Here is a 72,089-nt window from a genome sequence, read left to right on the forward strand (position 1 = left end):
AAGCACAATCGTTAACAATCCCGAAAAGTAGGAAGAATGGGAAGCATTTAAGGAAACCAGGATGGATGAACACAGAACTTAAACACATGCTAAAAAGAAAGAAAGAAATGTTTATTAAATGGAAAGAGGGAGGCATATCTAAAGAAGATTATAATGCAGTCTGCAGATCCTGCAGGGCATGTATCAGGTTAGCTAAAGCTGACAATGAATTAAGGCTTGCAAGAGATGTCAAAAGCAATAAAAAAGGATTTTGGGGGTATGTCAAAAGTAAAAGAAAAGTCAAAGATGCTATAGGATTTTTACAGGATGAAAATGGAGAAATGGTAAGAGAGGATGTTGAGAAGGCCAAACTTTTTAATTCCTATTTTGCATCTGTTTTCTCTCAGAAAGAAAATGTAACATCAACTGATCTTCACTGTCCTTTTAAAGGAATAGAAGAATCCAAGTTATCTGTAAACAGAAAGATTGTGAGGGAATATTTAGCTAACATAAATGAGTTCAAGTCTCCAGGTCCAGATGAATTACACCCTAGAGTACTGAAGGAGATCGTAGAAGAAATTTTAGAACCACTCTCCATAATCTTTGAAAATTCTTGGAGAACAGGAGAAGTCCCAGAAGACTGGAGAAGAGCAAATGTTGTTCCTATCTTCAAAAAGGGGAAGAAGGTGGACCCAGGGAACTATAGGCCGGTGAGTCTGACTTCTATACCAGGAAAGATCTTTGAACAAATTATTAAACAACATGTATGTAAGTACCTGGATAAGAATGAAGTGATTAACCAGAGTCAGCATGGGTTTATAACTAACAAGTCATGTCAGACTAACTTAATTTCCTTCTATGACAGAATCACTGACTGGGTGGATCAGGGAAATGCTGTAGATATAGTATATCTTGACTTCAGCAAAGCATTTGACAAAGTATCTCACACCATCCTTATTGAAAAAATGACCAAGTATGCAATGGACCAGGCAACTGTTAGGTGGATTCATAACTGGCTTAGTGATCGGACTCAAAGGGTGATTGTAAATGGCTTCACATCCAGCTGGATGAATGTCTCAAGTGGGGTACCACAGGGCTCCGTCCTGGGACCTGTATTGTTCAACATCTTTATCAATGATTTAGATGAAGGAATTGAGGGTAAACTGATTAAATTTGCTGATGACACAAAGCTAGGAGGGATAGCTAATACTAGAGAAGAGAGAGAGAGGATTCAAAAAGACCTAAATAAACTGGAGCAGTGGGCAGCAACCAACAGAATGGTTTTTAACAGGGAAAAATGCAAAGTACTACATCTGGGCAATAAAAATGAAAAAAGCATATACAGAATGGGAGGAATAGAGCTAAGCAACAGTACATGTGAAAAAGACTTAGGTATACTAATAGATCATAGACTGAACATGAGTCAACAGTGTGATGCAGCAGCAAAAAAGGCAAATACAATTCTGGGATGTATTAACAGAAGCATACAGTCTAGATCACGTGAAGTCATTATTGGTCTTTACTCCTCTTTGGTCAGACCTCATCTGGAATACTGTGTACAGTTTTGGGCACCACATTTTAAAAAAGACATAGACAAACTGGAGCAAGTTCAGAGAAGAGCGACCAGAATGGTGACTGGTCTGCAAACCATGTCCTATGAGGAACGGTTGCAGGATTTGGGAATGTTTAGCTTGCAAAAAAGAAGACTGAGAGGAGACTTAATAGCTGTCTACAAATATGTCAAGGGCTGTCACATTGTAGAAGGATCATCTTTATTCTCATTTGCACAAGGAAAGACTAGAAGCAATGGGATGAAACTAAATGGGAGGAGACACAGATTAGATATTAGAAAAAACTTTTTGACAGTTAGGGTGATTAATGAGTGGAACAGGCTGCCACGAGAGGTGGTGAGTTCCCCTTCAATGGACGTCTTCAAACAGAGGCTGGACAGACATCTGTCTGAGATGATTTAGTGAATCCTGCTTTGAGCAGGGGGTTGGACCAGATGACCCAGGAGGTCCCTTCCAACTCTACCATTCTATGATTCTATGATTCCAGGCTCGGGGCTAGACCCGGGGCAGCCGGCCCCACAGTTCAGACCCGGGGCGGGTGGGGGGCCCCACAGTCCGTGCCCGGGGCTGACGCGGGGGCCCACAGTCCAGACCTGGGGCTAGACTCGGGGCGGGCGGGGGGCCCCACCATTCGGACCTGGGGAGGGGGGCCCCACAGTCCAGTCCAGGGGCTAGACCCGATGCAGGCGGCCCCACAGTCCGGACACGGGGTGGACGGGCCCCACAGTCCAGATGCAGTGCGGCCACAGTCCGTACATAGGGCGGGCCCCACAGTCCAGGCTCGGGGCGGACGGGCCCCACAGTCCAGGCTCGGGGCGGACGTGCCCCACAGTCCAGGCTCGGGGCGGACGGGCCCCACAGTCCAGGCTCGGGGCGGACGGGCCCCACAGTCCAGGCTCGGGGCGGGCGGGCCCCTCAGTCCAGGCTCGGGGCGGACGGGCCCCCCTTTCCCGCTCGGGGCGGGCGTGCCACACAGTCCAGGCTCGGGGCGTGCGGTGCCCACAGTCAGGACACGGTACGGGCGGGTTCCACAGTCAGGACACGGGGCGGGCGGGCCCCACAGTCTGGACACGGAGCTAATCCCGGGGCAGGCGGCCCCACAGTCTAGACCTGGGGCTAGACCCGGGGCAGGCGGCCCACAGTCCGGGCAGGCGGCCCACTGTCCGGACACGGGGTGGACGGGCCCCACAGTCCGGACACGGGGCGGGCATGCCCCACAGTCCAAACTTGGGGCTAGACCCGGAGCAGGCGGCCCACAGTCTGGACACGGGGTGGACGGTCCCACAGTCCGGACACGGGGGGGGACCACAGTCCGGACATAAGGCGGGCGGGCCCCACAGTCCAGGCTCGGGGCTAGACCCGGGGGCAGTCGGCCCCACAGTTCAGACCCGGGGCGGTGGGCCCCACAGTCAGGACACACGGCGGGCTGGCCCCACAGTCGGGACACTCTGCGGGCGAGCCCCACAGTAAGGACACGGGGCGAACGGGCCCCACAGTCAGGACACGGGGTGGGCGGGCCCATAGTTAGGACACGGTGCTAGTCCTGGGGCAGGCGGCCCAACAGTCCAGACCTGCGGCTAGACCCGGGGCTGGCGGCCGCAAAGTTTGGACACGGGTCGGACGGGCCCCACAGTCCTGACACGGGGCGGGCATGCCCCACAGTCCAGAGTTGGGGCTAGACCCAGGGCAGGCAGCCCCACAGTCCGGACACGGGGTGGACGGGCCCCACAGTACGGACACGAGGCGGCCACAGTCCGGACATAGGGCGGGCGGTCCCCACAGTCCAGGCTCGGGGCTAGATCCGGGGGCAACCGGCCCCACAGTCCAGGCTCGGGGAGGACGGGCCCCACAGTCAGGACACAGTGTGGGCGGGCCCATAGTTAGGACATGGGGCGGGCCCCACAGTCCGGGGACTGGGCTTGTCCCGGGGCAGGCGGCCCCACAGTCCGGACACGGGGCGGACGGGCCCCACAGTCCTGACACGGGGTGGGCATGCCCCACAGTCCAGACCTGGGGCTAGACCCGGGGCAGGCGGCCCCACAGTCCAGACACGGGGCGGCCACAGTACGGACATAGGGCCGGCGGGCCCCACAGTCTAGGCTCGGGGCTAGACCCGGGGGCAGCCGGCCCCACAGTCCAGACCCTGGGCGGACGGGGGGCCCCACAGTCCAGGCTCGGGGCGGACAGGCCCCACAGTACACGCTCGGGCCCCACAGTCCAATCTCGGGGTGGACGGGCCCCACAGTCCAGGCTCGGGGCGGATGGTCCCCACAGTCCAGGCTCGGGGCGGACGGGCTCCCCTTTCCCGCTCGAGTCGGGCGTGCCCCACAGTCCAGGCTCGGGGCGCTCGTGCCCCACAGTCCGGACACGGGGCTAGTCCCGGGACTGGTGGCCCCACAGTCCAGACCTGGGGCTAGACCCGGGGCAGGCGGCCCCAAAGTCCGGACTCGGGGCGGATGGGCCCCACAGTCTGGATTTGGGGCGGGCGAGCCCCAAAGTCAGGACACGGGGCGGGCGGGCTCCACAGTCAGGACACTGGGCGGGCAGGCCCAACAGTCTGGATACGGGGTGGGCGGGCCTCACAGTCAGGACACGGGGTGGGCGGGCCCATAGTTAGGACAAGGGGCGGACGGGCCCCACAGTCCTGACACGGGGTGGGCATGCCCCACAGTCCAGACCTGGGGCTAGACCCGGGGCAGGCGACCTCACAGTCCGGACATGGGGCGGCCACAGTACGGACAGAGGGCGGACGGGCCCCACAGTCCAGGCTCGGGGCGGATGGGCCCCACCGTCCAGGCTCGGGGCGGACGGGCCCCACAGTCCACGTTCTGGCCCCACAGTCCACGCTCGGGGCGGATGGGCCCCACAGTTCACGCTCGAGGCGGTCGGGCCCCACAGTCCACGCTCGGGCCCCACAGTCCAGGCTCGGGGCAGACGGGCCCCAAACTCCAGGCTCGGGGCGGACGGGCCCCACAGTCCAGACACGGGGATAGTCCCGGGGCAGGCGGCCCCACAGTCCAGACCTGGGGTTAGACCCAGGGCAGGCGGCCCCAAAGTCCAGACACAGGGCGGACGGGCCCCAACAGTCCAGACCCAGGGCGGGCGGCCCAATAGTCCAGACCCAGGGCGGGCGGCCCAACAGTCCAGACCCAGGGCGGGCGGCCCAACAGTCCAGACCCGAGTCGGGCGGCCCAACAGTCCAGACATGGGGCCAGACCCGAGGAGGGTGGCCAATTGGTGCAACATGTGCAGTTCCACAGGGACCCAAGATGTAAAGGGGCCACCACCACCTCCTAATCAGGTGAATTGTGCATTATGATGAGCTATGCCAATATACTGATAGAGGGGAACTGTCCAGACCCGAGGCGGGCGGCCCAACTGTCCAGACCCGAAGTGGGAGGTCCAACAGTCCAGACTCAAGGCGGGAAGTCCCACAGTCCAGACACGAAGCCAGGCCCAAGGTGGGCGGCCCAACAGTCCAGACACGGGGCCATGCCCGAGGCGGCCCGCCCAACAGTTCAGACACGGGGCTAGATATACTATTCTGATAGAGGGGCCCTCTTCTGGCTGTGTCCGCCCCTGACGTACAGATATACAGCAATATGCAGCAGGAGAGACAAGATCCAGGGAGATATCCGATCGCCAGAACTGGGGTCAGGAAGGAATTTTTTTCCCCCCTAGGGGGTTTTCTTCGCCTTCCTCTGGATCTTTGGTTCCAGTGGCTCTCATCAGGTCTGCACTATCCGCAGCAAGTTCTGTAGTCTCTATCGGGCCTGACCTGAGAGTCATTGTGAACTTTAATCTATTAAAGGGCCAGTAATATTTTTATCACAATGTGGCTTATTGCTATTCCAATAAAAAAATTAATAATAATATATTGTGTTGTGTGTTTTATTTGTGTGGACTTCACCCTACAGAAACAATGATGAGAGTGAACGCTGACGCTCAATATTCCAGAACTAGAACCAGACTTGGCTGATCCGGCATATAATAAAGTGTCTGTCTCATCTGCTGTATACATGATGGCAGCTGCTGCAGGACCAGGGAGTATAGAGGGTGCTACATACAGGAGCATCTCACAAAATTAGAATATCATCAAAAAGTTAATTTCAGTTCTTCAATATAAAAAGTCAAAGTCATATATTATATAGAGTCATTACAAACGGAGTGATCTATTTCAAGTGTTTATTTCTGTTAATGTTGATGGTTATGGCTTACAGCCAATGAAAACACAACAGTCATTATCTCAGTAAACTTAAATAATTAACAAAAAACACCTGCAAAGGCCTCCTAAGCATTTAAAAGGTCCCTTAGTCTGTTTCAGTAGGCTCCGCAATCATGGGGAAGACTGTTGACTTGACAGATGTCCAGAAGGCAGTCATTGACACTCCACAAGGTCCCAGACTTCCAATTTTAATTTGTTTCATTTCATTTGTTTAGCTGCTGGAGGTCTAGTGTGAAGTTTCCACCATCAGTGATGGTTTGGGGAGCCATGTCATCTGCTGGTGTAGGTCCACTGTGTTTTATCAAGACCAAAGTCAGCGCAGCCGTCTACCAGGAAATTTTAGAGCACTTCATGCTTCCCTCTGCAGACAAACTTTTGGAGATGGAAATGTCATTCTCCAGCAGGACTTGGCCCCTGTCCACACGGCCAAAAGTACCAATACCTGGTTTACACACAACAGTATCACTGTGCTTGATTGGCCAGCAAACTCGCCTGACCTTAACCCCATAGAGAATCTATTATAGAGAATCTATGGGGTATTGTCAAGAGGAAGATGAGAGACACCAGACCCAACAATGTAGACGAGCTGATGGCTGCTATCAAAGCCACCTGGGCTTCCATAACCCCTCAGCAGTGCCACAGGCTGATCGCCTCCATGCCACACCGCATTGATGCAGAAATTGATGCAAAAGGAGCCCCGACCAGGTATTGAGTGCATTTACTGAATATACATTTCAATAGGCCAATATTTCGGATTTTAAAATAATTTTTCAAGCTGTTATAAAGTATTCTAATTTACTGAGATAATAACTTTTGTGTTTCCATTGGCTGTAAGCCATAATCATCAACATTAACAGAAATAAACACGTGAAATAGATCCCTCTGTGTGTAATGACTCTATATAATATAGGAGTTTCACTTTTTGTATTGAGGAACTGAAATAAAGTAACTTTTTGATGATATTCTAGTTTTGTGAGATGCACCTGTAATAGAGCAGGTCACATATAACTCCAGCCCAAGTGACATCACCAGTGTTTTGGGGGTCGGACTCTGTGATGGGGGCACTTATATTGTATTGGTCCTATAAAACACACTACCTGAAAGACTGATGACCAGATCACAGCAAAGCAGAATGCAGGAAACCCAGGAAAATGGCTAAATAGGTGTCACAGGGTGCAATAAGTAGCCATGGGCCCCAAGACAAAACTAGGGCCTCACTCAGAAATGAGCACAATAGCCCATTTACCAAGGCTGGCTATAGGTAGTAAAGCAGATACTTGGAGGGATTTGTGCCAAATTTTCCACCTATTTATTAGAACGAAGAAAATAGTGTTACAGGGTCAGAATAGGGTTAAAAATCTTGTGAGTTTATTTGTAGTAAAAAATATATAAAAACATCACCATAGGTCGCGATCCTAACCAGAATAATGTTTAACCGCAAATGCGTTTCCGACTTGCATCTATAGTTATTGCAATAGGATAGGACAGATACACAATTCCAGTTAAAGGGAATCTGTCAGAAGGTTTTGCTACGTAATCCGAGATCAGCATGATGTAGGGGCAGAGAGCCTGATTCCAGCGATGTATCACTTACTAGACTGCTTGGTGCAGTTTTGATAGAATCCCTGCTTTCTCTGTTGTAAATGAAGCAGTGCTCAGAATGTTAAGCCCTGTGTAACCCCGCCCACGCGGGCAGATTCCTGTGTACAAACTGCAAATCAGTGGTGAGGGCGGGGTTACACAGATGAGCCTGACTGGCCTGTACCTGAGACCTAGTCAGGCAGTGATCATCTCCTGTTGATAAAACATGGATTGTATAGAAACTACAACACACAGCCTAATAAGTGACACATCCCTGGAATCAGGATATCTTGCTCTACATCATGCTGCTCTCAGATTAAGTAGCAAAAATCTGCTGACTGATTCCCTTTAACCCCTTAAGCCCCGCGGGTGGTTTGCACGTTAATGACCGGGCCAATTTTTACAATTCTGACCACTGTCACTTTATGAGGTAATTACTCTCGAACGCTTCAACGGATCCCCCTGATTCTGAGATTGTTTTTTCGTGACATATTGTACTTCATGATTGTGGAAAAATTTCTTCGATATCACTTGCGTTTATTTGTGAAAAAAACGGAAATTTGGCGAAAATTTTGAAAATTTTGCAATTTTCAAAATTTGAATTTTTAAGCCCTGAAATCAGAGCGATATGTCACACAAAAGAGTTAATAAATAACATTTCCCACATGTCTACTTTACATCAGCACAATTTTGGAACCAAAATTTTTTTTTGTTAGGGAGCTATAAGGGTTAAAAGTTGACCAGCGATTTCTCATTTTTCCAACAAAATTTACAAAACCATTTTTTTAGGGACCACATCACATTTGAAGTCACTTTGAGAGGTCTTTATGACAGAAAATACCCAAAAGTGACACCATTCTAAAAACTGCACCCCTCAAGGTGCTCAAAACCACATTCAAGAACTTTATTAACCCTTCAGGTGCTTCACAGGAATTTTTTGAATGTGGAAGAAAAAAATGAACATTTAACTTTTTTCACAAAAATGTTAATTTAGACCCAATTTTTTTTATTTTCACAGGGGTAACAAGAAAAAATGGACCCCAAAATTTGTTGTGCAATTTCCCCTGGGCACGCAGATACCCAATATTTGGGGAAAAAATACTGTTTGGGCGCACGGCAGGGCTCGGAAGGGAAGGAGCGCTATTTGACTTTTTGATTGTAAAATTTGCTTGAATAATTAGCGGACGCCATGTTGTGTTTGGAGAGCCCATGTGTGCCCAAACTTTGGAGCTCCCCCACAAGTGACCCCATTTTGGAAACTAGACCCCCCAAGGCACCTTTCTAGATGCATAGTGAGCACTTGGAACCCCCAGGTGCTTCACAAATTGATTCGTAACAATGAAAAAGTGAAAAAAAAAAACACTTTTTCATTTTTATGAATCAATTTGTGAAGCACCTGAGTGTTCCAAGTGCTCACAATGCATCTAGATAGGTGCCTTGGGGGGTCTAGTTTCCAAAATGGGGTAACTTGTGGGGGAGCTCCAATGTTTGGGCACACAGCGGCTCTCCAAACGCAACATGGTGTCGCTAACAATTTGAGCCGATTTTCCGTTAAATTTGTTAGAGGACACCATGTTGCATTTAGAGAGTCCCTGTGTGCCCAAACATTGGAGCTCCCCCACAAGTGACCCCATTTTGGAAACTAGACCCCCCAAGGCACCTATCTAGATGCATAGTGAGCACTTGGAACCCCCAGGTGCTTCACAAATTGATTCGTAACAATGAAAAAGTGAAAAAAAAAACACTTTTTCATTTGTATGAATCAATTTGTGAAGCACCTGAGGGTTCCAAGTGCTCAGTATGCATCTAGATAGGTGCCTTGGGTGGTCTAGTTTCCAAAATGGGGTCACTTGTGGGGGAGCTCCAATATTTGGGCACACAGCGGCTCTCTAAATGCAACATGGTGTCCGCTAACAAATTTAACGCAAAATTGGCTCAAATTGTTAGCGACACCATGTTGCGTTTGGAGAGCTGCTGTGTGCCCAAACATTGGAGCTCCCCCACAAGTGACCCCATTTTGGAAACTAGACCCCCCAAGGCACCTATCTAGATGCATAATGAGCACTTGGAACCCCCAGGTGCTTCACAAATTGATTCGTAACAATGAAAAAGTGAAAAAAAAAACACTTTTTCATTTTTATGAATCAATTTGTGAAGCACCTGGGGGTTCCAACTGCTCACTATGCATCTAGATAGGTGCCTTGGGGGGTCTAGTTTCCAAAATGGGGTCACTTGTGGGAGAGCTCCAATGTTTGGGCACACAGGGACTCTCTAAATGCAACATGGTATCCGCTAACAAATTGAATGGAAAATCGGCTCAAATTGTTAGCGGACACCACATTGCGTTTGGAGAGCTTCTCTGTGCCCAAACTTTGGAGCTCCCCCACAAGTGACCCCATTTTGGAAACTAGACCCCCCAAGGCACCTTTCTAGATGCATAGTGAGCACTTGGAACCCCCAGGTGCTTCACAAATTGATTCGTAATAATGAAAAAGTGAAAAAAAAAACACTTTTTCATTTTTACGAATCAATTTGTGAAGCACCTAGGGGTTCCAAGTGCTCACTATGCATCTAGATAGGTGCCTTGGGGGGTCTAGTTTCCAAAATGGGGTCACTTGTGGGGGAGCTCCAATGTTTGGGCACACAGGGACTCTCTAAATGCAACATGGTATCCGCTAACAAATTGAATGGAAAATCGGCTCAAATTGTTAGCGGACGCCACATTGCGTTTGGAGAGCCCCTCTGTGCCCAAACTTTGGAGCTCCCCCACAAGTGACCCCATTTTGGTAACTAGACCCCCCAAGGCACCTTTCTAGATGCATAGTGAGCACTTGGAACCCCCAGGTGCTTCACAAATTGATTCGTAATAATGAAAAAGTGAAAAAAAAAAACACTTTTTCATTTTTACGAATTAATTTGTGAAGCACCTAGGGGTTCCAAGTGCTCACTATGCATCTAGATAGGTGCCTTGGGGGGTCTAGTTTCCAAAATGGGGTCACTTGTGGAGGAGCTCCAATGTTTGGGCACACAGGGACTCTCCAAATGCAACATGATATCCGCTAACAATTTGAGCCGACAATTTGTTAGCGGATATCATGTTGCATTTGGAGAGTCCCTGTGTGCTCAAACATTGGAGCTCCCCCACAAGTGACCCCATTTTGGAAACTAGACCCCCCAAGGCACCTATCTAGATTCATAGTGAGCACTTGGAACCCCAGGTGCTTCACAAATTGATTCATAAAAATGAAAAAGTGTTTTTTTTTTCACTTTTTCATTTTTACGAATCAATTTGTGAAGCACCTGGGGGTTCCAAGTGCTCACTATGCATCTAGAAAGGTGCCTTGGGGGGTCTAGTTTCCAAAATGGGGTCACTTGTGGGGGAGCTCCAAAGTTTGGGCACAGAGGGGCTCTCCAAACGCAATGTGGTGTCCGCTAACAATTTGAGCCGATTTTCCATTCAATTTGTTAGCGGATACCATGTTGCATTTAGAGAGTCCCTGTGTGCCCAAACATTGGAGCTCCCCCACAAGTGACCCCATTTTGGAAACTAGACCCCCCAAGGCACCTATCTAGATTCATAGTGAGCACTTGGAACCCCAGGTGCTTCACAAATTGATTCATAAAAATGAAAAAGTGTTTTATTTTCACTTTTTCATTTTTACGAATCAATTTGTGAAGCACCTGGGGGTTCTAAGTGCTCACTATGCATCTAGATAGGTGCCTTGGGGGGTCTAGTTTCCAAAATGGGGTCACTTGTGGGGGAGCTCCAATGTTTGGACACACAGGGGCTCTCCAAACGCAACATGGCGTCCGCTAACAATTTGAGCCGATTTTCCATTCAATTTGTTAGCGGACACCATGTCGCGTTTGGAGAGCCCGTGATGTGCCTAAACAGTGGAGCTCCCCCACAAGTGTCCCCATTTTGGAAACTATACCCCTCAAAGATTTTATTAAGGTGTATAGTGAACATTTTGAACCCAGAGGTACGGCACATTATTTGTTTACATTAGGTCATCATATTGAATAAGTTTTCATTATTCTTGAGCGCAAGTGCTCGCTACTTGAGTTTGCATCGGGTACTCAGGTATGCACCATGTACAGCGTGTGCTCGAGTGACATGCTCGAGTCCCTGCTCCGCATGTTTCACGGTTATTAGACACCCAAAAAAAAACATGCGGGGATCGCTCGTGCATGGCAGGCAATCCCCGTAAAGTTTTTTGGCCGCGAAGCATATGGGGCAGAGACTCGAGCATGTCACTCAAATACCCACGATACTAAATGCATACCAGAGCACCCGATGCAAACTCAAGTAGCGAGCACTTGCTCTCAACACTAGTCGCCATATCGTCATCTTTTTTTCTTACTTTTGAAAAAAATCCCAACCCCAGCCCTAACCCTAGCACAACCCTAGCCCCAGCACAACCCTAGCCCCAGCACAACCCTAGCCCCAGCACAACCCTAGCCCCAGCACAACCCTAGCCCCAGCACAACCCTAGCCCCAAACCCAGCCCTAACCCTAGCCCAATCCTAACTCAAGAGTTTATTTTTGACGCCGTTCCTTGTGCGGTATAAGTGATTAGACGACTTTATTCTTCGGGTCGGTGTGATTACAGCAATGCCAGAATCATATGGGGTTTTTATGACTGACAGCTGTCACACACTAAAAGACGCATTTTTTGTAAAATCTAGTTTTTGCATCGCCATATTTTGAGAGCTATAATTTTTCCAAATTTTGGCAGACAGTCATGTGACGGCTCGTTTTTTGCGGGATGACTTGACGTTGTTATTGGTGCCATTTTCAGGCACGTGACATTTTTTGATCGCTTTCTATTCCGATTTTTGGGAGGCAGAATAAACAAAAACCAACAATTCAGGAATTGTTTTTTTTTTTTTTTTTTTATTCTGTTCCGCGTGTGGTAAAATTGATGAGGCAGCTTTACTCTTCGGGTCAGTACGTTTACAGCGGTACCACATTTGTATAATTTTTCTATGTTTTGGCGCTTATACACAATAAAAGCTATTTTATAGAAAAAAATATTTTTTAGTATCGCTTTATTCTGAGAGCTATAACTTTTTTATTTTTCGGCTGATGGAGCTATATGGCGGCTTGTTTTTTGCGGGACGAGATGACGTTTTCAGCGGTATCATTTTTATTTATATGCGTCTTTTTGATCGCGTGTTATTCCACTTTTTGTTTGGCGGTATGGTGATAAAGCATTGTTTTTTGCTTGTTTTTTTTTTTTTTTTTTTTTACCGTGTTCACTGAAGGGGTTAACTAGTGGGACAGTTTTATAGGTCAGGTTGTTCCGGACGCGGCGATACCAAATATGTGTACTTTTATTGTTTTTTTTTTATTTTTTTTATAATAATATTTATTGATGGGTACATTATATTTTTATTTTTGGTGTATTATTTTTTTTATTTTTTTATAATATTTTTGCACATTTTTTTTTTTTTTTTTTTTCCACTTTCACACAGTTTATACACTTTATTACTTTGTCCCACTCTGGGACTTTCACTTTTTTTTTTCTGATCGCCTGCATGGCACAGGAATGGAGCACCATCCCTATGCCATGAAGGCTGTCAGAAGTGCACAGTGTGAAGATTGCTTGGAGATGCACTGCGCATGTCCAAGCAATCTTCCTGCTCTCTGGTGACCCGGATGTTGTCATGACGACATCGGGTCGTCATGGCAACACCCGGGAAGCCTTTGCAGACTGCGCTGGAAGCCGGAAGAGGAGGTGAGTATCGGCGATCACCTCCCCTTGCCCCCGCAATGCCGCGATCGACTTCGATCGACTTCGATCGCAGCATCGCGGGGGTTAATGTGCTGGGAGCGGTGCGTGACCGCTCCCTGCACATAGTACCGGGTGTCAGCTGTGACAATCAGCTGACACCCGGCGGCGATCGCGCCCGCACAGCCTGTGTGCGCGCGCGATCGCCATGACGTACTAATACGGGTCTGGCTCTTAAGTCCCAGGGCACAGACGCGTATTAGTACGTCAGATGTTATTAAGGGGTTAATAAAGTACATGTCCTGTTTTGTATCTCCCAGAGCAATGTCATCAGTGTCGCTCACCACCAATGCAGATGTGAGTGGTGCCGGACAACCTCTTTATGTCAAATAATTACCTGCAGAGCTGGCATCCATCTGAGGAGATGTAACATATCTGTCTGACAGGTGGGTGGAGACGAATTGGTTGATATATCCCACTCTTAGTCCACTTGGCTAAAAAGATGATTTACATCCAGGGAAGAGCGACAGAGGGGCAGCAACACAAGAAAAGCAACGCCGTATTCAGAACAGGGGCATTTACACCAGGTAAAAAATTACATCGTTATGGAAAGTGACAGGTTCTCTTTAAAGGGATTTCAGAAGACTGAGAACACCTACAACACCTGAAATGGACGACCCCCATCTCTGGTTTACTCTATTATGACCGGCTATTAATGGAAAAAGTATGGAAATGGGAGCAGTCGTGTGCAGGGTCCTCACATACAAAGGTTGAAAAAAAGATGATGGGGCTGGTATCTACTATAGACAAGTTGTGGGGCCGCACATCAACTAGTCCATAAACCTCCTGCAATCAGCAGCAAACCAAAGACAAGTGCGAAGCATCATGCTCCGTGTGCATTACCTAATTCCCTATTAGTTATTAATTTGTGGGGATCATTTGGGACATTAATTTGACTGCTGGTTCTATTAGCTCAATAGGTCCACAGGAATCCTTGATTAGTTTAGGAATGGGCATCCACTATGGTTACTGGACACATGAAATCCCCCACAACCACGATCCCCATACACAATAGATACAAGGTAGAAAGTCTTGCCCTGTTGAACGCTACACCTGACTTGAGGCCACCACATCTTGGTTGTCCAATGTTCTTGCTTCTCTAGGGCTCTTCTCAGATATTCATTATACCAGCTCCCCAGAATACCAAAGCTAGGGTGGGTGACCGCGAGCCCTGGTGGTGGTCATAACTGCGGCCACCCAGGGGCAATACTCCATAACAACAATCCCCTGAGGTGGTGTAGGATGTAAGGACCTATTCACACTACATTCAGCGCTGCATTCAGGTCTTTACACAAGGCTTACAACTGAATCCCTGAAATTCAGGATTGTGCTGTCTGAAATGAGACATCTGAAAGCAGAGCAAATGGAGCCTAAAGATTCATACTTTAGGCTCGGTTTGCCTTTGTTCAAATCAATGGAAAAAATCCCCATCTCTACATGTCTGACAGCCATTCTATTCCAGCGTCAGTTGAATTCCAACCACAGTCCACCTCATTATACTTAATGTGCTTCTGATTAGGTGATCACCTGAACCAAATCTTATGTAACCAGGGAAAGTATAAAAAACACTGCTGTGGTCTTCACAATCCTCTTGCAATAGGACAAGCTGGATGGCAAAACAAGTGCTAGGAATAGCCCAAAAGTAATTTGAATGAAAAACTAACTTTTAACCATGCCAAAGGAGTTGAAAAGAAAAGTCTTGAGTGAGGAAAAGAAGGGCTCAATTATGGCTTCTCTAGCAGAGGGATACAGTGAGCGTCATGTTGCCTCCATCCTTAAAATTTCAAAGACGGCAGTCCATTACAACAAGGTCAAGCAGCAGACATTGGGGACAACAAAGCTACAGACCGGCAGAGGGCGAAAGCGACTCTCCACTGACCGGGATGACCGTCATCTTATTCGAATGTCACTCAGCAACCGCAGGATGACATCAAGTGACCTACAAAAGGAATGGCAAATGGCAGCTGAGGTGAAGTGCACGGCAAGAACAGTTCATAACTGGCTCCTAGAGACCTCAAGTCATGTAAAGCTAGAAAAAAGCCTTTCATCAATGAGAAGCAAAGGAGAGCCAGGCTGAAGTTTGCCAAAGACCATAAGGATTGGACCATAGAGGACTGGAGTAAGGTAATCTTCTCTGATGAGTCTAATTTTCAGCTTTGCCCAACACCTGGTCGTCTAATGGTTAGACGGAGACCTGGAGAGGCATACAAGCCACAGTGTCTTGCACCACTGTGAAATTTGGTGGAGGATCGGTGATGATCTGGGGATGTTCCAGCAAGGCTGGAATTGGGCAGGTTAATCTTTGCGAAGGACGTATGAATCAAGCCGCATACAAGGTTATCCTTGAAAAAACACTTGCTTCCTTCTGCTCAGGCAATGTTCCCCAACTCTGAGGACTAATTTTTCCAGCAGGGCAATGCCCCATGCCACACAGCTAGGTCAATCAATGTGTGGATGAAGGAGCACCACATCAAGACCCTGTCATGGCCAGCCCAGTCTCCAGACCTGAACCCCATTGAAAACCTCTGGAATGTAATCAAGAGGAAGATGGATAGTCACAAGCCATCAAACAAAGAAGAACTGCTTACATTTTTGTGCCAGGAGTGGCATAAGGTCACCCAAAAGCAGCGTGAAAGACTGGTGGAAAGCGGCCAAGACACATGAAAGCTGGGATTAAAAATCATGGTTATTCCACCAAATATTGATTTCTGAACTCTTCCTGAGTTAAAACATGAGTATTGTTGTTTCTAAATGAATAAGAACTTGTTTTCTTTGCAGTATTTGAGGTCTGACAGCACTGGTTCTCTGGTTCTCTGTTTCTTTTTTATTATTTTGACGATTTCTCATTTGCTGCAAATAAATACAAAATGTTTAGCTTTGAATTTCGGAGACATGTTGTCAGTAGTTTATAGAATAAAGCAACAATGTACATTTTACTCAAAAATAGACCTATAAAGAGAAAAATCAGAGAAAATGAAAATGAGCTGTGTATATATAGATATATATAGATATATACACACACACATTATATACATACACACATATTATATACACACACACATATATATGTGGCGCTCCTGAGGGTTCGGTCACCACAGAGGTACTGCATCTCACCCAGAGCTGTGGTATCTCACTCTCAGGTAAGGAAGGAGTACAGCTCAGGACCCCAACACCTGCATTCATTACACCACATTTCCGGGGGACAGGGCGAGATTGCTCCTACGGGAGAGCACAGTCCCTGGTCCCTGGCTGGAGTGGGGGGAACCTAGTAAAGGGGTGTGGGTGGAGGACGTAGTTAAGGGGAGCACATAGAAGGAAGATATAAAAAGAGAAACCATCTTAGAAAGACAGATTAGTCTGAGGAGGAAAGTGCCAGGAGCAGAGGCTCTGTAGGAGCTCTTTTCCAGAGGCGGGCCTAGCCAGTGAGGCCCAAGGCTGAGAGGAAGAAGAGAAGGAGAGGAGAGGGAGCAGGAAGGCTCCAGGAACCAGAAGAAAGGATCCCAGGGGTACAGGAAGTGCGAGAGGCCACCCGTACGCCCGAATCTGCCGGGAGGTGGAGGGGTCAGGCTGCATACAGGGAACTGGTCCCTCAACTAGTAGAAGATTGCACGTCTTAAGTAGAAACCGGAGGCTGCAGTATTTCATGTCCAGTAGCCAACATTCCATACCAGTCTCACCAGGAAGGTAGCTATATAGGACCCAGGGGACGGAACAGACGTCGCCCGCCAAGGCCCGCAGGTACTGGACTGGGACACTTGGTATGAGGTTCAGGGAGACAGCCAGAGAGAGTACACAGAAGGGGGTCGTGCTATGAACTCCGGAGTTACCTGGGGGTGGACTGAACCCCTCACTGAGTAAATGCAACACGGCACGGGAAGTTACCTTGACGTCTGTAACTTGGACTGCAATAACCGTGAGTAAAGATCCAGAGGACTGCACCACCTTGTCTGTGTTTCTTGCAGCGCCATCACTCCCTGCACTACAACGCCCAGCGCAGCCTACAGCAACATCTACACTGCCCTGGAGCTAGCTCTTCCTGTGGAGAGCCACACCATCCCTGCTGCAGTAACATCAGCTTCAGAGGACGGCTCCACAGCGGACGCTCCCTTTAGCCGCATTCCACAGGTGGCGTCACAAACTTTAACATCCTACTAATATTATAAAAGCGAAAGTTTGTGAGTATGTATGTCAGGAACAGGTTACTAGGGAACTACACGTCCCAGCACGGCCTGCCCGCGCCCACAGCCCGGGGGGAGTGTGAGGCTTCCTCCTGCAGGTTGCCCTGGGGCACCGGGCCGTCATTGTCCTCACACAGGGGGTCCCCGCCGCCATTGTCCCTCCACATAACACCGTATAATAAAACATGCGCTCACCTGCGCCAGCTGCTGCAGCCGGGAAAGTTCCGAGCGCCTCACCTGGGCGGAGGGGAAGTGACTCACACACGGGAGGGGCAGTGACCTGAGCACGGCTCCATGGAGGATGCACACACTGCAGCCTGACAGCACCGGCAGCAGCGCTACACAAATGGTGTCCTCCCCTCCTGTGTGCAGCACAGCCCTGTGTGTGTGCAGCGCAGCATGTCACCCACAGCACCAGCTCCCACAGAGCACTGGGAATGGTTGCTATGGGTAACCGCGCCACAGCTGCTTCTCATAGACCAGTCATATACAACTGATATCGTCTGTACAGTGATCGTAATATAACTAATTAGATTGTTTTAGTATTTTGTTTGAACTTTACTAAGTACCTATTTTGTAATTAGTACTTAGAAAAATGCCGCAAAAGCGTAAGTCTAACATTTCGCAAAGCTCTAATAAAGCCCGAGCTATGAAAATAATTAGACGTGATGAGACGTCTCAACAAGCCGAGCAACGAAGGCTTGAGCAGGCGGTGCGTTGTGCGGCACATAGAGCTGCAGAGACTCCAGAACAATCTCAAGCCCGACGTAAACGGAATGCGGAGTTTTTGGCATCTCAACGGGCTGCTGAAACTCAAGAACAGTCCCAAGCTCGACGTGAACAGCATGCGGAGTATCTGGCGTCTCAACGGGCTGCTGAAACTCAAGAACAGTCCCAAGCCCGACGTGAACAGCGTGTGGAGTATCTGGCGTCTCAACGGGCTGCTGAAACTCCAGAACAGTCCCAAGCTCGACGTCAGCAGCAAGCGACTTACATGGCGTCCCAAAGAGCCACTGAAACTTATGAAATGGCCGAATCTCGCAGACGCACTGTTGCTGAAAGGGCAGCACAGCGACGTCAAACATTTACAAGAAATACATGGATATTGTTTAATAAAGCTGCATTTGAGTATGACGAGACTCTTGATTATGAAACTCACAAGCTTATAAAAATAGAAGCAATGACCATAGATTGCAAATATTGCGGAGCTCTTAAGTGGAAAGAGGAAGCAGCAGGTATGTGTTGTTTGGGCGGGAAAGTAGCTCTTCCTTATATAGACGAGCCAGTTCAACCTTTAAAAGAGCTTTTCTCTAATGAAACTGATGAATCTCGCCTTTTTCTAAATAATATAAGAAAATACAACATGTGCTTTCATATGACGTCTTTTGGAGCAGATCAAATTGTCTCAATGCCAGGGTTTTGCCCGACCTTTACAATACAAGGACAAGTATACCACCGTATCGGTTCTTTAATTCCTACGTCCATTTCGCAACCACAATTTTTACAAGTTTATTTCATAGGTGACGAAGAAGAACAAATCATCAGGCGTACTGAGTGCGTGCAAAGCGTAGATAGAAACATAGTTAAAAAATTACAACGAGTACTTCAAGACCACAACATTTTGGTGCATGAATTTAAAACGGCTAGAGACAGAATGATCAATGACGATCATTTCAAAGTAGTGATTCACCCAGACCGTGTACCACGTGGTCAACATGAGAGACGATTCAATGCCCCTACTACAAATGAAATAGCTGCTGTAATAGTTAGTAGCGAACAAACTATGTCTCGGGACATCGTTGTGCAGCCGCGCGATGGCATGCTTACTAGGGTTCCCGATACACATAGATTCTATGACGCTCTCGAGTACCCAATAATTTTTTGGAAAGGACAAGAGGGGTACAGCATTGATATTCCTCAGATAAATCCAATTACCAAACAAGCAATGCCAAGCAAAAAGGTGTCCTGCAAAGATTTTTATGCCTTTCACTTGATGGTCCGTCGCAGCGATTTTAATTTGATGCTTAAGTGTAGGCTCCTACTTCATCAGTTTCTGGTCGACATGTATGTAAAGATGGAAAGTGAGCGCTTAAGGTTCATTTCTTTAAATCAAAAAAAACTGCGCGCAGAAAATTATATTCACTTGCAAGATGCAATAAGAAATGATGCGGATTTGGATCCAAATAACTTAGGTCAGATGGTGATTCTCCCGTCATCATTTGTAAATAGCCCGAGATACCTACACGAATACACACAAGATGCGTTCACATACGTACGTAATTATGGGAGGCCTGATTTATTTATTACAATGACTTGCAACCCCGCTTGGCCAGAAATCACCAAAGAGCTTATGGCTGGTCAAAATTCAACGGACAGACAAGACTTAACAGCTCGAGTATTTAGAATAAAAGTACAGAAGTTGGTAGCTCTACTTACAAAAGGTAACATATTTGGTGATATGCAATGCTTCATGTACTCGATCGAGTGGCAAAAGCGAGGTTTGCCTCATGTGCACTTACTGCTGTGGTTAAAGGAAAAATTGCATCCGAACCAAATTGACGAAATCATATGTGCTGAGATACCAAACCCAGAAACCGATCAAAAGCTCTATGATACAGTGAAAAAGAATATGATTCACGGGCCATGTGGTACATTCAATTCTTCATCGCCATGCATGAAGGAAGGAAAATGTGTAGCGCCGGCGTCCCTGCCCTCTGCTAGGCAGGGACGCTGTTCCCCTCACCCCTCTGCTCCGAGCCCGGCGTCCTCCTCCCGCTCTGCTGGCAGAGCGCGCTCCTTCCCGGCCACTGTGCTTAGGGCGCGCGCGCGCTCCCTCCCTCTTAAAGGGGCCGCGCGCGCCGTCCTAAGGAGTCCCCGGCCAATGGCCGGAGGACTTCACCATATATAAGGCACCTCCTCCAAAATGGAGGTGCCCGAGCAATGTTGTTGCACTGTTCACTACTCTGCTTCAGCCCTCAGGTCCCGTTGCCAGTTACCAGCCAGTTACCTGCCAGAATCCTGCCAGTTTGCTGTCTGTTTCCTGCCTGACATTCCTCCTACCTGCTTGCTAGCCTGAGGTCCGACGGTCTGCCTTCCTACTCCTGTCAGTCTGTCTATGGACCAGCTTGCCCGCTCACCTGGGAGCGCACATCTGCTACCTGCCTGCTAGCCTACCTGGAGGCTCCGCCGTCACGTGCTGTGACCACCTGCCATTCCAGAGACTCCTGCCCGCTCACCTGGGAGCGCACACCTGCTACCTGCCTGCTAGCCTACCTGGGGGCTCCGCCATCACGTGCTGTGACCACCTGCCATTCCAGAGACTCCTGCCCGCTCACCTGGGAGCGCACACCTGTTACCTGCCTGCCAGCCTACCTGGAGGCTCCGCCGTCACGTGCTGTGACCACCTGCCATTCCAGAGACTCTCGCTTGCTCACCTGGGAGCACACATCTACCATCTGCCTGCTAGCCTACCTGGAGGCTCTGCCATCACAGGTCGTACCTACCCTTTACCCAGAGACTGCCCCGGTCACTTGCCGTGACCTCCTGCCCTTTCATCCAGAGACTGCCCCGGTCACTTGCCGTGACCTCCTGCCCGTTCATCCAGAGACTGCCCCGGTCACTTGCCGTGACCTCCTGCCCGTTCATCCAGAGACTGCCCCGGTCACTTGCCGTGACCTCCTGCCCGTTCATCCAGAGACTGACCCGGTCACTTGCCGTGACCTCCAGCCCGTTCATTCAGAGACTGTCCCGGTCACCTGCTGTGACTGCCTGCCCGTCTTCCCTGGTCGCCACCCGCTCCCTTACAAGGACCGCCCCCTTGTATAGTAGCTCAGAGGTTCCGCCTCCCAGACCCGTTACAGTTTGCTCGGGCCATGGAACCCGGTGGCACCCAAGCGCCCTCACTCTCGGACCTGTGTCATGAACTGTCCCGTCAGAGGTCCCAACAGGAGTCCATCCTGGGTCACCTGCGGAATGTCAATTCTCGCCTGGACACTCTGACTGCTCCACCAGCAACCACCGCCAGTGCCATGACTCGCAATCCGGCAGCTCCGCTGCCCACCAATACTATGGTATCCTACCCCGGACCCCGGCTTTCTGCACCTCCTCGCTTCGGAGGCGACTCCGCTCAGGCTCGGGGCTTTATAAATCAGTGCACCCTGCACTTTGAACTCCTGTCCCACCAGTTTAACTCCGACCGGGCCAAAATTGCCTTCATCATGTCCCATCTCACCGGGGAGGCCCTGGCCTGGCTAAATCCTCTATGGGAGAGAGGAGACCCCCTGGTGTCCGACTTGCCTGCCTTTCTCACGGCTTTCCGGAAAGTCTTCGACGAACCTGGACGGAAGACCTCATCCGCATCATCTCTGCTACGCCTCCGTCAGGGAAGTCTCACCGTGGGCCAATATGCCATACGGTTCCGTACCCTTGCCTCGGAGCTCGCCTGGGATAACGACGCTCTGGTATCTGTCTTCTGGGAGGGTCTGTCCGGCCGTATTAAAGATGAACTTGCCGGTCGAGACATTCCTACCACTCTCGATGACCTAATAACTCTTGCCACCCGGATTGACCTACGGTTCCAGGAGCGTGCCAAAGAAGTCACCCGTGAGAGGAGGTTTCCACGTCTAGCTCCTACTTTTCAGAAATCCGTCACTCCCTCCGTTTCTCCCCAGGTACACTCTCCTGAGCCTATGCAGGTCGACCAGACCAAGATGGTCAAAACCCGTCAGGACTTACGCCGTGCCGAGGGGAGCTGCTTCTACTGTGGCAGTAAGGAGCACCGGATCCGTACCTGCCCGGAGAGGTCGGGAAACGCCTGTGTCTAGGTTCGCTCAGAGAGGTCGACCTAGACAAGAATAAATCCTCTCCATCTCTGCTGCTGTCAGTCTCAATTATCTGCGGGGAGAATCGTTTTTTCGAACTAGCCCAACTTGACTCTGGAGCGGCCGGGAATCTTATTTCACAGGCCCTGGTAGAAAAATACCGCATTCCCACCAAACCTCTGGCTATACCATTATCTGTCGCTGCTGTGGATGGGGGCCTCTTACCACGTCCCATCCAACTCATCACCGAATCCGTAACTCTGCAGGTGGGAATGCTGCATTCTGAGAGCATTTCTTTTCATGTTCTGCCTGGACTCTCTCACGCCCTCTTACTAGGTCTACCTTGGCTCCAGAGACATGCACCCGTGCTTGACTGGCAGACTGGAGAAGTCCTTCGCTGGGGACAGGACTGTCATAAGACTTGTTTGGTTCCTGTTCATCCCGCCCGTCCTTCTCCTACCCCAACTAATCTACCTGGACTTCCGATTCCCTATTGGTCATTTGCTGATGTCTTTAATAAAAAGGAGGCAGAGACATTACCCCCTCATAGACCATACGACTGTCCTATCGACCTGTTACCCGGTGCTACGCCTCCCCGTGGGCGTATTTACCCATTGTCCGCTGCGGAGACCCGGTCGATGTCCGAATATATTGAGGAGAATTTGGCCAGGGGATTCATCCGGAAATCCACCTCCCCGGCGGGAGCAGGCTTCTCTTTCATAAAAAAGAAGGACGGCTCTCTCCGTCCCTGCATAGACTATAGAGGCCTTAACCAGATCACGGTGAAGAATAAGTACCCCCTTCCGCTCATTCCAGAATTATTTGATCGTCTGAGGGGGGCTAGAATCTTCACCAAACTGGACCTCCGTGGGGCGTACAACCTGGTCCGTATCCGTCAAGGGGATGAATGGAAGACTGCATTCAACACCCGGGACGGCCACTATGAATATCTGGTAATGCCCTTTGGTCTCTGTAACGCTCCTGCCGTCTTTCAAGAGTTGGTCAATGACATCTTCCGGGACCTTCTCTACTCCTGCGTAGTGGACGTCTTGGTCTTCTCTCCGGATCTCCAGACTCACCGGAGAGACATTCGTCAGGTGCTGCTCAGGCTCAGGCAGAATCACCTCTTCGCTAAATATGAGAAGTGCCTCTTTGAGCAGACCTCGCTTCCGTTTTTGGGCTACATTATTTCTCAGACCGGCCTACGAATGGATCCAGAGAAACTGTCTGCCATCGAGAAATGGCCCCGACCGGAGGGGTTGAAGGCCATTCAGCGGTTCCTGGGCTTCGCCAACTACTACCGCCTCTTCATACCGCACTTCTCTTCCCGGACTGCCCCAATTTCCGCGCTCACCCGTAAGGGCACTAATCCCAGAGAGTGGCCGCCCGAAGCAGAGGAGGCCTTTCTTTCCTTAAAACAGGCCTTCTCTTCCGCCCCGGTGCTGCATCGCCCAGATGGCAACAAGCAGTTCTTCCTGGAGGTTGACGCCTCCTCCTCTGGAGCCGGAGCGGTACTTACCCAAAAATCATCTTCCGGGAGAATGATAACTTGTGGCTTCTTCTCCAAACTCTTTTCCTCTTCTGAGCGCAACTATTCCATTGGAGATCGAGAGTTATTGGCCATCAAGCTGGCATTGGAGGAGTGGCGTTACCTGCTCGAAGGGGCTCTTCACCCGGTAATAATTTACACTGACCACAAGAACTTGGCTTACCTCCAGCATGCCCAGAGACTTAACCCGCGCCAAGCTCGGTGGTCCTTGTTTTTTGCTCGCTTTGATTTTATTCTTCATTTTCGCCCGGCTGACAAAAACATCAAGGCGGACGCCTTATCCGATCCTTTCTGGTGTCTGATCTCGAGGAGGAACCGAAACACATCATCGATCCAGCCAGAGTAATGCAGGTGGCTCCCGTGAGTCTAAATCGTCTCCCTCCCGGTAAGACGTTCGTATCAGTACCTGATCGGGAGAAGATCCTACACTGGGGTCACTCGTCTAAACTAGCTGGCCACGCCGGTCAGAAAAAGACCCTCCAGCTTATTACCCGGCACTACTGGTGGCCTACCCTGCACAAGGACGTAATAGACTTTGTTTCTGCCTGTGTGTCCTGCGCCCGCAACAAGGTTCCGAGACATCTGCCAGCCGGTCGCCTCCTTCCGCTCCCAGTACCTGCTGCCCCCTGGCAGCATATAGCAATGGACTTTATAACTGATCTCCCCGTCTCTGCCGGTTGTACGGTCATTTGGGTGGTCGCTGACCGCTTTTCCAAGATGGCTCATTTCGTTCCCCTGCCAGGCCTCCCGTCTGCACCCAAGCTGGCTAAAGACTTTATCCGCCACATCTTCCGTCTTCATGGCCTGCCCCTCCACATCGTGTCGGATCGTGGGGTACAGTTCACCTCACGCTTCTGGAGAGCCACTTGTAAACTGTTGACGTCACCCTGGACTTCTCCTCCGCTTACCACACACAGTCTAATGGTCAAGTGGAGCGGATGAATCAGAACCTGACCAGTTACCTCCGGCACTTCGTTAATGCCCACCATTCAGACTGGGTGGATCTCCTGCCATGGGCCGAATTTTCTTACAACAATCACAAGAGCGAATCTTCCTCCAAATCCCCGTTTTTTGTTGTCTTCGGTCAGCATCCTCGGATCCCATTTCCCGTCTTCACCTCGGTGGACAATCCGGCTGCGGAATCTCTTGTTAACAAATTTTCCTCCATATGGGAGAGTACCTGATCCGCACTCCTTCTGTCATCCGAGCGTATGAAAAGACATGCTGACAAAAAACGTCTGGATCCTCCTCAATTCCGTCCAGGGGATAAGGTCTGGCTCTCGTCCAAGTATGTCCGGCTCAAGATTCCTTCCTATAAGTTAGGGCCTCGGTTCATCGGTCCTCTGGAGGTCATCAGTCAGATCAACCCGGTGGCCTATAAATTGAAACTCCCTGTTAGAACCTTGCTGTTAGTTTTTTTTTCCTTTGCTGGTCACATGACCTTGTTGGCCTATTTAATTCTGCTCTGCCCTTCTGGCTTTGCTGGACTTCATTGTATATCTACTTTCTAGCTAGCCTGTGCTCTATATCTAGCTCTGTTAGTTTGCTTGGTCTACGGACCTCTATGTTCTATCTATTTTGTTTGTTCGTCTGTCTGCTACTATTTCTGTTAGGAGGTGTCCCATATTCCTCCCAGTCCTTAGTACTTGTAGGGATTCCCTCCCCACATCTATAGGTCTCCGTACAGACTAGATTAGGACTTTAGCAGGTCTGATCGCAGGATCAGGTTCCCTGTTACATCGTAGGGATTCAGCTGAGTCCTATAGTAGGGACAGATCTCCTCTCTTTCCTTAGCTTTGGTAGCAGAACATAACAGTAAGTCCAGCCTGCAAATTCTCTAAGGAAAGATTTTTTTTTTTTTTTTTGTTCCATCATGGTGTCGGTTCAGGATTTGGCTAAACACCTGCAGGGACTCTCTCTGGAAGTGGCCGAGCTCCGTCAGCACGTGAGTAACTGTCCTGGAGCATATTTCTTGGAGCCTAAGGTATGTTTGCCGGATTTATTTTTTGGTGAACATCGAGAATTTTTTTCATTTAAAAATGCTTGCTTATTGTATTTTCGTTTGAGACCCAAGTCCTCTGGGGATGAATCCCAGCGCGTAGGGTTCATAATGTCACTTTTGCGCAAAGAGCCTCAGGAGTGGGCCTTTTCTTTGCAACCTAGTGATACATGCTTCAGATCAGTGGATAGTTTTTTTTCTGCTTTAGGATTATTATATGATGATCCTGACCGTGTGGCATCAGCTGAGACTGAGTTGAGACGTTTAAAACAAGGATCAGGTAATGTGGAAAAATATTGTACTCATTTTCGTCGTTGGTCCACTCAAACAGGGTGGAACGATTCTGCTCTGAAAAGTCTATTTCTTGCTGGGCTCAGTGAAAGGGTTAAAGACCTGCTAATTGCTTATCCTACACCTGAGGATTTGCAACAGGCTATGCAATTAGCTATACGGGTGGATAGAAGACTGCATGCCTTTTGTGACAGGTTGGGAATTCATTTGTCGTTTTCGTCCGGATATCATCCTGAATCTAATGGCCAGACAGAAAGGAAAAACCAGGATGTTGAGCAGTTCTTGCGTTGTTTTGTGGCAGACAATCAAGAGGGGTGGTCTGAGTTTCTGCCACTTGCCGAATTTGCTCTGAACAATCATACATCTTCTTCTGCTGGTTGTTCGCCTTTTTTTTGTTGTTCTGGGAGACATCCGTCGTTTGGGTCGTTCTCCAAGTTGGGATCTGCCGTGCCTGAGGAGGAGAATTTTTCCGGTGATTTGGAAAGAGTTTGGACGGATGTGCGTGGTAATCTTCAGGAGGCCAACAGAAAATCTAAAGACTACTTTGATAGGAAACGACAGGAGGTTTTGTTCGCTGTTGGTGACATGGTTTGGTTGTCCTCTAGGAATCTGCGGTTGAGGATTCCTTCTAAGAAATTGGGTCCCAAGTTTGTAGGGCCCTTTAAGGTGCTTCAGGTTGTCAACCAATTCTCCTGGAGAATTAATCCGGTCTTTCATGTCTCTCTGTTAAAAAAAGCTGTTGTGTCGGATGGTGACGCCTCTGCCTCTGTTCCTCCGGTGGTGGAGGACGGGGAATATGAAATTTCTCGCATCCTTGACTCTAGACGGTATAGAGGTAGTTTGCAGTATCTTGTGGCCTGGAAAGGTTTCGGACCCGAGGATAACTCTTGGGTGAGGTCAGATGATGTTTCCGCGTCCAGACTTATCAGAGCGTTTCACAGGAGATTTCCTGATAAGCCTGGTCCTAGGGGATCCGGAGGATCCTCTTAGAAGGGGGGGTACTGTTAGAACCTTGCTGTTAGTTTTTTTTTCCTTTGCTGGTCACATGACCTTGTTGGCCTATTTAATCCTGCTCCGCCCTTCTGGCTTTGCTGGACTTCATTGTATATCTACTTTCTAGCTAGCCTGTGCTCTGTATCTAGCTCTGTTAGTTTGCTTGGTCTACGGACCTCTATGTTCTATCTATTTTGTTTGTTCGTCTGTCTGCTACTATTTCTGTTAGGAGGTGTCCCATATTCCTCCCAGTCCTTAGTACTTGTAGGGATTCCCTCCCCACATCTATAGGTCTCCGTACAGACTAGATTAGGACTTTAGCAGGTCTGATCGCAGGATCAGGTTCCCTGTTACATCGTAGGGATTCAGCTGAGTCCTATAGTAGGGACAGATCTCCTCTCTTTCCTTAGCTTTGGTAGCAGAACATAACACTCCCGGCCAACTTGCGGATCCCTAACTCCTTCCATGTATCTCTCCTCAAACCTGTGGTACTTAACTCTTTTTCCAAGTCTACAGGTACGCCTCCTGCTCCGGTTTCCGCTGAAAACGAATTTGAGGTAGAGAACATTCTGGCCACCAAAAGGGTAAGAGGGAAGACCCTTTTTCTAGTAGATTGGAAGGGGTTTGGTCCTGAAGAGAGAACGTGGGAGCCCCGGGAGAACATCCATGCCCCTCTCATCCTAGCTAAATTTCTCTCTGGCCTAAAAAAGGGGGGGCCTAAAGGGGGGGTACTGTAGCGCCGGCGTCCCTGCCCTCTGCTAGGCAGGGACGCTGTTCCCCTCACCCCTCTGCTCCGAGCCCGGCGTCCTCCTCCTGCTCTGCTGGCAGCGCGCGCTCCTTCCCGGCCACTGTGCTTAGGGCGCGCGCGCTCCCTCCCTCTTAAAGGGGCCGCGCGCGCCGTCCTAAGGAGTCCCTGGCCAATGGCCGGAGGACTTCACCATATATAAGGCACCTCCTCCAAAATGGAGGTGCCCGAGCAATGTTGTTGCACTGTTCACTACTCTGCTTCAGCCCTCAGGTCCCGTTGCCAGTTACCAGCCAGTTACCTGCCAGAATCCTGCCAGTTTGCTGTCTGTTTCCTGCCTGACATTCCTCCTACCTGCTTGCTAGCCTGAGGTCCGACGGTCTGCCTTCCTACTCCTGTCAGTCTGTCTATGGACCAGCTTGCCCGCTCACCTGGGAGCGCACATCTGCTACCTGCCTGCTAGCCTACCTGGAGGCTCCGCCGTCACGTGCTGTGACCACCTGCCATTCCAGAGACTCCTGCCCGCTCACTTGGGAGCGCACACCTGCTACCTGCCTGCTAGCCTACCTGGAGGCTCCGCCGTCACGTGCTGTGACCACCTGCCATTCCAGAGACTCCTGCCCGCTCACCTGGGAGCGCACACCTGTTACCTGCCTGCTAGCCTACCTGGAGGCTCCGCCGTCACGTGCTGTGACCACCTGCCATTCCAGAGACTCTCACTTGCTCACCTGGGAGCACACATCTACCATCTGCCTGCTAGCCTACCTGGAGGCTCTGCCATCACAGGTCGTACCTACCCTTTACCCAGAGACTGCCCCGGTCACTTGCCGTGACCTCCTGCCCGTTCATCCAGAGACTGCCCCGGTCACTTGCCGTGACCTCCTGCCCGTTCATCCAGAGACTGCCCCGGTCACTTGCCGTGACCTCCTGCCCGTTCATCCAGAGACTGCCCCGGTCACTTGCCGTGACCTCCAGCCCGTTCACTCAGAGACTGTCCCGGTCACCTGCTGTGACTGCCTGCCCATCTTCCCTGGTCGCCACCCGCTCCCTTACAAGGACCGCCCCCTTGTATAGTAGCTCAGAGGTTCCGCCTCCCAGACCCGTTACAAAATGTACCAAAAAATATCCGAGGAAGCTTTTAAAAGATACTCAAACCAATGACAAAGGTTATCCTTTCTTTGTACAGGCGCAGAGCACCAGAGAATGGTGGACGCACGACGATTATAAAAACCCGTAGAGGAACACAGGAAATATTGGTGGACAATAGCTGGGTGGTCCCATATTCTCCACTCTTATCAAAAAATTTTAATTTTCATTTAAATGTAGAGTTCTGTAATACGGTACAGGCGATAAAATATATTTGTAAATATATTAATAAGGGTAGCGACAAGGCTATTTTTAACATCCGCCAGATAGGGAATGTTAACATTGACCCAAGAGATGAGGTGCAGACCTTTAGAAACGGCCGATATGTTAGTAGTAACGAAGCAACGTGGCGGATCTTAGGTCTGCCTCTGCACGAGAGACACCCAACCGTCACTCATCTCGTGATTCATTTACCCAATGGCGAGAGGGTTTACTTTATGGAAAATAATTTTAGAGAGAGATTAGAAGCACCACCTAAAACTACACTAACTGCATTTTTCCTGTTGTGCCAAAGTGATACGTTTGCAAAAACATTACTTTACATTGACGTGCCTCGCTACTATACTTGGAATGTAGCTCGGAAGCAATGAAAACGTCGTTTACAAGGAACACCTGTCGATGGCTGGCCAGGTGTGAAGGCAGGAGACGCTCTAGGTCGCATTTACACGGTGCACGTTAGCAATTTTGAATGTTATTGCTTGCGTATGCTGCTGAATGTAATAAGGGGTCCAACCAACTTCTCGGATTTAAAAACATTTGAAGGTCAAGAACTTGCAACTTTTCGGCAGGTGTGTGAGAAGATGGGGTTGTTGGAAGATGATAACCACTAGGATACCACCTTAGAAGAGGCCGTGCTATGTCGCTCCCCGGCGCAAATAAGAGAGCTGTTTGCCATATTGATATGCACTTGCGGTTTATCCAATCCTCTACAACTCTGGCACAAGTATAAAACTGCGTTATCAGAGGATATCATGCACAGATTTGAAAGAATGGATCACGTTAACGATGATCTCTGTTTCAATGAGGCGTTGGGGCTTATCGAGGACAAAATATTAATAATTTCTGGAAAGAAATTGTCCGATTTTAGTCTACCCTCACCGCGGCGTAGAGGAGAGCTGTCGAACGAGTTGATAAAAGAGCTAAGCTATGATACCAACCAGTTAGACGCTCACGTTTGCGAAACTGAGCCACGTTTGCTACCTGATCAAAGAGAGATTTATCACAAAATAGTAGGACGAGTTGAGAATGGTGAAGGCGGACTTTTTTTCCTTGATGCCCCGGGTGGTACAGGAAATACTTTCTTGCTTAATTTACTTTTAGCAAAAATTCGTAGCGGTCATAACGTTGCATTAGCTGTGGCTTCCTCTGGAATTGCTGCAACATTGCTAAGCGGTGGACGGATGGCACATTCAGTCTTTAAATTACCTCTTAATCTGGTGAACGAAGAAACCCCATCGTGTAATATCAGCAAGAGCAGCGCCCGTGGCCTCCTGTTGCAAAAGTGCAAACTAATCGTGTGGGACGAGTGCACAATGTCACACAAACGCGCCATCGAAGCTCTTGATCGTTGTCTACAAGACTTACACAGTAAACAAACAATAATGGGTGGTGTGGTTGTTTTATTGGCTGGGGACTTTAGGCAAACTTTGCCTGTCATCGAGCGAGGCACTGCAGCAGACGAAATTAACGCATGTCTGAAATCCTCATATTTATGGACCAAAGTTGAAAAGCTGCACCTCACCACCAACATGCGTGTCCAGTTATTCAGTGATCTAGAGTCGGGCGCGTACGCTGAGAAACTGCTCGAGATCGGTGAAGGTCGAATCGAAACTGACGAAGAAGGTATGGTTCTATTCACTAACCAATTTTGTCATGTTGTGGATTCGGAAGACGCACTTATTGCTCAAGTTTTTCCAAATTTGCAACAAAACATCCACGATGAAAATTGGCTATGTGAAAGAACTATACTAGCACCAAGAAATGAAACAGTTGCGAAAATCAATAAAATTATCTTGGACCAAGTAACCAGCGATGCAACAACCTACAACACCATCGACACAGTCATGTCATCTGAAGACTGTACGAGCTACCCCGTCGACTATCTTAACTCTTTGGAGCTATCCGGGGTCCCATCTCATAAGCTCGAATTAAAGGTCGGTATACCCGTTTTTTTAATGCGCAACTTGGACGCCCCGAGATTATGTAATGGCACTAGATTGCGAGTCACTGAACTAAGCAGGCACATTGTAAAGGCCACAATTTTAACTGGAGAAGCTAAGGGTGAATATATTCTTATACCACGCATCCCAATAATACCCAATAACTTACCCTTTAATTTCAAACGTTTGCAGTTCCCACTTAAAGTTGCATTTTCAATGACCATCAATAAATCGCAAGGGCAAACTTTGAAGGTAGCGGGGATACATTTAGGCACGCCCTGTTTTTCCCACGGTCAGCTATACGTAGCTTGCTCACGTGTTTCTAAATCGCAAAATCTACATATTTTCGCTGAACGAAAGAAATCAAATAACATAGTTTACAGGAGTATATTGCAGTAAAAACACATAGATAAATTACCTGCAGATGTCCATTATTCCAATTACATACTAATTCTTTACTAACACGAACAATATTAAACGCAAGTAACTTCAGTCCGTCCTGTTTATTAATCAGTGTTTAGTAATCCGTTTGTGATGAAATTTGATATGGATAATTTCAAGCCTGGGGAAGGACATAGGGCTACTTTTTATAAACACACCATACAGGCGAAGATTATATAAAACTGTAAACCTGATTGACTGACACACCTAGCGGTCAACGCACAGCCGAAACCACTGAACTTAGCATCTTGAAATTTGCAGATAGGTTCTATTATAGCTTAAATGAGCACCAAGAAAGGAATTTTGATAATTCCACCCTCAAGAGTTTCCCTCTTCATATTATAGGGGTTCAAAGATTGTATGGAATCCGTCAGTTTTGAAGTTAGACATCTGAAATTTTGGATGTACGAGTAACTAAATAAGATTATTTTTTTTTACTCTTAAGATTACTTTTTTTTTACTATTAAGATTATTTTTTTTTACTATTAAAATGATCTGTCATGAAACTTAATGTGGCAGACCAAATTAAGCTAGTGTTTAAATATTTTAATAAAGGCTGTGGCCAATCTTTTATCCACCAAGTCAATGTGTCAAGCAGTGTTTGTTATGCGCTGTTTAGGTAGAGAGTTAGATTAATGTGTAATGCCTTTGCAATGTATCTGTAAAAATCGAAAGCTATACTATGGCTCTGTATGGCATCTGATTTTTTTTACGCACCCAGACTTGAATGTGCGAGTCTCATCTGATTTATAGAAGAAACCAGAGCACGCAGCACTATTTTTCTCACACAAATTCAGTGAAAAAAAAAAGTCTCATCTGCACTGTGTCACTGAATAACAATGGTCCGAGTGTGGTCCGTTATTTCAACAGACAGCACCCGGACCAAAAATACAATCCTGTGAATGAGCCCCAATCCTGGCTAGAAATCAGACATGAATTGCAGCAGCTGCTTACTGATGGTCTCCTGGCCAATCTCCTGCCAGCTTCCAGGATTTAAACCACAGAGAGGAAGCAGTCAGCAGATTGTGTGCTGTGATGAGGGCCTTTATGAGAGGGTGTAAAGATGGCAGCTGTGATGACCAGGGTAAGTGGAAGGGCTCTGGCGGGTGCAAGGGTTAAGTTACTTGCATGTTGTCTGGTTATAGGTAAATTCCACTTTTACATTGTGCTGCTGTTTTATGAGATTTGCATTGCTGGGTTCTTCATGGTTTATGTGGAGGCATGTCATTGTATGATTTTCCAATTTTCTTTTTTTTGTCTTATTGCTGAAACTAGAACTTGGCTTCTTCACTCTTTTTAGGCCATTTAAAAAAAAAAACCCTTGTTGCTTACTGAAATTCCTGCTGTGACTTTGCTGCTTGCCTACAGGACTGAGTACTGGGCTAGCTGAGGCCTAACCCTGACAGCACATGTAACTCCTTTAGTGATATGGGTTAGGATTAGTGATGAGCGAGCATAAAAAATAATCGGGTACTCGTTGCTCGGGTCGAGCAAATTGGAATACTCAGGTGCTCGACCCGAGCAACGAGCCCAATGTAAGTCTATGGGAAACTCGAGCATTTTTCAGGCGGCTCCCCCCGGCGGTCTGCAGAGGGCCTAAAAATTGCCCAAATGGATGGGAACAGTGCTCAAATGACATGGGGAAGACCCCTGGAAGCATTTCTGACTCCCAGGACACTACTGTCTACAACGTTGTCAGAGAATTACACCACTTTTACGGACTCACAATAAAACATACAAAAACAAAACCAAAATGGATTTTCCTGGGAAATATATTAAGGAACATCCTTTCCAGGGTAATGATTGTATATAAGGCAAAACAAATAACAAAAAATACTCCTCCACACCTTGGGCTATGTTCACACGTAGCGTTTTTGATGCGTTTTTGCACTTTAGCATTGCTTTCAACAAAGACAAATGCATTCACTGGGAAATGTAATTTTAACATTTTACAACCTTATCTGGCCATGTGGTGTATGACACATCATCAGACACATGCATACAGTGCTGAAAAGACATGGGAACAGCATGGGGAAGACCTCTGGAAGCATTTCTGACTCCCAGGTCACTGCCTAAAAGTGTGGCCATCATAAGTGATCCTTGGCACATGCGAAGATGCCTCCCGCCATGCACCTGTCGTTGCAGACTTGCAACAATCACTGTCCACGTCCTTGTCCCAGTGCAGCGTTCAGTTGTCCCTACCCCATTCCTTGGAATGCAAGCGCAAGTATGCAGCCACCCACCCACCCACCCACAGGCTGCAATACTATACTGCCAAATTTTTGACAGCTGCTTGCACTTGAAAATGTGGCCTTTTAGGCTCGTGGAGGCGGAAGCTTTTGATAACCTCATGCAGGAGGCGGCCGGGTGTCCATACTCCTCTCCCCAGCCGCCACTGTTTCTCCCGGTGTCGTCTCCTCCTTCCACAAGCACGGTTACCACAACATTACCCGTGCCCTCCCCAGTGCACTTACTGGGAAGGACCGCCTAACCACAAACACGTGGACAGGTGAATGTGGCCAGGGAAGGTACGGAGCCAGTTCACAGCTTTTTCTGCTGAGTTGTATTTCACCACAGCCATATTCTTTAGCTTGGTGAAAGGACTTGGGAAACCATATCTACCCAGCTGTCATTTCTCCCAAGAAGTCCTCTAAAGCTGCTTTCACTTGAAATGTGGCCTTTTAGGCTCGTGAAGGCGGAAGCTTTTCATAACCTCATGCCAGCAGCGGCCGGGTGTCCAAACTCGGTCCCCAGCCGCCACTGTTTCTCCCGGGGTCGTCTCCGTCTTCCACAAGCACGGGTCCCACAACATTACCCGTGCTCTCCCCAGTGCACTTACTGGGAAGGACCGCCTAACCACAAACACGTGGACAGGTGAATGTGGCCAGGGACAGTACAGAGCCAGTCCACAGCTTTTTTTGCTGAGAGCTGTATTTAGCTCGGTGAAAGGACTGGCATAGAGGGAAATCGAATTTAAAGACACATAGAGCAGGGCCACAATAAAGACAAATTCCCATAAGAAAAGAGAGAGTTTGCTATACAGTTATAGGGTATGCAGTGAGTCCAACGGCTGACCAATTTTAGGAAAAACCCCACTAAGAATTTAAAGACACATGGAGCAGGGCCACAGTAACAAGGTACGACATGTTCCCATTAGAAAGGAGAGGGTCTGCTATACAGTTATAGGGTATACAGTGAGTCCAACGGCTGACCAATTTTAGGAAAAACCCCACTAAGAATTTAAAGACACACGGAGCAGGGCCATAGTAACGACAAATTCCCATTAGAAAAGAGAGAGTCTCCCATAGTGTTGGCCTATGCAGTGAATGCAAGGGCTGCCAAAAATTTGGAGGCACTTCAATGCCCCTTGGAAGAGACGTGGAGGAGGGCCTCATAAAAAAAAAATGTTTCCATTAGAAAGGAGCGGGCCTCCTATACTTGTAATGCCCATGCACTAAGTGTATGGGCTGACAAACATTTACCCCTGGGGGGTATACATGAACATACTGTATAAAAATTTTTTTTAACGGGCATCATAAACACCCTTTAAAAAAATTATGTGGGTGTTGCATCACGGACCACGGTCACCATGGAGATATGGTGGTGGAGGATGAGGAGAAGGAGGAGGAAAAGAACAAATAGCCAAAATCAGGAAGCGTATACCCATGTGTGGGTGTGAAAAGGTGCATGGGAATACACCTCCCAAGAAAAGACACTGGATTTGAGTTTCTTATGCTGCTATCATTCGGTGTTGTTGAGAAGCCTGGCCCAATCCAGCCCTTGTTCATTTTTATAAGAGTCAGCCTGTCAGCATTTTCAGTTGACAGGCAGATAATTGATTTTTGGGCCTTCTGTGTAACTGCCAGGTACCACTGACCTAGATGCTGTACCGAAATCTCGCACATCAATCTGCTCATCTCTAGTGTCTAGCAGTGGCTGTCCCTATTGACTACACGTAAACCCTCAGTCATACTGATCATTCTATTATAATGGGAAGTCGGAAAAGATAAGTGTTGGCAGGACAAGTGTCTTGTCAATAGCCAACTCATGTCTATGGCCACCTTAGCATCCGGAAAGCCATTCTCCAACCTACCATAAAAATGGAGGATAGGTAAAGGCTGTTAGAGCCTCAGCTAAACCTCACGTAAAAGAAGTCATGTAACAGTTATTTTAAAATAATAATGTAAATAAAACACAAGTCCGGATAAATGTCATTTTCCAACACTTTATTTAGCATTGACTTTTTAATTAAAATCATTAAAGTATAAACTCTATTTTAAATGTAAAAATGGCTGCAGGGGCAACAGTTTTTCTTCTGAAACTCCTTTGTGGTCAAGTTGTTCTGCTGTCAAAGGCCCTGCTTGTTCTTGGTCTTCCCCATCGTGCAAATTCTGAAGACCAGGATTGCTCCTCGGGGTCAGGCTTTTGTTGACCAGTCATGAGGTCAGAATGCCATGGAGATATATAGCCTTCAGTTTAGGAAAGCAAGAGGGGAATAAGATGAATGTGATGTACTGACAAGACAGAGCTAAAAAAACAATATGTATGAAATAATATGTGACGTTGCAAGTTGCACAAAAACTGGGCCACAATGACCAAAGTGCAGTAGCATTAAAGAGCTTACAAAATGCATGTTATAAAGAGAAACTGTAATTTGCCATTAATATGATTTTTTTTTCCAAAACAACTTCAGGGAAACAAAATCATTTAGACCAGGTAAAATATTTCCATATTTATGGCAAGTGACAGATCCTCTTTAAAGAAGAACTCCCGACAAACATATTATCTTGTAAACCTTTCTAGATACAGGGAAGGAAATAATTATTTGATTAATTGCTGTTTTTGTAAGTTTGCCCACTGACAAAGACATGAACAGTCTATAATTTTAAGGGTAGGTTAATTTTAACATTGAGAGATAGAATATCCCCCCAAAAAATCAAGAAAATCACAATGTATAAATTAGATACATTTATTTGCATTTTGCAGTGAGAAATAAGTATTTTATCCCCTACAAACCATTATGAGTTCTGGCTCCTACAGACTAGTTAGACGCTCCTAATCAACTTGTTACCTGCATTAAAGACAGCTGTCTTATATAGTCACCTGTATAAAAGACTCCTGTCCACAGACTCAATTAATCCGTCAGACTCTAACCTCTACAACATGGGCAAGACCAAAGAGCTTTCTAAGGATGTCAGGGACAAGATCATAGACCTGCACAAAGCTGGAATGGGCTAAAAAAACAAAAGTAAGACGCTGGGTAAGAAGAAGACAACTGTTGGTGCAATAGTAAGAAAATGGAAGAAGTACAAAATGACTGTCAATCGACATCGATCTGGGGCACCATGCAAAATCTCACCTCGTGGGGTAGCCTTCATCATGAGGAAGGTGAGAGATCAGCATAAAACTACAGAGGGGGAACTTGTTAATGATCTCAAGGTAGCTGGGACCACAGTCACCAAGAAAACCATTGGTCGGGCGAGTACAGAGTATCTTCAGCATGCTCGGTGATATGTTTGAATCACTCCCATGTGCATGATTTGCGACTGTTTGACAGCTTTAATACATGTGAAGAATGCTTGTTTCTTAAGCATTCCTCACATGTATTAAAACTGTCAAAGAAGCACGCTGAAGATACTTGGTACTCGCCCGAGCATACTCGTCGAAAGGGTTAACTGAACATACTTGCTCATCACAAGTGCAGGCCCATCTGAAGTTCGCCAATGAACAACTGTATGATTCTGTGAGTTATTGGGAGAAGGTGCTGTGGTCAGATGAGACAAAAATTGAGCTCTTTGGTATTAACTCAACTCGCTGTTTTTGGAGGAAGAGAAATGCTGCCTATGACTTAAAGAACACCATCCCCACTGTCAAGCATGGAGGTGGAAACATTATGTTTTGGGGGTGTTTCTTTGCTAAGGGCACAGGACTACTTCACCGCATCAATGGGAGAATGGATGGAGCCATGTACTGTAAAATCCTGAGTGACAACCTCCTTCCCTCCACCAGGACATTAAAAATGGGTCGGGGCAGGGTCTTCCAGCAAGACAATGACCCAAAACATACAGCCAAGGCAACAAAGGTGTGGAGGGAGTTGAAACTCCGAGTTGCCAATCGACAGCCTCAAAATCTGAATGATTTAGAGATGATCTGCAAAGAGGAGTGGACCAAAATTCCTCCTGACATGTGCGCAACCCTCATCATCAACTACAAAAAAAGTCTGACTTCTGTGCTTGCCAACAAAGGTTTTGCCACCAAGTATTAAGTGTTGTTTTCCAGAGAAATCAAATACTTATTTCTCACTGCAAAATGCAAATAAATTTATCTAATTTATACAATGTGATTTTCTTGATTTTTTGGGGGGATATTCTATCTCTCAATGTTAAAATTAACCTACATGCGGCCCGGCGTCTCTTTGCCACCAAAACACACGGCCTGGCATCGCGTGCCACCAGAGCACACGGCTCAACTCCCACGTGCCAACAAAACACGTAGCCTGGTTTCCGCTTGTCACCGAAGCATATGATCCAGCATCCGTATGCCACTGAAGCATATGGCCACATAATCGAATGTCACTGAAACATATGGCTCCGTGTCCATGTGCCACCAAAGTACATGGACCAACATCCACATGCCACCGAAGCTCATTGACCGACATCTGCCTGACACCGAAGCACATGCCTAAATGTTTGCAGCACAGTTAAATCCACTGATAGAGAATATAATGTCATGCTATGGGTCATCTATGTACGTATATAAGAATATGACAAGCTATCAAAATATGAAATTATAACCAAACTGTAGATAATAAAACAACCGCTAACATACAGTATGTTATCAGAAAATGAATTACTGGAGAGCTTACCCTCCAGGTCACACTCATTGGCAATTGGTCTGCCTCTGATTTTTTTTTCCACCAAAGCACAAGGCCTGACATCCGAGTACAAACGAAGCACACTGCCCAAAGTCCATGTGCTATTGAAGCACGAAGTCCGACGTCCGCGGGCCACCGAAGCACAAAGAACAGCGTCCATGTGCCATAGAAGCACAAGGTCCTCGAGTTTGAGTCCCACTGAAGCACAGGGCTCGGCATCCGGGTGCCACCGAAGCACACGGCCCCACGTCCAGGTACCACCGAAGCACACAATCCAGTGTACGGGTGCCACCGAAGAACACGGCCCGGCATCTGGTTGCCACCAAGGTGCATGGCCCCGCGTACATGTGCCATTGAAGCACAAGGCACCGCGTACGGGTGTTAGAACTCTCCTGTTAGGTTTTTTCTATCTTGCTGGTCACATGACCTTTTTTGCCTATTTAGTCCTGCTCCGCCCTCCTGGCCTTGCTGGACTTCATCGTAATTTCTACTCTTAAGCTAGCTTGGTGCTTAGTTACCTTTCTCAGTCAGTTTTCCTAGGTCTTCGGACCTTTGTTCTATGTTGTGTGTTTGTCTTTTACTGCTACAATTTCTGCTAGGAGGTGTCCAACTTTATCCCAGTCCCTAGTTCTTGTAGGGATCCCTTTCTTGCATCTATAGGTCTTCGTACAGACTAGCGAGGACTTTAGCGGGTCTGATCGCAGGATCAGGTTCCCCGTTACATCGTAGGGATCTAGCTTATTTCTATTGTAGGGACAGATCTCCTTTCTTTCCTTAGTACTTGTAGCAGATCATAACAGTAAGTCCAGCCCAAAATTATCTCTAAGGAAAGACTTCCAGTTTCCATCATGGTGTCGGTTCAGGATTTGGCTCAACGCCTGCAGGGACTCTCTCTGGAGGTGGCCGAGCTCCAACAACACGTGAGTAGCTGTTCTGGAGCACATTTTGTGGAGCCAAAGGTACGTTTGCCTGATTTATTTTTTGGTGATCAACAAGAATTTTTTTCCTTTAAAAATGCTTGTTTGTTGTATTTTCATTTGAGACCCAGATCCTCTGGTGATGAATCACAGCGCATAGGGTTCATAATGTCACTTTTGCGCAAGGAGCCTCAGGGATGGGCCTTTTCTCTCCAACCTAGTGATCCATGCTTTAGATCAGTGGATAGTTTTTTTTCTGCTTTGGGTTTGTTGTATGATGATCCTGATCGTGTCTCATCAGCTGAGACTGAATTGAGACGTTTGAGGCAGGGATCAGGTAATGTGGAAAAATATTGTTCTCACTTCCGTCGGTGGTCTGCCCAGGTGGGGTGGAATGATTCAGCTTTGAAAAGTTTGTTTTTTGCGGGGCTAGGTGACAGGGTTAAGGATTTGCTGATTGCTTATCCCACACCTGGAAACTTGCAGGAGGCAATGCAATTAGCTATACGGGTGGACAGGAGACTGCGTGCAAGGGTTAATGAGAGTAAATCCTCTGCCATGTCAGCTCCGAGTCTTGAGAGGGTCTGTACTGACATTGGAGAGCCGATGGAGATTGGGGCGATGGCACCCCACTCTCAGGAAAAAGACCGCAGGTATTCTGAAGGTTTGTGCTTTTATTGCGGGAAATCTGACCATTTTATTAAGAACTGTGTGCAACGTATGAACAAAGAAAAAAAAAAAGTCATGTGACCAGCAAGATAGAAAAAACCTAACAGGAGAGTTCTAACAGTACCCCCTCTTCTATGAGGATCCTCCGGATCCCCTAGGCCCAGGCTTATCAGGAAACCTCTTGTGAAATGCTCTGACAAGTCTGGAAGCAGAAACATCATCCGCCCTCACCCATGAGCTATCCTCGGGTCCGAAACCCTTCCAAGCGACGAGATACTGCAAACTCCCTCTATACCGTCTAGAATTTAGGATGCGGGAAATTTCGTATTCCCCGTCCTCCACCACCGGAGGAACAGTGGCAGAGGCGTCACCATCCGACACACAAGCTCTTTTCAACAGAGAAACATGAAACACCGGATTAATCTTCCAGGAGGTAGGAACCTCCAACCTAACAGCAGATTGGTTAACTACCTGAAGCACCTTAAAGGGCCCTACAAACTTGGGACCCAATTTTTTAGAAGGAATCCTCAACCGCAGATTCTTAGAGGACAACCAAACCATGTCACCAATAGCAAACAAAACCTCTTGCCGTTTCCTATCAAAGTACCTCTTAGATTTTTTGTTAGCCTCCTGAAGATTACCACGCACATCCGTCCAAACTCTCTCCAAATCACCGGAAAAACTCTCCTCCTCAGGCACAGCCGATACCAATTTGGAGAATGACCCAAAAGACGGATGTCTCCCAGAACAACAAAAAAAGGCGAACAACCATACATCCTCTTCTGCTGGTTGTTCGCCTTTTTTTTGTTGTATTAAAACTGTCAAACAAGCACGCTGAAGATACTTGGTACTCGCCCGAGCATACTCGTCGAAAGGGTTAACTGAACATACTCGCTCATCACAAGTGCAGGCCCATCTGAAGTTTGCCAATGAACAACTGTATGATTCTGTGAGTTATTGGGAGAAGGTGCTGTGGTCAGATGAGACAAAAATTGAGCTCTTTGGCATTGTATAAATTAGATACATTTATTTGCATTTTGCAGTGAGAAATAAGTATTTGATCCCCTACAAACCATTATGAGTTCTGGCTCCTACAGACTAGTTAGACGCTCCTAATCAATTTGTTACCTGCATTAAAGACAGCTGTCTTATATAGTCACCTGTATAAAAGACTCCTGTCCACAGACTCAATTAATCCGTCAGACTCTAACCTCTACAACATGGACAAGACCAAAGAGCTTTCTAAGGATGTCAGGGACAAGATCATAGACCTGCACAAAGCTGGAATGGGCTAAAAAAACAAAAGTAAGACGCTGGGTAAGAAGAAGACAACTGTTGGTGCAATAGTAAGAAAATGGAAGAAGTACAAAATGACTGTCAATCGACATCGATCTGGGGCACCATGCAAAATCTCACCTCGTGGGGTAGCCTTCATCATGAGGAAGGTGAGAGATCAGCATAAAACTACAGAGGGGGAACTTGTTAATGATCTCAAGGTAGCTGGGACCACAGTCACCAAGAAAACCATTGGTCGGGCGAGTACAGAGTATCTTCAGCATGCTCGGTGATATGTTTGAATCACTCCCATGTGCATGATTTGCGACTGTTTGACAGCTTTAATACATTTGAAGAATGCTTGTTTCTTAAGCATTCCTCACATGTATTAAAACTGTCAAAGAAGCACGCTGAAGATACTTGGTACTCGCCCGAGCATACTCGTCGAAAGGGTTAACTGAACATACTCGCTCATCACAAGTGCAGGCCCATCTGAAGTTCGCCAATGAACAACTGTATGATTCTGTGAGTTATTGGGAGAAGGTGCTGTGGTCAGATGAGACAAAAATTGAGCTCTTTGGTATTAACTCAACTCGCTGTTTTTGGAGGAAGAGAAATGCTGCCTATGACCCAAAGAACACCATCCCCACTGTCAAGCATGGAGGTGGAAACATTATGTTTTGGGGGTGTTTCTTTGCTAAGGGCACAGGACTACTTCACCGCATCAATGGGAGAATGGATGGAGCCATGTACCGTAAAATCCTGAGTGACAACCTCCTTCCCTCCACCAGGACATTAAAAATGGGTCGGGGCAGGGTCTTCCAGCAAGACAATGACCCAAAACATACAGCAAAGGCAACAAAGGAGTGGAGGTAGTTGAAACTCCGAGTTGCCAATCGACAGCCTCAAAATCTGAATGATTTAGAGATGATCTGCAAAGAGGAGTCGACCAAAATTCCTCCTGACATGTGCGCAACCCTCATCATCAACTACGAAAAAAGTCTGACTTCTGTGCTTGCCAACAAAGGTTTTGCCACCAAGTATTAAGTGTTGTTTTCCAGAGGAATCAAATACTTATTTCTCACTGCAAAATGCAAATACATTTATCTAATATATACAATGTGATTTTCTTGATTTTTTGGGGGGATATTCTATCTCTCAATGTTAAAATTAACCTACCCTTAAAATTATAGACTGTTCATGTCTTTGTCAGTGGGCAAACGTACAAAAACAGCAAGGGATCAAATAATTACTTCCTTCACTGTATGTATGCTATGTAGTATTATCGTGTTACAATACTTACTGATCACCTTCTACCCCAGTTTTCAGTGCCGCCTAGGTTCATTAAAAGCTGTTAGAATTTTTTTGCGCACCGCCAAATCTTTGTTCAATTAGTCCATAACCCCAATCTTATGAAACCTTTTCTTCATCCCAATTGAGCTTAATGGCATATGGCTGAAAGAGATCTTCCCCATCAGAATCACCCTACATGTAAACTTCAGAGAATCCAACAATGGCTAAAAATTTCTGACCATCACATCACACCGCATTCACCTTTCCATCTTCCGGTAATCAACTTGACAGCCGGCAGCCTACACTGCCCTTTTAGCGAGTCCACTTGTATTCCTATATAGGACAGTCTTGAAAATGGAAAATATTTTTTTCGTGAATTCCATTAATAATTTCTCCTCTGCTTCCTCACTACCTGTCTAAGTCTGTCTTCACTGCCAAGACTTAGGTTAAAAAAAACAAAAAACATCCACGTACTCTCCTTCCCTGATGCTCTTACTACAAATGTATAAGTGGATGACAATGAACATACCCTGCGCTGTGACTAGTATCTCACTGTTCTGAGCTTTCAGCCATGTAGTGATCACCTCTTTCTTATAACACTTCTCAGCTTTCAAACACTTTATTAACGTGTTAAACATATTTCCTTCCTTACTGCATGCATCTTCATCTGACAATACAGCCCCATCCAATGAATTAGAATAAGACTTACTTGGCTACTGCGGTGCTGCTTGGATTGTGTCCTTGCTGTGACTTGCTCTTGTTTGGCCACTGTTTGCTGCGTGAGACCTCCATGTCCCGGCCACCTCTTATCGTCTAGTGTCCACATCTTGTTGCACCTTGTCGCTGCATTGATCTCTGCAACAACAGACACTGTGCGAGTATGCGTTCACATGTGATTTCACTGAGGACGCAACAAATTCCTGCCCACGCCAATTACTCCCTGTACGTGGCCTGTGCTGTGAGTACTTACCTAATCCTGGATGCTGTCCATGCTTCCCAACCTAAATTTGTCCTGGCCTCTGTTCCTCACATCTCCTAGTTCTGAGTCCATAATCTGCTCCTGCTATATACTGGTTATGTCCAAGGCCTATTTCTAGTTATATCTTGTGGTCATGAACCTGATCCCGGCTGTGTCCCTGGTGCCATGATCCTGGATGCAGCTCTTTGCTGTGTCCTAGTTATCCGTCACTCTGCTTACAGCTCCACATCTGGTACTTAAAGGGGTTTTCCAATGAACAAAAGTTCATTTTAATCAATACATCTTGGAATAATAATAATTTCCACAATTGGATGTGTTTAAATAAAATGTTCCTGTGCTAAGATAATCTTATAATGTGCCCCTGCTGTATATGGTGTAATGACCCGACTTCTGTGTGCCACTGAAGCACATGGCCCGAACAGATGCCACAGAAGCACATGGTCTGATGTCCACATGCTGCTGAAGCATGCGGCCTGGCATCTCTTTGCCACCAAAACACACAGCCTGGCATCTGCGTGCCACCAGAGCACACAGCTCAACTTCCACGTGCCAACAAAGCACGTAGCCTGGTTTCCGCTTGTCATCGAAGCATATGACCCAGCATCCGTATGCCACTGAAGCATATGGCCACGTAATCGAATGTCACTGAAACACACGGCCCCGTGTCCATGTGCCACCAAAGTACACGGACCAACATCCACGTGCCACCGAAGCACATTGACCGACATCTACCTGACACCGAAGCACATGGCTAAATGTTTGCAGCACAGGTAGAGAATATAATGCCATGCTATGGGTCATCTATGTACGCATATAAGAATATGACAAGCTATCAAAATATGAAATTACAACCAAATTATAGATAATAATACAACCACTAACATACAGCATGTTATCTGAAAATGTATTACTGGAGAGTTTACCCTCCAGGTCACACTCATTGGCAATTGGTCTGCCTCTGTTTTTCTTTTCCACCAAAGCACAAGACCTGACATCCGGGTACAAACGAAGCACACTGCCCAAAGTCCATGTGCTATCGAAGCACAAAGTCCGACGTCCGCGGGCCACCGAAGCACAAAGAACAGCGTCCACGTGCCACAGAAGCATAAGGTCCTCGAGTTTGAGTCCCACTGAAGCACAGGGCTCGGCATCCGGGTGCCACCGACGCACACGGCCCCACGTCCGGGTGCCACCAAAGCACACAATCCCGTGTACGGGTGCCACCGAAGAACACGGGCCCGGCATCCGGTTGCCACCAAGGCGCACGGCCCTGCGTACATATGCCATTGAAGCACAAGGCACCGCGTACGGGTGCCCCGACACACACGGTCCCGCTTACAGGTGCCATTGAAGCACATATCCCGGCATCTGGGTGTCACCGAAGCACACGGCCCAGCGTATGGGTGCCATTAAAGCACATGGCCCTGCTTTGGGGTGCCACCGAAGCACACGGCCCCACCTCACGGTGCCAAGGAAGCACACGGCCTCGCGTCTGGGTGCCACTTAAGCACACGGCCTCCCTGTACAGGTGCTACCGAAGCACACAGACCCGTGTCTGTGCACCACCGAAGCACAGAGACCCATGTCTGTGTGCCACCGAAGCACATGGCCCCGCTTCTCAGTGCTATGGAAGCACAAAGACCAGCGTCCGGGTATCACCAAAGAACACGACTCCACGTACGAGTGCCCCTGAAGCACATGGCCCCTTGTCTAGGTGCCACCGAAGCACACAGACCCACATTCGGGTGCAACCGAATCACACGGCCTCACGTACTAGTGCCACCGACGCACGCAGACATGTGTGTGGGTGCCACCGAAGCACACAGATCCACATCCATGTGCCATAGAAGCACATGGCCCTGCGTCCGGGTGCCACCGAAGCACATGGCCCCGCTTTTCAGTGCTACTGAATCACAAAGACCGGCATCCGGGTACCTCCGAAGCACACTGCTCCATGTACGAGTGCCCATGAAGAACACGGTCTCGTGTCTGGGTGCCACTGAAGCACACAGACCCACATCCGAGTGCCACCGTAGCACTCTGCCCCGCATCCGTGTGCCACAGAAGCACATGACCCCTCGTCCAGGTGCCACCGAAGCACACAAACCCGCATCCAGGTGCCACCGAAGCACACGGCCTACTCTTTACGGGTGCTACCGAAGAACACTGCCCCACGTACGAGTGCCACAGAAGCACATGGACCTGGGTCCGTGTGCCACCGTAGCACATGGCCCCGCTTCTCAGTGCTACTGAAGCACTAAGATCGGCGTCTGGGTACCATCGAAGCACACGGCTCCATGTACGAGTGACCGTGAAGCACAAGGCCTCGAGTCTGGGTGTCACCGAAGCACTCTGCCCCACGTCCGGGTGCCACCAAAGCACATGGCCGCGCATCTAGGTGCCACCTAAGCACGCAGACCCGCATCCGTGTGCCACCAAAGCACATGGCCCCTTGTCTAGGTGCCACAGAAGCACACAGATCTGCATTCGGGTGCAACTGAAGCACACAGCCCCACATACGAGTGCCACCGAAACACACCCGCGTCCGTGTGCCCCTGAAGCATACAGACCCGCGTCCGTGTGCCACCGAAGAATACAGACCCGCATCCGTGTGCCACCGAAGCACTCTGCCCCGCGTCTGGGTGCCACCGAAGCACATGGCCCATGTCTAGGTGCCACCGAAGCATACAGACCACCATCTCGGTGCCACCGAAGCACACAGAGCCGCGGTCCGTATGCCACCGAAGCACATGGCCCCGCATCCGGGTGCCACCGAAGCACATGGTCCTGCGTCTGGGTGCCACAGCACACAAACCCGTGTCCAGGTGCCACCGAAGCACATGGCCTCCCTATGTGGGTGTCACCGAAGCACAAAACCAGTGTCTGGGTGCCACCGAAGCATACACACCCACATCAGGGTGCCACCGAAGCATACGGCCTACCTGTACGGATGCAACAGAAGCACATGGCCCCACATGCGAGTGCCACCGAAGCACACATACCCGTTTCTGGTTGCCACCGAAGCACACAGATCCGCGTCCGGGTGCCACCGAATCACATGGCCCCACTTCTAGGTGCTACCGAAGCACAAAGCTTGGCGTCCAGGTACCACCGAAGAACACGGCTCCACGTACGAGTGTCCCTGAAGCACACGGCCCCACGTCTAAATGCCATCTAAGCACACAGACCCGCGTCCGTGTGCCACCGAAGCATACAGACCGGCGTCTGTGTACCACAGAAGCACACAGACCCGTGTCTGGGTGCCACCGAAGCACACAGACCAGCGTCTGGGTGCCACCGAAGCACATAGCCCCACTTCTCAGTGCTACTGAAGCACAAAGACCGGTGTCCAGGTACCACGGAAGCACACGGCTCCGTGTACGAGTGCCCCTGAAGCACAAGGCCTTGTGTCTGGGTGCAACCAAAGCACACAGTCCTACATCCGTGTGCCACCGAAGTATTCTGCCCCGCGTCCGGGTGCCACTGAAGCACTTGGCCCCATGTCTAGGTACCAGCGAAACACACCTCTCGGTGCTACCGAAGCAGAAAAGACCGGCGTCCAGGTACCTCCTAAGCTCACGGCTGCACGTACGAGTGCCCCTGAAGCACACGGCCTTGTGTCTGGGTGCCACCGAAGCACACAGACCCGCATTCGTGTGCCACCGTAGCTTTCTGCCCCGCGTCTGTGTGCCACCAAAGCACATGACCCCTTGAACGGGTGCCACTGAAGAACACAGCCCTGCATAAGAGTGCGACCGAAGCACATGACCCCATGTCTAGGCGACACCGAAGCACAGACCCGTGTCTGGGTGCCACCGAAGCACACGGCCCCGCAACCGGGTGCCACCGAAGCACACGGCCCCGTGTCTGGGTGCCACCTAAGCACACAGACCTGCGTCCGTGTGCCACTGAAGCACATAGCCCCTCGTCCGGGTGCCACCGAAGCACATGGACCCGTGTCTAGGTGCCACCGAAGCACACAGACCCGCGTCCGGGTGCCACCGGAGCACATGGCCCTGCCTCTCGGTGCTACCGAAGCACAAAGACCAGCGTCTGGGTACCACCGAAGCACACGGCTCCACGTATGAGTGCCCCTGAAGCATGCAGCCTCGTGTCTGGGTGCCACCGAAGCACACAGATCCGTGTCCGTGTGCCACAATAGCACTCTGCCTCGCGTCCGCGTGCCACCGAAGCAAACGACCCCCTGAACAGGTGCCACTGATGCACAAAGCTCCACATACGAGTGTCACCTAAGCACACGGCCCCGTGTCTGGGTGCCACCAAAGCACACAGACCCGCATCTGGATGCCACCAAAGCACACGGCCCCGCTTCTCGGTGTTACCGAAGCACAAAGACCGGCGTCTCTGTACCATTGAAGAACACGACTCCACGTATGAGAACCACCGAAGCACATGGCCCCTCGTCCGGGTGCCACCGAAGCACATGGACCCGTGTCTAGGTGCCACCGAAGCACACAGACCCGCGTCCGGGTGCCACCGGAGCACATGGCCCTGCCTCTCGGTGCTACCGAAGCACAAACACTGGCGTCCGGGTACCACCGAAGCACACGGCTCCAATTATGAGTGCCCCTGAAGCACACGGCCTCGTGTCTGGGTGCCACCGAAGCACACAGACCCATGACCATGTGCCACCGAAGCACTCTGCCATGCGTCCAGGTGCCACCGAAGCACATGGGCCCATCTCTAGGTGCCATCATAGCACACATACCCGTGTCTGGGTGCCACTGAAGCACACAGACTAACGTCCATGTGCTACCGAAGCACATGGCCCCACGTCCGGTTTCCACCGAAGCACATGGCCCCGCTTCTCGGAGCTACCGAAGCACAAAGACCGGTGTCCGGGTACCTCCGAAGTACACGGCTCCACGTACAAGCGCCCCTGAAGCACACGGCCTCGTGTCTGGGTGCCATCGAAGCACACGGCCCCACATACGAGTGCCACCGAAGCACACGGCCTCGTGTCTGGATGCCACCGAAGCACACAGACCCATGTCCGTGTGCCACCGAAGCACTCTGCCCTGTGTCAGGGTGCCACCGAAGTACATGGCCAATGTCTAGGTGCCACCGAAGCACACAGACCCGCGTCCGGGTGCCACCGAAGCACACAGCCCCACATCCGGGTGCCACCAAAGCACACAGCCCACATACGGGTGCAACCGAAGCACACAGACCCGCGTCCGGGTGCCACTGAAGCACAAGGCCCCATGTCCGGGTGCCGCCAAAGCACATGGCCCCGCGTCTAGTTGCCACCGAAGCACTCTGCCACGCGTCCATGTGGCACCGAAGCACATGGCCCCTTGTCTAGGTGCCACCAAAGCACACAGACCCGCATTTGGGTGCCTCTGAAGCACACGGCCCCGCTTCCGGGTGCCATCGAAGCACACAGCTCACATACGGGTGCCACCGAAGCACACAGACCGGCGTCCAGGTGCCCCCGAAGCACACGGCCCCACGTCCGGGTGCCGACAAAGCACACAGACCCGCGTGTAGGTGCAAACGAAGCACACAGACCCGCGTCCATGTGCCACCGAAGCACTCTGCCCCACGTCCGGGTGCCACCGAAGCACATGGCCCCTTGTCTAGGTGCCACAAAAGCACACAGACCCGCATTCGGATGCCTCTGAAGCACATGGCCCAGCTTCCTGAACGGGTGACACTGAAGCACATAGCCCCACATACGAGTATCATTGAAGCACACACCCCTGTGTCTGGGTGCCACCGAAGCACACAGACCCACGTCCATGTGCCAAATAAGCACAGGTCCCTGCGCACGGGTGCCACCGAAGCACATGGCTCCCGCTTTTCGGTGCTACTGAAGGACAAAGACCGGCGTCCGGGTACCTCCGAAGCTCACGGCTCCACGTACGAGTGCACATGAAGAACACGGCTTTGTGTCTGGGTGCCACCGAAGCACACTGACCCGTTGAATGGGTGCCTATGAAGCAAACAAAGCTGAGTCCAGGTGCCACTGAAGCACACAACCTGCCTGTACAGGTGCCACCGAAGCACACGGCCCCAAGTACAAGTGTCTGGGTGTCACCGAAGCACACAGACCAGCGTCCATGTGCTACAGAAGCACACGGCCCTGCATCCGGGTGCCACCAAAGCACGCGGTCCCGCTTCACGGTGATACCGAAGCACAAAGATCAGTGTCCGAGTACCACCAAAGCACACGGCTCCACGTACGAGTGCCCCTGAAGCACACAGCCTAGTGTCTGGGTGCCACCGAAGCACACAGACCCATGTCCGTGTGCCATTGAAGAACTCTGCCCCGCGTCCGGGTGCCACCAAAGCACATGGCCTGGTGTCTAGGTGCCACCATAGCACACAGACCCGTGTCTAGGTGCCACCGAAGCACACAGACCAACATTCATGTGCCACCGAAGCACATGGCTCCTCGCCCACTTTCCACCGAAGCACTTAGCCCCGCTTCTCGGTGCTACCGAAGCACAAAGACCGGCGTCCGGGTACCTCCAGAGCACAAGACTCCACGTACGAGTGCCCATGAAGAACACGGCCTCGTGTCTGGGTGCCACCAAAGTACAGTGCCTCGTTGAATGGGTGCCACCGAAGCACACAAACCTGCATCCGGGTGCCCCCGAAGCACACAACCTCCCTGTACAGGTGCCACCGAAGCACTCAGATCAGCGTCCAGGTGACACTGTAGTACAAGGCCCCAGTTCTCGGTGCTACTGAAGCACACAGACCGGCGTCTGGGTACAACCGATCACACGGCTCCGCATACGAGTGCCCCTGAAGCACAAGGCCTTGTGTTTGCATGCCGGCATGCCACCGAAACACACAGACAAGCGTCCGTGTGCCACCAACGCACTCTGCCCCGCATCTGGGTGCCACCAAAGCACATGGCCCATGTCTAGGTGCGACCGAAGCTCATGGCCCCACGTCCGGATGCCGCCAAAGCACACAGCCCACATACGGGTGCCACCGAAGCACACAGACCCGAGTCCGGGTGCCACCAAAGCACACGGCCCCGCATCTAGGTGCCACCGAAGCACACAGACCCGCGTCCATGTGCCACTGAAGCACTCTGCCCCGCGTCCGGGTGCCACCGAAGCACACAGACCCGCATTCGGGTGCCACTGAAGCACACGGCCCCGCTTCCGGGTGTCATCGAAGCACACAGCCCCACAAACGACTGCCACCGAAACACATGCCCCGTGTCTGGGTGCCACCGATGCACATGGCCCGGCATCTGGGTGCCACCAAATCACACAGACCCGCGTCCATGTGCCACCGATGCACTCTGCACCACGTCTGGGTGCCACCAAAGCACATGGCACCATCTCTAGGTGCCACCATAGCACACATACCCGTGTCTGGGTGCCACCGAAGCACACAGTCCATGTGCCACCGAAGCACATGGCCCCACGTCCGGGTGCCACCAAAGCCCATGACCCCGCTTCTCAGTGCTACCGAAGCACAAAGAACGGCGTCCGGGTACCTCCGAAGTACACGGCTCCACGTATGAGGGTCCCTGAAACACACGGCCTCGTGTCTGGGTGCCACCGAAGCACATAGACCCGCGTCCGTGTGCCACCATAGCACTCTGCCCCGCGTTCGGGTGCCACCAAAGCACACGGCTCCACATACGGGTGCCACCGAAGCACATAGCCTGGTGTCTAGGTGCCACCGTAGCACACAGACCCGTGTCTGGGTTCTACCGAAGCACACAGTCCACCGTCCATGTGCCACCGAAGCACATGGCCCCTCGTCCGGTTTCCACCGAAGCACATGGCCACGCTTCTCGGTGCTACCCGAGCACAAAGGCCGGCATCCGGGTACTTTCGCAACACATGGCTCCACGTACGAGTGCCCTTGATGCACACGGCTTCGTGTGTGGGTGCCACCGAAGCACTCAGACCCATGTCCGTGTGCCACCGAAGCACTCTGCCCCACGTCCGGGTGCCACCGATGTACATGGTCCGGTGTCTAGGTGTCACTGTAGCACAAATACCTGTGTCTGGGTGCCACCGAAGCGCACAGACCAAAGTCCATGTGCCACCGAAGCACATGGCTTCACGTCCGGTTTCCACCGAAGCACATCCTCCGCTTCTCGGTGCTACCGACGCACAAAGACCGGCGTCCGGGTACTTGCAAGTCACACAGCTCCACGTACGAGTGCCCCTGAAGCACACGGCCTCGTGTCTGGGTGCCACCAAAGCACACAGACCTGCGTCCAGGTGGCATCGAAGCACACGACCCACTGTACGGGTGCCATTGAAGCACACAGCCCAGCATACGAGTGCCACCGAAGCACATGCCCCCGTGTCTGGGTGCCATCGAAGCACACAGACTCCCTTCCGTGTGCCACCGAAGCACGTGACCCCACGTCCGGGTGCCTCCGAAGCACATGGTCTCGTGTCTAGGTGCCACCAAAGCACACAAACCCGCGTTAGAGTGCCATCAAAGCACACAGCCTACCTGTACGGGTGCCACCGAAGCACATGGCCCCAAATGCGAGTGCCATCAAAGCACACAGACCCGTGTCTGGTTGCCACCGAAGCTCACAGACCCACGTTCATGTGCCACAGAAGCACATGGCCCTGCGTCCGTGTGCCACCGTAGCACATGGCCCCGCTTATCGGTGATACCGAAGCACAAAGACCAGCTTCCGGGTACCACCGAAGTACACGGCTTCACGTATGAGTGCCCCTGAAGCACGCGGCCTCGTGTCTTGGTGCCACCGAAGCACACAGACCCACAACCGTGTGCCACCGAAGCAAATGGCCCCATGTCTAGGTGCCACCGAAGCACACAGACCCGCGTCCAGGTGCCACTGAAGCACACGGCTTCACATACGAGTATCACCCAAGCACACGGCCCCGTGTCTGGGTGTCACCGAAGCACACAGACTTGCGTCCGTGTGCCACCGTAGCACTCTGCCCCGCCTCCGAGTGCCACCGAAGCACATGGCGCACATACGAGTGCCACCGAAGCACGCGGCCCCGCGTCTGGGTGCCGGCGAAGAACACAGACCCGCATCCATTTGCCGCCGAAGCACATGGCCTTGCATCCGGGTGCCACCGAAGCACATGGCCCTGTGTCTAGGTGCCACCGAAGCACACAGACCCGAATCCGGGTGCCACCAAAGAATACAGCTCCATGTACGAGTGCCCCTGAAGCACACTGCCTCATGTCTGGGTGCCACCGAAGAACACAGACCCACGTCCGTGTATACCACCGAAGCACACAGATCCCAGTCTGGGTGCCACCGAAGCACATGGCCCCGTGTCTAGGTGCCACCGTAGCGCACTGACCTGTGTCTGGGTGCCAGCGAAGCACACAGACCAACGTCTATGTGCCACCAAAGCATATGGCCCCGCTTCTTGGTGCTACCGAAGCACAAAAACCGGCGTCCGGGTACTTGCGAAGCACACGGCCCTACATACAAGTGCCACAAAAGCACATGGCCCCGAGTCTGGGTGCCACCGAAGCTCACAGACCCGCATCCGTGTGCCAACGAAGCACATGGCCTTGTGTCCGGGTGCCACCGAAGCACATGCCCCCTGTCTAGGTGCCACCAAAGCACACAGACCCGCATCCGGGTGTCACCAAAGAATACAGCTTCATGTACGAGTGACCATGAAGCACACGGCCTCATGTCTAGGTGCCACCGAAGCACACAGACCCTTATCCGTGTACCACCGAAGCACACAGACCCCAGTCCGGGTGCCACCGATGCATATGGCCCCGTGTCTAGGTGCCACTATAGTGAACAGACCCGTGTCTGGGTGCCACCGAAGCACTCTTCCCCGCGTCCGGGTGCCAACGAAGCACATGGCCCCATCTCTAGGTGCCATCATAACACACAGACCCGTGTCTGGGTGCCACCGAAGCACACAGACTAACGTCCATGTGCCACCAAAGTACATGGCCCCACGTCTGGTTTCCACCGAAGCACATGGCCCCGCTTCTTGGTGCTACCGAAGCACAAAGACCGGCGTCCGGGTACTTCCGAAGTACACGACTCTAAATACGAGTGCCCCTGAAGCACACGGCCTTGTGTCTGGGTGCCACCGAAGCACACAGACCCACGTCCGTGTGCCACCGTAGCACTCTGCCCCGCATCCGGGTGCCAACGAAGCACACGGCCCCACATACGAGTGCCACCAAAGCACACGGCCCCGTGCCTGGGTGCCACAGAAGCACACAGAAGCGCATCCGTTTGTCAACGAAGCCTATGGCCTTGAGTCCGGGTTGCACCGAAGCACATGCCCCCTGTCTAGGTCCCACCAAAGTACAGACCCGCATCCGGGTGCCACCAAAGAATACTTCTCCATGTACCAGTGACCAAGAAGCACACGGCCTCACGTCTGGGTGCCACCAAAGTAAACAGACCGGCGTCCATATACCACCAAAGCACAAAGACCCCAGTCCGGGTGCAACCGAAGCACGTGGCCCCGTGTCTAGGTGCCAACGTATCACACACACCCGTGTCTGGGTGCCACCGAAGCACAGAGACCAACGTCCATGTGCCATCGAAGCACATGACCCCTGCGTCCGGTTTCCACCGAAGCACATGGCCCAGCTTCTTGGTGCTACCGAAGCACAAAGACCGGCGTCCGGGTACCTCTGAAGTACCCGGCTCCACGTACGAGTGCCCCTAAAGCACACGGCCTCATGTCTGGGTGCTACTGAAGCACACAGACCCGCGTCTGTGTGCCACCGAAGCACTCTGCCCCGCCTCCGGGTGCCATCGAAGCACATGGCCCCGTGTCTAGGTGCTACCGAACACACAGACCCGCGTCCGGGTGCCACCGAATCACACGGCCCCGCTTCTCGGTGCTACCGAAGCACAAAGCTTGGCGTCCAGGTACCACCGAAGAACACGGCTCCACGTACGAGTGCCCCTGAAGCACATGGCCATGCTTCTAGGTGCCACCTAAGAACACAGACCCACGTCCGTATGCCACCGAAGCACATGGCTCCTCGTCCGGGTGCCACAGAAGCACATGGCCCGTGTCTAGGTGCCACCAAAGCACACAGACCCACGTCCGTGTGCCACCGAAGCACATGGCCCCGCTTCTCGGCGCCACTGAAGCACAAAGACCGGCATCCGGGTACCTCCCAGGCACACTGCTCAATGTACGACTGCCACTTTAGCTCTCTGCCCCGCATACGAAGCATACGACCCCCTGAATGGGTGCCACTGAAGCACACAGCCCCACATAAGAGTGCCATTGAAGCACACAGACCCACGTCCATGTGCCAAATAAGCACAGGGCCCTGCGTACTGGTGCCACGGAAGAACATGGCTCCTGCTTCTCGGTGCTACTGCAGCACAAAGACCAGAGTCCGGGTACCTCCGAAGAACACAGCTCCACGTACCATTGCTCATGAAGAACACGGTTTCGTGTTTGGGTACCACCGAAGCACACGGCCCCGTTGAATGAGTGCCACCGAAGCACACAAACCTGCATCCGGGTGCCACCGAAGCACACGACCTCCCTGTACAGGTGCCACCGAAGCACACGGCCCCACATGCGAGTGCCACCGAAGCACACAGACCCGTGTCTGGGTGCCACCGAATCACACAGACCAGCGTCCGGGTGCCACCAAAGCACATGGCCCTGCTTCTCGGTGCTATCGCAGCACAAAGACTGGCGTCCGTGTACCACCGAAGCACACAACTCCACATACGAGTGCCCCTGAAGCACATGGCCTAATGTCTGGGTGCCACCGTAGCATACAGACCCGCGTCCGGGTGCCACCGAAGCACATGGCCCCGGTGTCTAGGTGCCACCGTAGCACACAGACCCGTGTCTAGGTGCCACTGAAGCACACAGACCAACGTTCATGTGCCACCGAAGCACATGGCTCCTCACCCGGTTTCCAGCGAAGCACATGACCCCGTTTCTCGGTGCTACCGAAGCACAAAGACCGGCGTCCGGGTACCTCCAGCGCACAAGACTCCACGTACCAGTGCCCATGAAGAACACGGCCTCGTGTCTGGGTGCCACCGAAGTACAGGGCCCCGTTGAATGGGTGCCACCGAAGCACACAAACCTGCATCTGGGTGCCCCCGAAGCACACAACCTCCCTGTACAGGTGCCACCGAAGCACACAGATCAGCGTCCAGGTGCCACCGTAGCACAAGTCCCCGCTTCTCGGTGCTACCGAAGCACACAGACCGGCGTCTGGATACAACCGAAGCACAGGGCTCTGAATACGAGTGCACCTGAAGCATAAGGCCTTGAGTCTGCTTGCCACCGAAACACACAGACCCACATCCATGTGCCACCGAAGCAAATGGCCCATGTCTAGGTGTCAACGAAGCACACAGACCCGCGTCCGGGTGCCACCAAAGCACACGGCCCCACGTCCGGATGCCGCCAAAGCACACAGCCCACATACGGGTGCCACCGAAGCACACAGACCTGAGTCCGGGTGCAACCGAAGCACACGGCCCCACGTCCGGGTGCTGCCAAAGCACACGGCCCTGCATCTAGGTGCCACCGAAGCACACAGACCCGTGTCCATGTGCCACCGAAGCACTCTGCCCATGCGTCCGGGTGCCACCGAAGCACACAGACCTGCAATCGGCTGCCACCGAAGCACACAGACCCGTGTCCATGTGCCACCGAAGCACTCTGCCCCTTGTCTAGGTGCCACCAAAGCACACAGACCTGCAATCGGGTGCCACCGAAGCACACGGCCCCGCTTCCGGGTGCCATCGAAGAACACAGCCCCACATACGAGTGCCAACGAAACACAAGCCCCGTGTCTGGGTGCCACCGAGGCACATGGCCCCACATCTGGGTGCCACCAAATCACACAAACCCGCGTCCATGTGCCATCGATGCACTCTGCCCCGCGTCCGGGTGCCACCGAAGCACATGGCACCATCTCTAGGTGCCACCAAAGCACACATAGCCATGTCTGGGTGCCACCGAAGCACACAGACTAACGTCCATGTGTCACCGAAGCACATGGCCCCACGTCCGGGTGGTACCGAAGCACATGACCCCGCTTCTCAGTGCTACCGAAGCACAAAGAACTGCGTCCGGGTACCTTTGAAGTACACGGCTCCATGTATGAGGGCCCCTGAAGCACACGAGCTCGTGTCTGGGTGCCACTGAAGCACACAGACCCGCGTCCGTGTGCCACCATAGCACTCTGCCCCGCGTCCGGGTGCCACGGAAGCACATGGCCCTGTGTCTAGGTGCCACCGAAGCACACAGACCCGCGTCCGTGTATACCACCGAAGCACACAGACCCCAGTCTGGGTGCCACCGAAGCACATGGCCCCGTGTCTAGGTGCCACCGTAGCGCACACACCCATATCTGGGTGCCAGCGAAGCACACAGACCAACGTCTATGTGCCACCAAAGCATATGGCCCCGCATCCGGTTTCCACCGAAGCACACGGCCCTGCTTCTCGGTGTTACCGAAGCACAAAGACCGGCGTCCGGGTACCTCCGAAGTACACGGCTCCACAAACGAGTGCCCCTGAAGCACATGGCCTCGTGTCTGGGTGCCACCAAAGCACTCAGCCCCGCGTCCGGGTGCCAACGAAGCACATGGCCCCGTCTCTAGGTGCCTCCATAGCAGACAGACCCGTGTCTGGGTGCCACCGAAGCACACAGACTAAGGTACATGTGCCACCGAAGCACATGGCCCCACGTACGGTTTCCACCGAAATACATGGCCCCGCTTCTTGGTACTACCGAAGCACAAAGACCGGCGTCCGGGTACTTCCGAAGCACACGGCCCCACATACGAGTGCCACAAAAGCACACGGCCCCACGTCTAGGTGCCACCGAAGCACATGACACCGCTTCTTAGTGCTACCGAAGCACAAAGAACGGCGTCCGCGTACCTCCGAAGTACACGGCTCCACGTACGAGGGCCCCTGAAGCACACGGCCTCGTGTCTGGGTGCCACCGAAGCACACAGACCCGCGTCCATGTGCCACCATAGCACTCTGCCCCGCGTCCGGGTGCCACGGAAGCACACGGCCCCACATATGAGTGCCACCGAAGCACACGGCCTCGTGTCTGGGTGCCACCAAAGCACATGGCCTGGTGTCTAGGTGCCACCGTAACACACAGACCCGTGTCTAGGTGCCACTGAAGCACACATACCAACGTTCATGTGCCACCGAAGCACATGGCTCCTCGCCCGGTTTCCAGCGGAGCACATGACCCCGTTTCTCGGTGCTACCGAAGCACAAAGACCCACTGAACAGGTGCCATCGAAGGACACAGCCCAGCATACGAGTGCCACCGAAGCACATGCCCCCGTGTCTAGGTGCCACCGAAGCACACAGACTCGCTTCCGTGTGCCACCTAAGCACGTGACCCAGCGTCCGGGTGCCCCCGAAACACATGGTCCCGTGTCTAGGTGCCACCGAAGCACAAACACCCGCGTTAGAGTGCCATCACTCGCTTTAGAAGCCTACCTGTACGGGTGCCACCGAAGCACATGGCCCCAAATGCGAGTGCCATCGAAGCACACAGACCCGTGTGTCGTTGCCACCAAAGCACACAGACCCACGTCCATGTGCCACAGAAACACATGGCCCTGCGTCCGTGTGCCACCGAAGCACATGGCCCCGCTTATCGGTGCTACCGAAGCACAAAGACCGCCTTCCGGGTACCACCGAAGTACTCGGCTCCAAGTATGAGTGCCCCTGAATCACATGGCCTCGTGTCTTGGTGCCACCGAAGCACACAGACCCACATCCGTGTGCCAGCGAAGCAAATGACCCCATGTCTAGGTGCCACTGAAGCACACAGACCCGCGTCCGGGTGCCACCTAAGCACACGGCCCCGCATCCGGGTGCCACTGAAGCACACGGCTTCACATACGAGTATCACCGAAGCACATGGCCCCGTGTTTGGGTGCCACCGAAGCACACAGACTTGCGTCCGTGTGCCACCGTAGCACTCTGCCCCGCCTCCGGGTGCCACCGAAGCACACGGCGCCACATAGGAGTGACACCGAAGCACACGGCCCCGTGTCTGAGTGCTGACGAAGCACACAGACCCGCATCCATTTGCCACCGAAGCACATGGCCTTGCATCCGGGTGCCACCGAAGCACATGGCCCTGTGTCTAGGTGCCACCGAAGCACACAGACCCGTGTCCGTGTGCCACCATAGCACTCTGCCCCGCGTCCGGGTGCCACCGAAGCACACGGCCCCACATATGAGTGCCACCGAAGCGCACGGCCTCGTGTCTGGGTGCCACCAAAGCACATGGCCAGGTGTCTAGGTGCCACCGTAACACACAGACCCGTGTCTGGGTGCCACCGCAGCACACAGACCAACGTCCATGTGCCACCGAAGCACATGGCCCCTCGTCCGGTTTCCACCAAAGCACATGGCCACGCTTCTCGGTGGTACTGGAGCACAAAGGCTGGCGTCCGGGTACCTCCGCAACACATGGCTCCACGTACGAGTGCCCCTGAAGCACACGGCTTCGTGTGTGGGTGCCACCGAAGCACTCAGACCCATGTCCGTGTGCCATCGAAGCACATGGCCCCTAGTCCGGCTTCCACCGAAGCACATGGCCCCACTTCTCAGTGCTACCGAAGCACAAAGACCCACTGAACAGGTGCCATCGAAGGACACAGCCCAGCATACGAGTGCCACCGAAGCACATGCCCCCGTGTCTGGGTGCCACCGAAGCACACAGACTCGCTTCCGTGTGCCACCTAAGCACGTGACCCAGCGTCCGGGTGCCCCCGAAGCACATGGTCCCGTGTCTAGGTGCCACCGAAGCACACACACCCGCGTTAGAGTGCCATCAAAGCACACGGCCTACCTGTACGGGTGCCACAGAAGCACATGGCCCTGCGTCCGTGTGCCACCGAAGCACATGGCCCCGCTATTCGGTGCTACCGAAGCACAAACACCAGTGTCCGGGTACCACCGAAGCACACGGCTTCAAGTATCAATGCCCCTGAAGCACACGGCCTCGTGTCTGGGTGACACCGAAGGACACAGTCCCACATCCATGTGCCATCGAAGCACATGGCCCCATGTCTAGGTGCCACCAAAGCGCACAGACTCGCGCCAGGGTGCCACCGAAGCACAAGGCCCCGTGTCTGGATGCCAACGAAGCACACGGCTTCACATGCGAGTTCCACCGAAGCACACGGCCCCGTGTCTGGGTGCCACCGAAGCACACAGACCCACGTCCGTGTGCCACTGTAGCACTCTGCCCTGCCTCCGGGTGCCACCGAATCACATGGCCCCGTGTCTGGGTGACACCGAAGCACACAGACCCGCATCCGTGTGCCATCGAAGCACATGACCTTGCGTCGGGGTGCCACCGAAGCACATGGCCCCATGTCTAGGTGCCACCAAAGCACACAGACCCGCATCCGGGTACCGCCAAATAATAAAGTTCCGTGCACGAGTGCCCCTGAAGCACACGGCCTCATGTCTGGGTCCAACCAAAGCACACAGACCCACGTCCGTGTACCACCGAAGCACACAGACCCCAGTCCGGGTGCCACCGAAGCACAGGGCCCCGTGTCTAGGTGCCACCGTAGCGCTTAGACCCATGTCTGGGTGCCACCGAAGCACACAGACTAACGTCCATGTGCCACCAAAGAACATGGCCTCGCGTCCGGTTTCCATTGAAGCACATGGCCCTGCTTCTCGGTGCTACCGAAGCACAGAGCCGGCGTCCGGGTACCTCCGCAGTACACGGCTCCACGTACGAGTGCCCCTGAAGCACACGGCCTCGTGTCTAGCAGCCACCGAAGCACACAGATCCGTGTCCGTGTGCCACCGAAGCACATGGCCCCACTTCTCGGTGCTACCGAAGCACAAAGATCGGCATCCGGATATTACCGAAGTACACGGCTTCACGTACGAGTGCCCCTGAAGCACACGGCCTTGTGTCTGGGTGCAACCGAAACACACAGACCCGCGTTCGTGTGCCACCGAACCACTCTGACCCGCGTCTTGGCGCCACTGAAGCACATGGCCCGTGTCTAGGTGCCTCCAAAGCACACAGACCCGCATCCGGGTGCCACTGAAGCAAACGGCCCCATGTCCGGGTGCCGCCAAAGCACACGGCCCACATACGAGTGCCATCTGGGTGCCACCGAAGCACATGGCCTCCCTGTACAGGTGCCATTGAAGCACACAGACCCGTGTCTGGGTGCCACCGAAGCACACAGACCCGTGCCCATGTGCTACAGAAGCACACAACCCTGCGTCCGGGTGCCACCGAAGCACGTGGCCCCGGTTCTCGGTGCTACCGAAGCACAAACATCGGCGTCCGGGAACCACCGAAGAACACAACTCTACGTACGAGTGCCCCTGAAGCACACAGCCTCGTGTCTGGGTGCTACCGAAGCACACAGACCAGCGTCCGTGTGCCACCGAAGCACTCTGCCCCGCGTCCGGGTGCCACCGAAGCACACGGCTTCACATACGAGTACCACCGAAGCACATGGCCACGTGTCTGGGTGCCACCAAAGCACATGGCCCCGCGTTGGGGTGCCACCGAAGCACATGACCCCGTGTCTGGGTGCCACCAAAGCACACAAACCCGAATCCAAGTGCCACTGAAGCACATGGCCCCGCTTCTCGGTGCTACCGAAGCACAAAGGCCGGCGTCCGGGTACCAACGAAGCACACGGGTCCGCGTACAAGTGTCCCTGAAACACACGGCCTCGTGTGTGGGTGCCACCGAAGCATACAGACCGCTGTTCATGTGCCACCGAAGCACTCTGCCCCGCGTCCGGGTGCCACCGAAGAACATGGCTCCGTCTCTAGGTGCCACCGAAGCACACTGCTTCACGTCCACGTGCCACTGAAGCACATGGCCCACATACGTGGGCCAACGAAGCATACGACCCCATGTCTGGATGCAACTGAAGAACACAGACCCGTGTTCGAGTGCCACCGAAGCACACGGCCCTGCGTATAGGTACCACCGAAGCACACGGTCCGACGTCCGGTATCCACTGAAGCACATGGCCCTCCTTCTCGGTGCTCCCGAAGCACAAAGCCGGCGTCCGGCTACCTCTGCAGTACACGGCTGCACGTACGAGTGGCCCTGAAGCACACAGCCTCGTGTGTGGGTGCTACCGAAGCACACAGACCTGCGTCCGTGTGCCACCGAAGCACTCTGCCCCGCATCCGGGTGCCACCGAAGCACACGGCTTCACATACGAGTACCAGCGAAGCACATGGCCACATGTCTGGGTGCCACCAAAGCACATGGCCCCGCATTGGGGTGCCACCGAAGCACATGACCCCGTGTCTGGGTGCCACCAAAGCACACAAACCCGAATCCAAGTGCCACCGAAGCACATGGCCCCGCTTCTCGGTGCTACCGAAGCACAAAGGCCGGCGTCCGGGTACCAACGAAGCACACGGGTCCGCGTACAAGTGTCCCTGAAACACACGGCCTCGTGTGTGGGTGCCACCGAAGCATACAGACCGCTGTTCATGTGTCACCGAAGCACATGACCCCGTGTCTGGGTGCCACCAAAGCACACAAACCCGAATCCAAGTGCCACTGAAGCACATGGCCCCGCTTCTCGGTGCTACCGAAGCACAAAGGCCGGCGTCCGGGTACCAACGAAGCACACGGGTCCGCGTACAAGTGTCCCTGAAACACACGGCCTCGTGTGTGGGTGCCACCGAAGCATACAGACCGCTGTTCATGTGCCACCGAAGCACTCTGCCCCGCGTCCGGGTGCCACCGAAGAACATGGCTCCGTCTCTAGGTGCCACCGAAGCACACTGCTTCACGTCCACGTGCCACTGAAGCACATGGCCCACATACGTGGGCCAACGAAGCATACGACCCCATGTCTGGATGCAACTGAAGAACACAGACCCGTGTTCGAGTGCCACCGAAGCACACGGCCCTGCGTATAGGTACCACCGAAGCACACGGTCCGACGTCCGGTATCCACTGAAGCACATGGCCCTCCTTCTCGGTGCTCCCGAAGCACAAAGCCGGCGTCCGGCTACCTCTGCAGTACACGGCTGCACGTACGAGTGCCCCTGAAGCACACAGCCTCGTGTGTGGGTGCTACCGAAGCACACAGACCTGCGTCCGTGTGCCACCGAAGCACTCTGCCCCGCATCCGGGTGCCACCGAAGCACACGGCTTCACATACGAGTACCAGCGAAGCACATGGCCACATGTCTGGGTGCCACCAAAGCACATGGCCCCGCGTTGGGGTGCCACCGAAGCACATGACCCCGTGTCTGGGTGCCACCAAAGCACACAAACCCGAATCCAAGTGCCACCGAAGCACATGGCCCCGCTTCTCGGTGCTACCGAAGCACAAAGGCCGGCGTCCGGGTACCAACGAAGCACACGGGTCCGCGTACAAGTGTCCCTGAAACACACGGCCTCGTGTGTGGGTGCCACCGAAGCATACAGACCGCTGTTCATGTGCCACCGAAGCACTCTGCCCCGTGTCCGGGTGCCACCGAAGCACATGGCTCCATCTCTAGGTGCCACCGAAGCACACTGCTTCACGTCCAGGTGCCACTGAAGCACATGGCCCACATACGTGGGCCAACGAAGCACACGACCCCATGTCTGGATGCAACTGAAGAACACAGACCCGTGTTCGAGTGCCACCGAAGCACACGGCCCTGCGTATAGGTACCACCGAAGCACACGGTCCGACGTCCGGTATCCACTGAAGCACATGGCCCTCCTTCTCGGTGCTCCCGAAGCACAAAGCCGGCGTCCGGGTACCTCTGCAGTACACGGCTGCACGTACGAGTGCCCCTGAAGCACACGGCCTCGTGTCTAGGTGCCACCGAAGCACACAGACCCATGTCCGTGTGCCACCGAAGCACATGGCCCCGCTTCTCGGTGCTACCGAAGCACAAAGATCGACGTCCAGGTACCTCCGAAGTACACGGCTTCACGTGCGAGTGCCCCTGAAGCAAACGGCCTTGTGTCTGGGTGCAACCGAAATACAGACCCGCATCCGGGTGCCACTGAAGCACATGGCCCCGTGCCTAGGTGCTACCGAAGCACACAGACCCGCGTTCGGGTGCCACCGAATCACATGGCCCCGCTTCTCGGTGCTACCGAAGCACAAAGCTTGGCATCCAGGTACCACCGAAGAACACGGCTCCACATACGAGTGCCCCTGAATCACAAGGCCGCGTATCTAGGTGCCACCTAAGCACACAAACCCGCGTCCTTGTGCCACCGAAGCACATAGCCCCTCGTCCGGGTGCCACCGAAGCACACTACCCCCTGAATGTGTGTCACCGAAGCACACAGCCCCACATGAATGCCAATGAAGCACACGCCCCCGTGTCTGGGTGCCACCGAAGCACACAGACCCACGTCTGTGTGCCAAATAAGCACAGAGCCCTGCGTACGGGTTCCACTGAAGCACATGGCTACCGATTCTCGGTGCTACCGAAGCACAAAGACCGGCGTCCGGGTACCTCCGAAGCACGCGGCTCTACGTACGAGTGCCCATGAAGCACACGGCCCCGTTGAATGGGTGTCATCGAAGCACACAAACCTGTGTCCGGGTGCCACCGAAGCACATGACCTCCCTGTACAGCTGCCACCGAAGCACACGGCCCCACGTACGAGTGCCACCGAAGCATACAGACCCGTGTCTGGGTGCCACCGAAGCACACAGACTCGCGTCCGGGTGCCACCGAAGCACAAGGCCCCGCTTCTCGGTGCTACCGAAGCACAAAGACCGGCGTCCGGGTGCCACCGAAGCACACGGCCCCGTGTTTGGGTGCCACTTAAGCACACGTCCCCGGTTACTGATGCCACTGAAGCACACGGTCCTGCATACGGATGCCACCGAAGCATTTGTCCCCAAAGCACATAGCCCCGCGTACGGGTGTTACCGAAGCACACAGTCCAGCTTCTCAGCGCCACCGAAGCACAAGGACCGGCGGGTGCCACCGAAACACACGGCCTGGCATCCGGGTGCCACCGAAGCACATGGCCCCACATACGCGTGCCACGAAACACATGGCCGTGCATCCACGTGCCACCGAAGCACACGGCCCTGTGTCCGGGTGCCTACAAAGAACAAGACCCGTGTACCGGTGCCACCGAAGCACAGGGCTCCATATCTGAGTGCCCCAAAGCATACGGTCCTGTGTCCAGGTGCCACTGAAGCACAAGACCCGGCGTCCACGTGCCACTGAAGCACAAGGCCCGATGTCTGGATGTCGCTGAAGCACACGGCCCGGCATTTATTTGCCATCAAACACATGCATCAGCTTCAGCATTCCAGTGAAGCACCAGGCCCGACATCCACATGCCACCGACGCACATGGACCAATGTCCGTGTGACACCAAAGCATCTACTGGTACAGAATATATTATCATGATATAGGTCATCTACGTATATAAGAATATATATATATTCCTCCTATACCCTGTTTACAATGCTTTTGTTGGACAGAAAAAATGCATCAACAATTTGATTAGTAATGTAATAATGGCAATGGAGAACAGATGGGCATGTTAGCATTTATACTGGATTCCTGACAGATGCCACACAGACTAACGATTAGATTTGTTAATCCAAGGGAAATACACTATTGTGTTTCTGTTGACTTGTTATGTATGAGCATTTCTGTTACTGGTCAAGGGCAGACCAGTATTTGTATAACCCTGATTGTTGTCTTTTATTAGTCTGTGGAACAATTAATGTTGATTACGCTTTGTGTGGACACTGTGGCTTGTTGACTCCCAAGACAGGAGGACAAACTATGCAAATTCATTAAATGCTCAAACATTGAGACCTGAGCGCTGCCCTTTCCCCCAAACCTGTGAATGTGTACTTGCATGGAGAACTGTGACTATTTTAAGGGACATGTGCTTTTGTAGGAGAGACATGGGACAGAGATTGAAAGAGACTTGGAACATCAGCTTGGTAGTATGGCTTTACCTAAAGAGACCCAGATTTGGATTCTACATGATTCTAGCCTAAGGGTACATAGCCCTGGCTGGAAAGATACGGATCTGCTCCATTAACCATCAGAGAGCCCATGGATACATTTGTGGAGACCAGGTTGGGACGATGAAGTCACCTGGCCCCATGGATATGTTGTTTGGGGTTGCCAGGAGGGACCCATTGGTCGCCTGGAACTCATGGAGACATTCATAAAAGCCAGATTGGGACTCACCAGTCATCTGGCCCCATGGAAACTCTCGGAGAGGCCAGGGTGGGACCCTCAGTTCTCTTGACCTTGTACCTTGATGGACTGCTAACTTCCTAAGCTTGCCGCTACCTTCTCTATGTGGGGGTCCGCCAGTAGCCGGGGCCAACTGATTGAGGTAGTTGACCCTGGAAGTCTCAAAGTCGCAGCTGTTCTATCCCAGGCAGGCGGAGCGGAAGGGTGAGACTGTGTAATGTTGTACCATCTTGGCTATTTGCTGGGACTGTTCTATGTGTTTATTGTCCTATTTTGTGGTTCAATAAAGTATTGCCACGCTGTTTTACCCTCACCCCTGTGTTGTCTGAGTAACATTACGCCCACTGAAGACCCCGGAACTTCACACCATACATTAAATGTTGGATAACAGTTGCTTAACTCCTTAAATGCCGTGGTGAAAAACAAGCATGGTATCTAAGTTGATAGACATAGGGAGGATCTCCTTTTCTCTCAGTATCTCTAAAATGCGCAATAATGGAGTATTCAGAAGTACAAAAAAAATAAAGTGAAAACCACAAAAATAACTTTTTTTACATTAAAACGTGTTTTGACAAAAAAATCACAAGCAAAAAAATATAAACCTACGGTAATTTATATTGCAGCATCTGTAACTACCCAAACTATAAAGCCATCACATCATTTATCTTGACTGAAAAATGGCATAATAATAATAACACCACAATTGCTATTATTGATCATTTTGGCCTCACCCTAAAAAAAATCCACCAGAATATATTACCTATACTGCATTATAAACTCTGTACAGTTATATAAATAACCAAATGGAAAAGTTCATACCAGTCATCACCCCCCATGGATGAAGCGGAGAACGCTCTGGTGGTCTGCATCAGATCCGGAAGTGATGATTTCGCCATCCGGATGTTACTTGATCTCTGATTCACTGCACAGGTCAGGAAAGATCTAATGACACACTGGTTCAGACGCCTGTCCGGCCAATCTCAGGCTTCAGCATCGGTCACATCTGGGCGGCTTAGTCATCGTTTCTATCTACAGTGAGTATAGCAGGGGGACGTACATTTGTTTGTTATTTTTAAAAGATCAATGCCAAAGAAAAAATATTGGATAACTCATTTAAAAGTAAAATAATGGTAGCTCTCAGAAAATGTAGACAGAAAAAATATTTTTATTTTTACAAAGTGATTTTATTGAGCAAAGCTTGAAAGCTTCAAAACCTTCTAAATTAGGTAAAGTGCTAAAAATAAAATAAATAACTTTTTTTTTTTCACAAAATGCAGCTTTTTTTTTCATCTTTCCTACAAATAAAAGGAATTAAAAAGTGATCAAAATGTTGTCTGTACCCTAAGATAGTACCACTGAGAGCTATAGATTGTCCTGGAAAATTTAAGCCCTCGTATAGCTTTGTCAACAGAAAAATTAACAAGTTATTGCTCTTAAAATATGGCAATATAAAATCAAATATATTCTTTTTCCCTTTCCAGATTTCTGACGCACTTGTACGACGTACGTGGGGTGATTGTGTACGTGGCCCACTCGTTACAGGGTGGGTGCTGGCAGTGTTATACAGATGGCACCGGCCTCTAAACAGCAGCTGCTGAAAATAGCACCGATTGTTGCTGTCAATTTATGATAGCGGCATTTAAATAGTTTTTCACCATGTGGAGAAAAACTATGGGCGACTATTGCTACCAGCCCCCACCACGCACAATAGAATAGTGGGGGCTACTGGATTTGACATTGTTCAATATCTCCAAACAAATTACAAAACATTTGCATGCTGAAATCCCCTAAAGGAAAAATATATAAGTTAAAAAAATAAAGAGATATTGAAAGAATAAAAAAAACAAAAACTCAAATCATAACCTCGTCTCCTCGTTTTCAGCAAAGAAATGTAAAATAAATAAATAAATATATGTATATATATAGGAAACATATACTGGAACAGCACCATTTCACATTCACTCACGGTGGGTGCCAGGCCTCCAAGCAACCTGTCCAAATTGCATCTGAATAGAAACATGTAAGAAGGCAGCAGTCCAGATAAATTACATTTTTAGAAAAAATGGACTTTATTGAGCCCAAATGGCGACGTTTCGGTTCATAGAACCTTTCTCAAGCCTTGAATTTATCTGTAGTGCTGCCTTATTATAATATATATATATATATATATATATATATATATATATATATATATATATATACATGTATATATATAACAGCACATTTGGTAATGTTGCATTTGTAACACATATGATAAACGCTGTAAATAAAAAAATGTTTTAAAAGCCCCAAAAATTGGAATAAAAAGCAATCAACAAGCCGTAAGCAGCCCCCCTTGGTATTACTAAAACCAATAGCTTACGCTGGAAAAAAACAAGTCCTCATACAGCTCAAAAAAAATGCATTGGTCTCTGAAAATGGCGACACAAGGCAATTTATTTTTACAAGATTCTGGCTTTCTTAACCCCCATCTCCCTGTCTTTGACGCGGGCAAGCTGAGCCTATATTTTTGACAGCAGATGATGGCTGTGTTATTCAGCCATCACTTGCCTCTAACAGCTGCGAATGGAGCAGAGCTCCGCCCATAGCTATTAACCATCTAAATGCTGCTGTCAATCTGTGACAGCGCCATTAACAGCACGGTCTGGGGAAGAGCTCTTCTTACTGCCCACTGGCATCACCGCGACGTGATCGTGAGGCGCCAGGTTGCCATGACAGCTGGGGGTCTGCTGAAGACCCCAGTCGCTCGCCAGTACTGACAGTACTCCGGTGAACGCCAGATTCTAGTTGGCGTTCATAGGAGATCGGAGACAGTGATTTTTTTCTATATACAGCAATATAGCGGCATTGCTGTATAAAGTACAAGCGATCAGAAGATCAGACTAACAATTACAATGAAAAGAAAAAAATATTTAAAAAATAAATAAATAAAAAAATAAAAGTTCCAATCACCCTCCTTTTCCCTCATTAAAAATAAATAAAAAAATCAAAATTTACACATAGTGTGGTATCGTGATTTCTGTATCAAAATATAAAATGAATTCATCTGATCAGTAACAGCGTAATGAGAAAAAAATGCAACATGAGGCGATCGAAACATCATATGTACCCCAAAATTGTATCAATAAAAACATCAGCTCAGGGCGCAAAAAGCGAATCCCTCGCACAGCCCCATCCACCAACACTTGGAAACCTATCGAGTCTCAAAAAATGACAACACAAGGGATTTTTTTTTTTTTTACAAATTTCTGATTTGTTTTCTACACTTAAAGGTAAAAACGATGTATGTTTGGTATTGGTGAAATGGTACTGCCCCGGGAATCATATTGTCAGGACATTGTGACCATATAATGAACGCTGTATATAATAAATGCTGAGTTGGGGGATTGCGCTTTTTTCACTGCAGTTGGAATTTATCAGAAGATAAAATGGTGACATTCAATAGCAGAACTCGTCCCCAATAAACAAGTCGTCATACGGCGATATCAGCGGAAACATCAGAAAGTGACGGGAAGAAGGGAGGAGAACAGCGAAAACGCAAGAACTGATAATCGCCGGGAAGTGAAGGGGAAGCAGGAAATTCTACTAATCAGTTTGGTAACAGCCGCCATCATGCCACCGGAGAACCAGCACCGGACATTATTACCGGCCAATAAACCCCCAAACACAACGATCTGTTATTATTCCTTTATTCCTCGGCCCCTGGATGCAGATTATATGGACAAGTGACTGGAGCCATTAATAAGAGGAGATCACTCAGCAGATAACGAGCCGCCGTACGGATCCACCGACAGAAGAAGGAAAAGTGATGGAGGAGACATAACAGGGCGGAAATCAGAGCTGTCAGGAAGGGGTTAAAGGGCATTTATTCCATTAGTAGGAATATGGTATCTATAGATTTGGTGTCAGCTGAATCCCCCAGAATAACCCAGCAGTGCAGAGACCCCCATCCTCCATGTATGTATGTACACTGCTATCTATAGACACACATACATCCACAATGCCCACAGCTCGTACATCGCACAGCCTCAGCCGGGGGCTCCACCACCCGGCAGCACAGACCCCGCTCACCACCTCAGACCCCCGGGGTGAGCGCTCATATCGCTGCTGGCTCTGCTCCTCCGTCCTCAGCAATTTGGTGACATCCGCGGTGATGGGAACACTGCGCGCAGGGCGTGGCTTCTCACTGTAACAGACACTGACGTGTTGTCATGGAGAACTCAGGGGCGTGGTCTCTATAATGGGCGGAGTCTCCTGGGAATGGGCGGGGCCTCCGGTTTATAGTGTTCCGCACATAATAGGAAGTAGCAGCAGTGCATGCTGGTCTATACAGTGTAAGATCCGTCCTGCTGCTGCTGCTCGGGGAAGATGGAGAGGGACAGAGAGCAAAAGGACAGATCTGTGAGAGGAGAGAGAGATGAGAATCTGTGTGAGAGGGGAGATCATGGGGGCAGTCTGTAATAGTGGGGGGACTATGAGGAGCCTGCTGTATGAGAGGGGACTATGGGGAGCAGGCTGTATGAGAGGGAGCTATGGGGAAAGTGGGGGGCTAGGAGGAGCCGGCTGTATGAGAGGGGAGTATGAGGAAAGTGGGGGGACTATGAGGAGCAGGCTATATGAGAGGGGACTATGGGGAAAGTGGGGGGACTATGAGGAGCAGGCTATATGAGAGGGGAGTATGAGGAAAGTGGGGGGACTATGAGGAGCAGGCTATATGAGAGGGGACTATGGGGAAAGTGGGGGGACTATGAGGAGCAGGCTATATGAGAGGGGACTATGGGGAAAGTGGGGGGACTATTGCGAGTAGGCTGTATGAGAGGGAGCTATGGGGAAAGTGGGGGGCTATGAGGAGCTGGCTGTATGAGAGGGGACTGTGGGGAGACTACGAGGAGCAAGCTGTATGAGGGGACTATGGGGAGCAGGCTGTATGAGAGGGGACTATGGAGAAAGTGGGGGGACTATGAGGAGCAGGCTGTACGAGAGGAAAGTGGGGGGACGGTGAGCATCAGGCTGTATGAGAGGGGACTATGGGGAACAAGCTGTATGAGAGGGGACTATGGGGAACAGGCTGTATGAGAGAGGAGTATGGGGAAAGTAGGGGGCTATGAGGAGCAGGCTGTATGAGAGGGAGCTGTGGGGGGCCATGAGGAGCTGGCTGTATGAGAGGGGAGTATGGGGAAAGTGGGGGGACTATGGGGAACAGGCTGTATGAGAGGGGAGTATGGGGAAAGTGGGGGGACTATGGGGAACAGGCTGTATGAGAGGGAGATATGGGGAAAGTGGGGGGACTATGGGGAGCAGGCTGTATGAGAGGGGACTATGGAGAAAGTGGGGAACTCTGGAGCAGACTGTATGAGAGGACACTATGGGGAAAGTGGGAGGGCTATTGGGAACAGGCTGTATGAGAGGGAGCTATGGGGAAAGTGGGGGGATATGAGGAGCTGGCAGTATGAGAGGAACATCAGGCTGTATGAGAGGGGACTATGGGGAAAGTAGGGAGATTATGAAGGAAAGGCTATATGAGAAGGGACTCTGGGGAAAGTGGGGGGACTATGGGGAGCAGGCTGTATGAGAGGGGACTATGGGGAAAGTGGGAGGACTATAAGGAGCAGACTGTATGAGAGGGGACTCTGGGGAAAGTAGGGGGACTGAGGAGCAGGCTGTATGAGTGGAAATTGAGGCAAGTAGGGGGGACTATGAGGAGCAGGTTGTATGAGGTGACTATGGGGAAAGTGGGGGGACTACAAGGAGCAGGCTGTATGAGAGAGGACTACGAGGAAAGTGGTAGGACTATGTAGAGCAGGCTGTATGAGAGGAGACTATGGGGAAAGTGGGGGGACTATAAGGAGCAGGTTGTATAAGGGGACTATGGGGAAAGTGGGGGGACTATGAGGAGCAGGCTGTATGAGAGGGGACTATGAGGAAAGTGGGAGGACTATGAGGAGCAGGCTGTATGAGAGGGGACTATGGGGAAAGTGGGGGGACTATGAAAAGCAGGCTGTATGAGGGAATTATGGAGAAAGTTGGGGACTATGAGGAACAGGCTGTATGAGAGGGGACTATGGGGAAAGTGGGGGGACTATGAGGAGCAGGCTGTATGAGGGAACTGTGGGGGGACTATGGGGAGCATGCTGTATGAGAGGGGACTATGGGGAAAGTGGGAGGACTATGAGGAGCAGGATGTATGAGATGGGACTATGGGGAAAGTGGGGGGACTGAGGAGCAGGCTGTATAAGAGGGGACTAAGGGGAAGGTGAGGGGACTATGAGGAGCAGGATATATGAGAGGGATGTGTGAGCCTCCATTGGGAGTTCTCTGAGAGGAAAGACAAAATGGAGGGTATATGGGGAAGAGGGACTATGGAGCATGTGGGGAACATTAGGGAGTGGTCTGTGAGGAAAAAGCTTTGGGTAAATTGAGGGACCATAGCTGGTGTTCTGTGAGA

This window comes from Phyllobates terribilis, unplaced genomic scaffold (assembly GCF_046119375.1).
Source record: "Phyllobates terribilis strain yellow unplaced genomic scaffold, ASM4611937v1 Scaffold_216__1_contigs__length_3321164, whole genome shotgun sequence".
Lineage (NCBI taxonomy): Eukaryota > Metazoa > Chordata > Amphibia > Anura > Dendrobatidae > Phyllobates > Phyllobates terribilis.